Source organism: Mauremys mutica, chromosome 12, assembly GCF_020497125.1.
Source record: "Mauremys mutica isolate MM-2020 ecotype Southern chromosome 12, ASM2049712v1, whole genome shotgun sequence".
Taxonomy (NCBI): domain Eukaryota; kingdom Metazoa; phylum Chordata; order Testudines; family Geoemydidae; genus Mauremys; species Mauremys mutica.
In genome coordinates, this window is record NC_059083.1 from 38,441,466 (window position 1) to 38,513,054 (window position 71,589).

General features: G+C 46.4%; 5 protein-coding genes and 1 pseudogene across 5 annotated transcripts in view; 2 read left to right on the forward strand and 4 right to left on the reverse strand.

Annotated features, from left to right (window-relative positions):
* Nucleotides 1-3,022: 3,022 nt before the first annotated feature.
* Nucleotides 3,023-4,356, forward strand: LOC123346769 (olfactory receptor 6M1-like; the record flags this gene model as incomplete). Its single annotated transcript, XM_044984230.1, has 2 exons — nucleotides 3,023-3,031; nucleotides 3,796-4,356. Coding segments are annotated over 2 exons (570 nt in total), but the record flags the coding sequence as incomplete, so codon positions are not given.
* A 1,398-nt stretch (nucleotides 4,357-5,754) lies between these two features.
* Nucleotides 5,755-6,366, reverse strand: LOC123346770 (olfactory receptor 14A2-like). Its single transcript, XM_044984231.1, has one exon. The coding sequence runs from the start codon at nucleotides 6,364-6,366 to the stop codon at nucleotides 5,755-5,757; it is 612 nt and encodes a 203-aa protein (XP_044840166.1).
* A 15,614-nt stretch (nucleotides 6,367-21,980) lies between these two features.
* On the reverse strand, nucleotides 21,981-22,901 carry LOC123346771 (olfactory receptor 14A16-like). Its single transcript, XM_044984232.1, has one exon. It carries the CDS (start codon nucleotides 22,899-22,901, stop codon nucleotides 21,981-21,983), a length of 921 nt encoding a protein of 306 aa, XP_044840167.1.
* Nucleotides 22,902-34,994: 12,093 nt separating this feature from the next.
* LOC123346772 (olfactory receptor 14A16-like) lies at nucleotides 34,995-35,915 on the reverse strand. Its single transcript, XM_044984233.1, has one exon. The coding sequence runs from the start codon at nucleotides 35,913-35,915 to the stop codon at nucleotides 34,995-34,997; it is 921 nt and encodes a 306-aa protein (XP_044840168.1).
* Nucleotides 35,916-44,134: 8,219 nt separating this feature from the next.
* LOC123346773 lies at nucleotides 44,135-45,658 on the forward strand (annotated as a pseudogene).
* A 16,406-nt stretch (nucleotides 45,659-62,064) lies between these two features.
* Nucleotides 62,065-71,589, reverse strand: part of LOC123346774 (olfactory receptor 14A16-like) — a 9,759-nt gene continuing 234 nt past the window's right edge. Inside the window, exon 2 of the mRNA XM_044984234.1 lies at nucleotides 62,065-62,903. Coding sequence (XP_044840169.1) covers nucleotides 62,065-62,903 — 839 coding nt within the window. The remainder of the gene's footprint in view (nucleotides 62,904-71,589) is intronic.

Consider the following 71,589-nt stretch of genomic DNA (forward strand, 5'->3'; position numbering starts at 1 on the left):
ACAGAGAGAGGGTCTCCCTCCACTGGTGCTGCTGGTCCGCCGTGGCTCGGGAGCACCCAATAACTTCAGCGATCATCTCGTCCCGTGTCTTTTTCTTTCGCCGCCTAATCTTTGCCAGCCTCTGTGAGGGGGATGCTGTGGCAGGTCTGGAGACAGTCGAAGCTGTGTGATGGGAAAAAGGGAGTGAATTCCTGGCAAAGATACATTTTTGCGAACAATGAACACAGTCTAGTCTGTGTCTGTGAACAACACCATGCACAGCACCTATCTCGTCCGCACTCCTGCTGCAGGCAATCCGGAAAGCATAAACTCTGCCCCTGTTCCACCCCATCGCAGTGTCCCCCGACCCTTGGACTTCTGGGTTGAGATCCTAGTGCCTGATTGGGCAAATTTCATTGCCACGGGTGGTTCTGGGTAAATGTAGTCAGTCATTCCTTCCTCCGGGAAAGCAATGGCAGACAATCATTTTGAGCCCGTTTTCCCTGGATTACCCTGGCATACGCCATACCATGGCAACCCTGGAGACTGTTTTGCCTTTTGTCACTGTCACCGTATGTGTACTAGATGCCGTGGACAGAGGCGATTCAGCAGCGCTACACAGCAGCATTCATTTGCTTTTGCATGACAGCAGAGATGGTTACCAGCCATACTGTACCATCTACGATACCATAAATTGGTAATAAGAGGATCATGGTTACCAGTCCTTTTCCACTGCACCATTTGCTGCTGTCATAAGTGGAAATCAGCCAGGGGCGCAAAAGCCAAAATTGGGAATGACTCCCTGAGTCAATCCCTCCTTTTTGGTATCTAAAAATAGAATCAGTCCTACCTAGAATATGGGCAAGTGTACTAGAGAACCACTGTATCATAGAACCAGAGAGCACAGCTGCTCTGTGTCAGATCCTGTAGAAATTATGGGCTGTATGCTATTCACAGGGGGTGCTCCTGCAACAACCCCACCTGTTCATTCCGTTCTTCCCCCAGCCTTCCTGGGCTACCATAGCATTGTCCCCCCACTTGTGTGATGAAGTAATAAAGAATGCAGGAATAAGACACATTGACTTGTTAGTGAGAAATGAGTGGAAGGCAGCCTCCAGCTGCTATGATAGTCCAGACAGGACATTAAGGAGTGTGGAGGAGAGGAGCCCAGCATCCCACTGCTAGTCCAGGGGCAATTGAATCTTTTCTTTACACATCAAGGGTGGGGGCTGATGGAGCTCAGCCCCCTGTTGCTATGATGAGGACGGTTACCAGCCATACTGCACCATCTACCAGGAAAAATTAGGACCAGGCGCCCTTGATCGACCTTACTGATGCTAGTCGGCATGGTTACCAGTCCTTTTGCACTGCCCCATGTGCCAATAGGCTGATGATGAGGACGGGTACCAGTCGTTTTGTACCATCAGCCACCCATGACGAGGGGGGAGCAAGGATATTGGCGTTGAGTGCTGCAGCATCGCATCTATCTTCAGCATTCAGTAAAGATAGGGTGACATGTAAAAGAGTCAACAGAGGATTGTTTTCCCTTTCCCTTTCCCTGGGGGGGTGCGTAGATTGCCGAGCTACGCCCTGACCCACCGCGGACACTGTGTTTGACCCTAAAAGCATTTGGAGCTGAGCCAAGAATGCAAATGCTTTTCAGAGACAGCTGGAACTGTGGGATATCTTGCGTCCTCAGTCCCCCGTCCCTCCATGAGCGTCCATTTGATTCTTTGGCTTTCCGTTACGCTTGTCACGCAGCAGCGTGCTGAGTCTCTGCTACGCCGTCTGTCTGGAGATTTTTTAAAAATACTTTGGACCAGGCGTAACATTACAGTAATTCCCCTAATAAGATGCAGGAGTCTCCGAGTGAGATCACCCTGAGGACGGTCACTGAAGGAGATAGAGAGCGCATGCTGCATGAAAGCCTGCACAAACCAGGGGCCTATGCAGCCGTGCTCGGGGAGGCAATGCTCCCTGAGTACCTCATGAAAGCCTCGCGCGGAAAAGTGTGCTACCACAGAGCACCCAATAAGGCAGCTCTCCCCAGGAACCTCCTGTGGAGGCTTTTCGATTACCTCCAGGAGAGCTTCGTGGAGATCTCCCAGGATGATTTCTGTTCTATCCCCATATATATAGAGACCTCCTTTATACATAGTTCAGATTCCTGTTCCATTAATAATAAAAGTTTACATGTTTAAAGCACTTACCAACTGCTCCTTCCCCTGATTCAGGGTCCGGGTTAACGGCCGGAGAGGGTTGGTAGGGGATCTCCGTGAGGGTGCTGAAGAGATCCTGGCTGTCGGGGAAACCAGCGCTGTAAGCGCTGTCGCCTGCTTCCTCCTCCACAAACCCTTCCTCATCTTCCCCGTCCGCGAACATCGCCGAGGAACTGGCCGTCAACACTGTCCCATCGTCAGAGTCCACGGTCACTGGTGGGGCAGTGGTGGCAGGCTCCGTAGCGTCTGTTTGCCGCTTTGATTTTTTGGTAGCCTTGTCTGGGGTCCTTGATTTTCACGCTGCGCTGCGTTGCATCCCGCCTGTATCCTCTGTCTCTCATGGCTTTGGAGACCTTCCCGTAGGTCTTTGCATTCCGTTTGTTGGAGCGCAGCTCCAAAAGCACAGACTCCTCGCCCACACACCGATCAGATCCAAGACTTCCTGGTCAGTCTATGCTGGGTCCCTCTTTCTATTCAGAGATTACATGAACTCCTCTGCTGGAGAGCTCTGCATTGCTGCCGGTGCTGCTGAGCTTGCCCCGATGTCCAACCACGAAATGAGATTCAAACTGTCCAGACAGGAAAAGGAATTCAAATTTTCCCGGGGCTTTTCCTGTGTGGCTGGTCAGAACATCCAAGCTTGGACTGCTGTCCAGAGTGTCAACAGAGTGGTGCACTGTGGGATAGCTCCCGGAGCTACTAAGTTCGATTTACATCCACACCTAGCCTAATTCGACATAGCCATGTCGAATTTAGCGCTACTCCCCTCGTCGGGGAGGAGTACAGAATTCGAACTAAAGAGCCCTCTATGTCGAATTAAATGGCTTAATGGTGTGGACGGATGCGCGGTTAATTCGAATTAACACTTCTAAATTCGAATTAAAGTCCTAGTGTAGACCAGGCCTCAGAGAACGGGGCCCAGGAGCATTTGTGAGGTGGAGGGTGGTGAGAAGGGAGGAAGGGGATTAGGGGCTGGGGGTTTTGTTTGGGGGTCTGAGCTGTGTGAGGCAGAGGGAAGGAGACACCCGAGGACTAGAGTAAGAACATTCAGGGGGTGGAGGATGCGGCAGAGGCTGGAGTCAAAGGGCCTGAATCTCCTCTCCCTGAAACCAGACATACGCCACTGTAACACTATGGACTTACCTTGAGATGAGTGACTGGGAAATCAGGCCTATTGACTCCAGTGGAGTTACTCCTGATTTACACCAGGATGAGTGAGAGGGAAATCAGTTGACTGCAGTGAAGTATTTCTAACTTTTCTTACCGTTGGTACATTTGGGTTCTGATTTATTGTGCACGGCTAGAGATCAAACCAGGGCTCAGATCCTCACACTGGGGACTCCAAAGCTCAGTAGAGTTCAGTCCACCTACTCGCCTTCGGGGGAAATAAAGTGACAGCATAATCAACCACAGTGTTTAGTTCTCAGTTAGGCGCATCAGCCTTTGAAGTGATTGGAGTCACGCCAAACAGATTGCACTTTGAATGTGCATGGCAAAAGGAGGAGCTGGTTGAAAGCTGTTTCTGACTTTCAGCCCCATAGCTGCTGAAAGGAGAATGTTCTGGCCAAGAAACCTAGGCTGGAGAACTTCCTATCAGAGGAATACCATCTCCTTTTATGGCTGCCTGGCTCAGTCTTACTTCTATTTCCTGCTGGGCATTTCAGAGAATGTCTTGTTGGCCATGATGTCCTGCGATCAATATGTGACCATATATTACCCACTGAACTATAGCACCATCATGAATAGAAAGGTCTGCGTCTGGTTGGTGATGGGATCATGGATGCGGGGATTCGTCTCCATCTTGGTCCCTACCATAATCAAACTTGAATTGCCCTGCTGTGGCCCCAATATCATCAACCATTTCTTCTGCTACCATGCCCCCTTGTTATACCTCGCCTGTGCCGTCATCCAGCTGGTGGAATTCATCAACTTCATCATCTCGCTGTCTGTGTTGCTAAGCTCCCTGCTGCTGATGGTCATCTCCTACATGTATATTATCTGCACGATCATCCGTATCCCATCCGGCAGGGAGAAAGATTTCTCCACCTGTGCATCTCATTTCACTGTGGTTACCATTGGCTACAGCACCTCCATCTCCATCTACATTAGGCACTCGCAAGTCCCCTCTTTGTGTGGCTTGTCCCCTGTCTGGTACTGAGCGAAAACCAGATGTGGTTTTGTCCAGTATCACGGACTAGGGAGACATGCAAGGTCACACTTGTGGATGGGGCCACAGCTTTCCCAAAAGTACCAGAATGTCCGGTATTCTGGGATTGCATCAGTGGCCAACCTAGTTGAGGGCAGAGTTGGGCAACATTTTTCCAAGCCATTGGCAGATTGTTTAACTCAGCTAAAAACATAGCAGCATCTGTCAATGGCAGGGAAATGATTGAGATACATGCAGAAAATCATGGCAGGTTATCCGCACCACATGCTGGAGAGGAAAGCGACCTCCCCAAGGTCCCTGCCAATCTGACCGGGGGGAAAATTCCTTCCTGACCACCACATGATGATCAGTTAGACCCTGAACATGTTGGAAAGAACCAGCCAGCCAAACACCCAAGAGAGAGAGATAATGGCTCAGTGCCACCTCAGAGCCCTGGCACATCCCACCCAATGGTCAATCTCCAGCTAGGGCCGCCCCGATTCTTCAGAGATTTAAAAAAAAACCTCCCAGAATACACTGGTTTTGGGGGGGAGAATCCCTTTCTGATAAGACATATGCTGCAAGTGAGACTCAGTGTTACTGAGCCCTGCCCTCCACCATCACAAGCAGCCCCATCATACAATCTCACTCAGACATGTGTCCAGCTCTCTCTTAAAATGAATTTGGTCACTTGCCCCCCACAACTTCTATTTGGAGGCTGCTCCAGAACCTCTCCCCAATGGTGGATAGAAACCTCCCTGTAATTTCTAGCCAGTCTCTTCATCACTCACACAACAAAATGTACATGTAAGACAGGCTGACACAGTCTGGCTCTTTGTCCCCCTTTAATGGTTAGGCCACAAATGGTGGTTTATAAGACAGTGGGCTCAGTCGCCAGCTGGTGGCAATGGATATACAGCTCCATTGGAAGCAGTAGCTCAGATCCACAGATGCTGCAAATTGCTTTACGTCCACCAAAGTCAATGGAATTACACGGATGTGTTGAGGATCTACCTCAAATGTATTCTCTCCCCTACCCCAGTCTTACACCAGTCTGACTCCTCAGGTTCCAATGAAGCCACTCCTGATTTATACACACAAGCAAGACAACTCCAATCATTGTTTTCAGTGGCCATGGAACAGGTGCTAGTGGCCAAGCAGTGTAACTGGTATTGTTTTCGCACAGAATGAAAGTCTGATTCCTTATGCACACACAATTTACACTCATTTAATTCCACAACTGGACCAGATTTTCTACTGGTGAAAATCACCGCAGCAGCAGTGATATCAGCAGAGTTAATCTGGACTTCCATTGGTGCAACTGAGATCACAATCAGACCTGGTTGTGTGCAAGTTGTGTGGTCATGGAAATCACTGACATTAAAAGAACAGATACTAAGTAAGCAATCTTTAATTAGAGAACGACAGAAAATGAATTCTTGGTGAATTACCTACACCCAGCAGTCTCCTCAGGGCAGCTTTGATCTCCTTGTTTCTCGTGCTGTAGATAACTGGATTCACGATTGGTTGCAATACAGAATAGAGAACAGCCACCACAAGATCCAGAGCAGATGGGGAGCTGGAGGTGGGTTTTAGGTAGGCAAAGACGACAGTGCAAACAAGCAAGGAGACCACAGTGAGGTGAGGAAGGCAGGTGGAGAAGGCTTTATCCCGGCCCTGCTCAGAGGGGATTCTCAACACTGATTTGAAGATCTGAACATACGACACAATGATAAAAATAAAGCAGCCTAAGACTAAACATGTACTAAAGGCAATAACCCCAACTTCACTCATATATGAGTCAGAGCAGGTGAGCTTAAGTAGCTGGGGGATTTCACAGAAGAACTGATCCACCATATTACCTCCACAGAAGGTCAATGCAAACGTGTTCCCAGTGTGTAGCATAGAGTAGAGAATCCCACTGATCCAGGCACCAGCTGCCATTTTGACACAAGCTCTGCTGTTCATCATTGTCTCATAGTGCAGTGGTTGGCAGATGGCGACATATCGGTCATACGCCATGACGGTAAGAAGGGAATAATCTGCTACCAGTAAGAAGAGGAGGAAAAAGACTTGAGTAACACATCCAGCATAGGAAATGGACTTGTTGTTCATAAGGGAATTGGCCATGGATTTGGGGATGTTGACAGAGATGGAGCCAAGGTCTACGATGGACAGATTCATCAGGAAGAAGTACATGGGGGTGTGAAGGTGGTGGTTGAAGACTATAACCATGAAGATGAGAAGATTCCCCACCAGGGCTGCCAGGTAAATCACAAGAAACACCACAAAGTGCAAAATCTGCAGCTCCCGAACTTCAGAGAATCCCAGAAGAAGGAACTCAGTCACGGTGGTTCGGTTGGACATTTTCTTTCTCAGGATGGGGAAAACAGCCCCACTGACTCCAGCGGAGTTACTCCTGATTTACACTGGGGTGAGAGAAAGTAGAATCAGTTCAATGGACTCCAGTGGAGTTACTCCTAATTTACACCAGGGTGATGGAGAGGAGAATTAGGAACAATTGCTTTCAAGGTATTTGTTTACCTCTGTCACCCAGAGGTGACAAACTCTGGATAACAGGCAAACTCTGGATAACAGTGTATAAATGTTACTACCCTCAGTTTACCGAGGGGAATTGGGGGTCTGCCTGGCCTTATTCTGCTGTCAGGGGCACTGCTGCAAATGTGGGTAATTTCACTGCATGCTATGGAATTACTCCCACTTTATACTGCTCTAAACTGGAGCAGCATCTCACATGGAGGAGACCCAGCCCAGTCATAATTACACGGTAAACTCGAGTTAGGAATACAGCCTAGGAGCTCTGATGTTCCATCCCCCGTTCTAGCCAGATTTCCACGCTCGCTGTGAGAGACAGACTTTCCGGTTCCCTCCTGCTTCTCCAACCACTCAACTAAACTCCCTCCCAGAGCTTAGAAAAGAGAACCCAGGAGTCCTGACTCCCAGTTCGCCCCCTGTACTAACCCAGTAAATCCAACACCCCTCCCGGAGCTGGAAATACAGGCCAGAAGTTTTGGCTCTACCCACAGGACTCAACTTCCTCACAGAGCTGGGAACAAAAGTGACGTGTCATGACTCCCAGTCCCCTCCTCTAACGACTGCATCAGACTGTATATCAGCCTCTGTCCCAGGGACTCTCCATTGCCATCAGGAATGACTGCTGCGTGTGACAATGGAGAGTCATTGGGCTAATGAACGCAAGTGAGAATGATTCTCCAGTTTGGTACTTGGGGCACTCACCTGTTGTCTGGAAGAGTTTAAGTCCCTGCTCCAGTGACTATTTAATTATTAATAAAAAGTGGAGCAGCTTCAACAGGAGAGACTGAGACAGTCTCATTTCAGAACAGCCCATAGCAGGGGTTGGCAGCCTTTCAGAAGTGCTGTGCTGAGTCTTCATTTATTCACTCTAATTTAAGTTTCACGTGCCAGTCATACATTTTAATGTTTTTAGAAGGTGTCTTTCTATAAGTCTATAATATATAACTAAACTATTATTGTAAAGTAAAGTTAATTATGTTTTTAAATTTTTTAAGAAGCTTCTTTTAAAATTAAATTAAAATGCAGAGCCCCCTGGACCAGTGGCCAGGACCCAGGCACTGTGAGTGCCACTGAAAATCAGTAGGTGTGCCACATACAGCACGCATGCCATAGGTTGCCTACCCCTGGCCTAGCGGCTCAGGTACCCTCCTGTAAAGTGAGAATTCAAACCCCTTCTCCTCATCAGTCAGAGGGAGGATTGAACCTGAGTTTGTCACAAGCCAGCAGAGTGCCCTAACCACTCAGCTTCAAGCTATGAGGGGTGCCTGTCCCACAGTCCTTATGAGAGACAGAAATAGAACCCCCCCAGTTCTGGTTCCTCTCCTCTCCACCCTGGACTGAATTTCCAACCAGAGCTGCACATAAAACTCAGGAGGCCTTGCTCTCAGTCCTTGCTTCTCTTACCCACTAGACCCCAATCTCTTTCCAGAGTTGGGGATAGAACCCAAGAGTCCTGGCTCCTAATCACCACTACTCTAACCCACTTGACTCAATTGCCCTTGCAGCCTTTTAATAGACAGAAGTAATAATAAATTGAGAACTAGACACAAATAGATAGATAGATCAACAAGCTAATATAGAGACACAATTAAGAAAAGAACAGATACAGAGAGTGCGAGAGAAACACAGAACTAACAAAAACTAACAGATAGAGAATTAAAAGCAAACTAATTGAACGAGAAAACTACAAACAGACAGACAGCAATAACAACAAACTAATATATACAGAGAGAAAAGTATCAATGAGCTGATAGTGTTTGTCACAATTTTTGGACTACTTTAACGTAAACTCCTTAACCCATTCTAAAAAAATGTGTGTCAATTTAATCAATTTCCCCACTCCCAATAGAAGGAAACTGAGGCACAGACATTCTGCCCTCTCTTTCTGAAGGTAAATTCTTTGAACTGCCTCAGTTTCCCATGACCAAATTGAGCTAAGAGTGAAACTATGAAAAAAAAATCTGTTGTCACTTACAATTTCATCCTTAGAGTGCCACTGTGTAACTCCCAAATATATTTAATTGCAAGAGCAAACTTATGGTGCCGTTCAATGTGGAATCCTCCCAGACTGAGATGTCTTTTCTCCTCCAGCTACAGACTGCAATTGGTATCCCCCTCTGTCTGTAGCCATATACATACTGCTCTATCCACCAATCTTTCTATCTAATGCCCCTATCACTGTACTATGAGAGGCCGTTCCCCCACCGCACTGAGGCTGAGCTGCTGGAAATACACTGACATCTGTGCTGTCTGCAGATGAGCTGTGTGTCAAAAAGGCTGGTGCTGCAGGAAGGTGATTTATCCATGTCTGTTTTCTAAGGGCTTGTGAGACTCACTGCCTGGAGCCCTCAACACCCCAGAGGCAACAATTAATTTCTCTTGTCCTCTACTTCCCAGAAGAGTTTCCAGAAACAAAAATAATCACAATTACAATGAGGCAGCAGGGTCTAGAGGAAAGATTGTGAGGCTGTCATAGGTTTATTCCCCACTTTGAACTTTAGCGTCCAAAAGGTGGGGACCTGCATGGATCCTTTTAAGCTTAAATCCTAGCTTAGATCTGGTACTTGCTGCCACCAGCCAAAAATTATAGTGTTTTGGCACACTCCCTGTCCCCCAAAACGGTCCCTGGGGAACACAGATCCAAACTTCTTGGATCTTAACACAAAGGGTAATAAACCATTCCCCCCACCTTTCTCCCTCCCTTAGTCGCTGGGAGAGATTACCTTGATTCAAACTCCTTGAATTTAAAACAGAGGGATTCACTTCCCCTTTCCTCCTTTCTTTCCCCCCACCTGTCCCTGGTGAGTCAAACTAATCCCCTGAGGTCTCAAACAAGGGGAAAAAAATCAATCAGGTTCTTAAAAAGAAAAGCTTTTAATGAAAGAAAGAAATGTAAAAACTCTCTCTGTAAAATCAGGATGGAAATGTTTACAGAGTATACAGCTTATAAAAATTAGAGGGACTCCACCCCCCCTGTTCTAGTATAAGCACAAGTAACAGCAAACAAAAATAAAATATTTCTCCAGCAAAACACACATTTGCAAATACAGAAATCAAACAAAAAGATTAATCCGCCTTTCTAATACTCACTATACTGAATAGAAGAGAATACTTCAGGAAGCTTGGAGAGCCTGGATATACGTCTGGCCCCCCTTAGATCCAAAGAGAGAACACCCCCCAAAACAAAGAACACAAACAAAGACTTCCCTCTACTGAGGTTTAAAAGTATCTTGTCCCCTGATTGGTCCTCTGGTCAGGTGTCCATCAGGTTTACTGAGCTTGTTAACCCTTTACAGGTAAAAGGGACATTAACCCTTAACTATCTGTTTATGACATGCCTTCCAAATTGCAGACAGTGGGGGAACCACACTGGCAGTGATTTCTTCCTAGAACTTTAAAATAAACAGATTAATAAAATATGCACCGTTACATATACTACTAATTATGTAAAACTACAAGATTTTCCACATTTCAAGAACACGTTTTAACCATTTGATTCTGGGAAACTCTCATGACAGAGTGCATCAGCTACTTTGTTATAAGCTCCTGAAATGTGTTGAATTTCAAAATCAAAATCTTGGAGCGCTAAACTCCATCGGAGAAGTTTTTTGTTGTTTCCCTTGGCAGTATGAAGCCACTTTAGTGCAGCATGGTCGGTTTGTAGCTGGAAGCGCCGTCCCCAAATGTATGGGCGTAGCTTTTCCAGGGCATACACAATGGCGTAGCATTCTTTTTCACTGATGGACCAGTGGCTTTCCCCCTCAGACAGTTTCTTGCTGAGAAACACGACAGGATAGAAGTTTTGATCCGGTCCTTCCTGCATTAAAACTGCTCCCACACCACGCTCAGATGCATCAGTGGTTACTAGGAAGGGTTTGTCAAAGTCCGGGGCCCTTAGCACAGGGTCAGATATGAGCATTGCCTTAAGCTGGGTAAAGGCTTTCTGACACTCATCAGTCCACTTAAGTGCATTTGGCTGGGTCTTTTTGGTTAGGTCAGTTAGTGGGGCAGCGATTTGGCTGTAGTGTGGTACAAATCACCTGTAATACCTGGCCAAGCCTAAGAAGGATTGGACCTGTTTCTTAGACTTTGGGACAGGCCACTTTTGGATAGCCTCCACCTTGGCCTGTAGGGGTTTATTGTTCCTTGACCCACCTGGTGCCCTAGATAAGTCACTTTGTTTTGGCCTATTTGACACTTTTTGGCCTTAACAGTGAGTCCTGCCTGCCTGATGCGCTTAAAGACCATTTCCAGGTGTTCTAGGTGTTCGGGCCATGAATCAGAAAAAATGGCCACATCATCGAGGTAGGCAACTAGGCGTAAACCACTCCCATTGCTGCTTCACCAACTGTAATGGCCCCTTAACCTCGTGGCCATACACAAGCTTGAATGGTGAGAACCCTAAACTGGGGTGTGGTACAGCCCTGTAGGCAAAAAGCAACTGCTGCAACACTAGATCCCAATCATTGGAGTGTTCATTCACGAATTTACATATCATGGCCCCCAAAGTTCCATTAAACCTCTCCACCAGGCCATTGGTTTGGCGGTGGTAAGGGGTGGCAACCAAGTGATTCACCCCATGAGCTTTCCACAGGTTTTTCATGGTCCCTGACAGGAAATTTGTTCCCGAGTCTGTAAGAATGTCGGAGGGCCAACCTACCCTGGCAAAAATGTCTGTTAGGGCCCGGCACACAGTGGTAGCCCTGGTGTTGCCTAGAGCTACTGCTTCCGGCCATCTGGTAGCAAAGTCTACGAAAGTCAGTATGTACTGCTTTTCTCTGGGGGTCTTCTTTGGGAAAGGACCCATAATATCCACAGCTACTTGCTGAAATGGGACCTCTATTATGGGGAGTGGCTGAAGAGGGGCCTTGACCTGGTCTTGGGGCTTTCCTACCTTTTGGCACACCTCACAAGACCGGACATAATTGGCAATATTTTTGCCCATCCCCTCCCAGTGGAAGGACTTTCCCAACCTGTCTTTGGTTCTGTTCACCCCAGAATGGCCACTGGGATGATCATGGGCTAAGCTTAAGAGCTTTTTCCGGTACTTAGTTGGAACTACCAACTGTTTTTGAGGATGCCAGCCTTCCTGGTGTCCACCAGAAAGAGTCTCCTTGTATAAAAGTCCTTGTTCTACAACAAACCGGGATTGGTTAGAAGAGCTGAGAGGCGGTGGGGTGCTATGTGCCACCACCCAAGCTTTTTTGAGGCTGCCATCTGCTTTCTGCTCAGTCTGGAACTGTTACCTTGAGGCTGGAGACACCAGTTCCTCCTTAGACTGTGGACTTGGGCTTGGTCCCTCTGGAAGTGATGTAGGTGATGAGGTTGTTCCATTGACTGTGAACCGCTCTCCGCTGGTGCACTAGGTGATATTTCAGGCTCTGGCTGAGCCTCTTGGGTAGGGTTGTCTGCTGCTTCTGCCAGTCCAGGCCCGCTGGCGCCCTTTGGCGTTGGGGTCGGAGACGGGTTTGCAAGCGATGGCATCAGTGCTGGCAATGGTTCTGCAGCTGGTTGCTTTTCCAGTTCTGGTTTTGGGACTGGATGCACTATGGCTGTTTTAGTTGTTGGCATGGGATCCGGTTCCACCACCTCTGTTTGGGTCTCTGGTAACACAGATGGGGCCCTGGTGGATGGCTCAGGAACAGGGATGGGAGTGGAAGCTTGCTTGGCCTGGCTGTGGGTGACCACTCCCCCCCTCTTTGCCAGCTTCACATGGTTGGACAAGTCTTGCCCCACTAGCATGGGGATGGGATAATTGTCTTAGACAGCAAAAGTCCACCTTCCTGACCAGCCCTTGTACTGGACAGGCAATTCAGCTGTAGGTAAAGTTACAGCTTTTGACATGAAGGGACAAATTGTTACTTGGGCCTCTGGGTTGATGAAATTGGGGTCCACTAAGGATTGGTGGATAACTGACACCTGTGCCCCGGTGTCTCTCCACGCGATAACCTTCTTTCCGACCACTCTCAAGGTCTTCCTTTGCTCCAGGGGTATTTGAGAGATATCTGGGCCTGGGGATCCTTGGTGTGATGGCAGTGTAATGGACTGTACTCGATTGGGGTTTTGGGGCAGTTGGCCTTTATATGTCCCAGTTCATTACATTTAAAACATCGCCCAGCTGACGGGTCACTGGGCCGAGGTGGGTTGCTGGAGACTGGTGAGGTGGGACTATAGGTAGTCTGGGGCTTTCCTTGGGTTGTAGCTGGGGTCTTGGGTGGCCCCCACTGGTAGGGTTTATTGTCAGCTTGCCCTTTGTTAGTATCTTTTTTTTTTCTGTCACTTCCACCCATCTGGCTTCAATCTTCCCTGCCTCGGTTATAGTTTTGGGTTTCCCATCTAGGATGTACCTTTTTATTTGCTCAGGAACACCCTGTAAGAACTGTTCCATTTTTATCAGGAGGGACAGCTCTTCAAAATTTTGAACCTTTTTCCTGATATCCATGCATTCCAATTTTTGTCAATGTAGTAGGCGTGCCTAGGGAATGACCCATCTGGTTTCCACCTTAGGGCTCTGAACTGCTGATGGGCATGCTTAGGTGTTAGCCCCATTCTGATTCTGGCCTTTGTTTGAAACAGTTTATAATCGTTCGTGCTGTTCTTAGGCATTTCAGCTGCCACCTCTGCTAAGGGTCCACTGAGCTGTGGCCTCAGCTTTATCATGTACTGGTCTTCAGGGATGCTGTACCCATGGCAGGTCCTTTCAAAACATTTTAAGAAGGCCTCAGTGTCATCACCTGCCTTGTAGGTGGGAAATTTCCTGGGATGGGAAACAGTACCTGGAGAAGGGTTGTTAGGGTTGGCTGGAACATCTGGCTTAGTCTTTGCTAATTCCAGAGCCTGCTTCTGGATTTCCAGCTCTTTTTTTTCATTTCTATTTCTTTTTGTCTCAGTTCCAGTTCTTTTTGTTGCTTTTCCACTTCCCTTTTGTGGGCAGCTTCTTCCCTGGCCATTTCTGCATTAATTAGTTCTATCCGTCTCCTATGTTCTTTGTCTTTCTCTGCTGCTTCCAGCTTAGCCAGTTCTAGTTGAGATGCTCTCCTGGTGCTCATGTTTTCTGCTTTCTGGTGCTGGCCACACCCCCCTGCAGTCAGTGAACTGAGATGCCTCAGCTCAGGCTGCTTTGTTTACAGTTTCCTAATCTTTCTATTCCTGACTGAATTAAAACAAAACAAAACTTTTCATTTGCAAATGTCTTTTGCTGGTGTTTGCTCCCTGACAAGGAACCAGAAAAACTGGTTTTGTAACCTGTCTCTTGCAAAAAGCTAATGCTCTCTCAGTGGGAATCCTTTCTAACAAGCCTTTATCTCTGCCCTCAGGCTGTTTTTCCAAGCAGACAAAAAGGAAAAAAAACCTCTCTTGCTTTGGTTTTAAAAACAATCCCCCCCTAGCCTGCTTTCCTGCCCTAGAAGGAGAGAACAGCTCTCACTGGCTTTTGGTATTAAAACATCCCAACCGCTGCCTACCATGTCATAGGTTTATTCCCCACTTTGAACTTTAGCGTCCAAAAGGTGGGGACCTGCATGGATCCTTTTAAGCTTAAATCCTAGCTTAGATCTGGTACTTGCTGCCACTAGCCAAAAATTATAGTGTTTTGGCACACTCCCTGTCCCCCCAAACCTTTCCCTGGGGAACAGAGATCCAAACTTCTTGGATCTTAACACAAAGGGAAATAAACCATTCCCCCCCACCTTTCTTCCTCCCTTAGTTGTTGGGAGAGATTACCTTGATTCAAACTCCTTGAATTTAAAACAAAGAGGGATTCGCCTCCCCCCTCCTCCTTTCTTTCCCCCCACCTATCCCTGGTGAGTCAAACTAATCCCCTGAGGTCTCAAACAAGGGGAAAAGAATCAATCAGGTTCTTAAAAAGAAAAGCTTTGAATGAAAGAAAGAAAAGTAAAAACTATCTCTGTAAAATCAGGATGGAAATGTTTACAGGGTATACAGCTTATAAAAACTAGAGGGACTCCACCCCCCCTCTCTAGTATAAGCACAAGTAACAGCAAACAAAAATAAAATATTTCTCCAGCAAAACACATTGGCAAATACAGAAATCAATCAAAAAGACTAATCCGCCTTTCTAATACTCACTATACTGAATAGAAGAGAATACTTCAGGAAGCTTGGAGAGCCTGGATATACGTCTGGCCCCTCTTAGATCCAAAGAGAGAACACCCCCCAAAACAAAGAACACAAACAAAGACTTCCCTCCACCGAGGGTTAAAAGTATCTTGTCCCCTGATTGGTCCTCTGGTCAGGTGTCCATCAGGTTTACTGAGCTTGTTAACCCTTTACAGGTAAAAGGGACATTAACCCTTAACTATCTGTTTATGACGGAGGCGAAAACTGCGGGCACACAGGACTGTACTCCAGATGTCTGTCATCAATTCCTAGCCCTGCTGCTGACCTGCTGTGTTACCTTGGGAAAGTCCTTCGCTGAGGCTGTCTTTTCCCTCCCACCCTTTGCCTCTCCCTGGGGCAGAGACTGTGTCTTACCTAATATAATGGGCCTCTCATATCAGGTTCAACTATCAGACAATTAAATATTTAATTAATTGATTATTAAAAAGCTATGGTCCAAGATGTCCTGAGATCCAATTCCAACTATTCCTCTGACTCTGTTCAGTCCCTTCACCGCTCCATTCCTCAGTTGTCATCCCTACAATGGGCATAAGAGTTACAACTTGGAGTAGCTGTAATAGTTGGAATAGTTACGACATCTACCAATAGTTACAATATCTACCATCTGACTAATCTAATTGCCTTCTATGATGAGATAACCGGCTCTATGGATGAGGGGAAAGCAGTGGATGTGCTATTTCTGGACTTTAGCAAAGCTTTTGATACAGTCTCCCACAGTATTCTTGCCAGCAAGTTAAAGAAGTCTGGGCTGGATGAATGGATGGTAAGGTGGATAGAAAACTGGCTAGATGGTCGGGCTCAATGGGTAGTGATCAATGGTTCCATGTCTAGTTGGCAGCCGGTATCAAGTGGAGTGCCCCAAGGGTCGGTGCTGGGGCCGGTTTTGTTCAATATTTTCATTAACGATCTGGAGGATGGTGTGGACTGCACCCTTAGCAAATTTGCAGATGACACTAAACTGGGAGGAGTGGTTGATACGCTGGAGGGTAGGGATAGGATACAGAGGGACCTAGACAAATTAGAGGATTGGGCCAAAAGAAATATGATGAGGTTCAACAAGGACAAGTGCAGAGTCCTGCACTTAGGACGGAAGAATCCCATGCACTGCTACAGACTAGGGACCGAGTGGCTGGGCAGCAGTTCTGCAGAAAAGGACCTAGGGGTTACAGTGGACGAAAAGCTGAATATGAGTCAACAGTGTGCCCTTGTTGCCAAGAAGGCGAATGGCATTTTGGGTTGTATAAGTAGGGGCATTTCCAGCAGATCGAGGGATGTGATCATTCCCCTCTATTCAGCACTGGTGAGGCCTCATTTGGAGTACTGTGTCCAGTTTTGGGCCCCACACTACAAGAAGGATGTGGATAAATTGGAGAGAGTCCAGCGGAGGGCAACAAAAATGATTAGGGGGCTGGAGCACATGACTTATGAGGAGAGGCTGAGAGAACTGGGATTGTTTAGTCTGCAGAAGAGAAGAATGTGGGAGGATTTGATAGCTGCTTTCAACTACCTGAAAGGGGGTTCCAAAGAGGATGGATCTAGACTGTTCTCAGTGGTAGAAGATGACAGAACAAGGAGTAATGGTCTCAAGTTGCAGAGGGGGAGGTTTAGGTTGGACATTAGGAAAAACTTTTTCACTAGTAGGGTGGTGAAGAACTGGAATGGGTTACCTAGGGAGGTGGTGGAATCTCCTTCCTTAGAGGTTTTTAAGGTCAGGCTTGACAAAGCCCTGGCTGGGATGATTTAGTTGGGTTTGGTCCTGCTTTGAGCAGGGGGTTGGACTAGATGACCTCCTGAGGTCCCTTCCAACCCTGAGATTCTATGATTCTATGATATATGCCATCATGTACCAGCAATGCCCCTCTGCCATGTACATTGGCCAAACCGGACAGTCTCTACATAAAAGAATAAATGGACCCCAATCGTACGTCAACAATTATAACACCCAGAGCGCAGGGTTGCATCTCTGATACTCTTGGTTACTAGCAATTGATGGATCTATACTCTATGAACTTATCATATCTAGCTATCCATCCATCCCTATACATACCCTTCCATCTACTAATCGATCAATCAATCTGAGGCTTTTGTACTGCCACACATCACCATGGTATCAGAGCACTTTCCACATAAAAACAGTTACCATATCAAAGTTACACATGGGGTCTCTGGCTCTTCTCCTTTTCTCAGGGTGGAAAGTAAAAATTCTGCCCCTGCTGCAGCCCCAAGGCCAGAGGAGCTCTCTGCCCCCACTACTGACCCAGGGCTGGAAGAGCTGTCAGCCTTCGCCTGGCCATGGGGCTCAAGGTGTCAGCTGCTGCCCCCAGTGGCAGGGCTTTTTTGCTATAATGGACCCGTGGCTTTAACCAACAAATGGCTTGGATCCCCAGGGGTTTGTTATAGCGAAGAAGTACTGTATTTTGTTGGTTGGTTGATTTGTTTTTTTGTTCCAGATGTTTTTGGTGGGTGGGGATTTGGGAGGGCGAGGTATGTTTGATTTGACGGGAGTATCCATTTGATGTCATCAAGTATTACGTAATACCAGATCAGGCCCTGGACGGAGCATGCGCCTATTTTCCCCTGGTTCATGGATCGCTATCAGACACAGGGGCCTCCCTGACTAGACTTAGGCATCTCTCTCTGAGCTAGCACACACTCCTCCCCTTGGCATCTCCCATTGGCTAGCTCAGGCATCTCCCCTCCTAGCGTGCTAGATTTTATGACTCCCATTATTAAGTGTCTGTCTCTCTATATCTATTTTATAAGGAGCCCGGTGGCCTGACTCAGGCTGTGTGTGACCCTATTGTTGTTCCAGTGATTTTCTAGGTGCCTAAAAGTTAGGTGTTGCTGCACTGCGGGTCACCACACCTGGGTCAATAAGTTTTGGACACCTATATTCTTTAGAAAAACCTACCTGGCACCTAAACATCTTTCACATCTGGGCCTTAAGTGATGAAGTGCAGGTGTCTATACTGGGCAATGATACTCTGGTATGAAGCTGTGGGTTCATTGATTTATGATCTTCGAGATTCACCAGAGATCCTAGAATCACTAAAATGCTGGGCTGGGAGAGACTGAAATCCAAGGGGAATCAGGTGCCTGGATCTTTGAAAATCCCTTCTTAAATTGATGGAAAAAAATAATCCTCTCCTTTGAAGAACATGCCCATATCTCTGCTGATTCCACGGCTGGTTCCAGCCCACCTGATAGAGAAAAGTGAACTCTGTCTTTTGTAGGTAGATTATAGAATCACAGAACCATATAAATGTGGGGCTGAAAAGGACCCCAAGGAGCTGAGGCAGGACATAGTAAACATAGGCCAGTCCTGACAGGTGCTTGTCCAACCTCTTCTTCAAAAACATCCAGTGATGCGGATTCCAAACCCTCCCTTGGCAGCTTATTCCAGAGTTTAACTGTCCTTAGAGTTAGAAAACTTTTCCTAATCTCTAACCTAAATCTCCCTTGATGCAGATTCAGCCCATTACTTCTCATCCTATCTTCAGTGGACATGGAGGACAATTGATCACCATCCTCTTTATAACAGCCCATAACACATTTGAAGACTGTTATCAGGTCCCCACTCAGACTTCTTTTCTCTTCCCAGTACAGCAACTGAGAATATGGTCAAAGAGCAGCAACATCTCTTGTGCCATATGCTAAACCATATGATGGGACACGAATACAATAAGGCTCAGAACTTCAAATCTATCATATTCCCCAAGTAGCTTTGAAAATTCCCTTCAATGGGACTGGACGTCCAATTCACCTTGGCAGCTTTTACCAAGGCCCGTGCTGGATTCTCCATCGCTTCATGTCTTCAGATCAAGACTGAATGCCCTTCTGGAACATGCGTTCATGAAAAATTAGTTATTGGGCTCAAGACATGGGTAATTCGCTTGTGATCTATAGGAGGTCAGAAGACTCAGACTGGGTGAGCTAATGGTCCCTTCTGGGCTTAAATGCTATGAATATTCTTCAAAAATGTCCATTGATGGGACCTAGGGTCCAGATCCTCTAGGGACTTTTAAAATTCTAGACTAAAGCCTGTTTTCCATCTCTTGTTGGTTTGGTCCTTAATTGAGAGCCCTTGAGAACTAAATCCTTCTTTTCACCTATAAAGCAAGTGCACTTCTCCAAGGCAGTGTGTCTGACACCTAACCTGGAGGTGTCACATCTAGGAAGAGGACAGGAGGTTGGTCTAAGACCAGAGATGCAATTTTCTAAGAGTCCTGAGGAGTTAAACACAAGTTCCCAAGGACTCCTTTAACTCCATTAGGCCCTACTCCAGAAGAGAGCCACAATGTTCACTGCTGGACAATATACCCGCCACCAGTGCCTCTGGGACAGAATGCAGGAGATCTGGTTTGTTGGAACATATTCCTGGTGGAAGAGGTATCTAAGAAGCCGCTCAGAAGCTCTTCAGGAGGGGTGAGCATGGTGGATCGAGGGAGCTGGCAATTCATTTGGTTATAAGCTGGATAATCCCCTTTTCGTGTGGCTTGTCCCCTGTCTGGTACTGAGAGAAAACCAGACGTGGTTTTGTCCAGTTTCATAAATGAGGAACATATGCAAGATCACACTGGCCACGTAGGCCGGTGCAGGGCCACAGCTTTCCCAGTAGTACCAGAATGTCTGGTGTGATGTTGCACCCCATTATGCTTTGTAGAAATATGCTGATGAGTGTAAATATGACATGACTGGAATATGTCTTACGCTAGATGTGCCAAATAACATATCTCTGCAAAGGTTATGATCTATTGGATATAGTCATCCTAATTATATGCATTTTTCATTTTTGTATTTGAAGTTATGAGCGTGGCTATGTACTTTTTTGATTTTAAGTAGCCTCAGTGAAGCAGTTTGTCACCTTCTTCAGAAAAGACTATTCTCAGTAAGAGTCCTATCAAGAAACACTTCAGTTAACAATGAACTCTGAGAGATGCCAATCCACATCTGAGCTTTCCTGGGAATGTGGCATCAGCTGGTAAAGTTCTGAGTCATGCATGGACATGTGACTTGCCCATGTGACTCCAAAACTCCATCTTGCAGCATGGATTTAAGCCGGATAAAGACCATGCATTTTTGGTCTCCAGGGTGCAGAGGGACTAGGAATAGGCATGTCTGAGATGATCCAGGAATAAACCTGCCCCTCCTCTCACTAAGGAGTCCCTCCCGTCTTAGGTCTCACTCCCGCTGCTGTTCTGCTGTAGCTTGGTAAGCAACATCAGCCTCTGATTAGTGCAGGAATAAGGTCCCCTGAAGTTCTCAGGCCACTTGCCTGTCTGTGAGGGTCACCATTTAATCAAGGCTGGCACCCGGGGGACTCAACCAGAGACATCTAGGGCCCAAAGTACGAGCTTCTATAGCTTGAGCTGAACAGCCAGGCTACCTGACAGCCACTGGAACAGCCTCCTATCCTCTAGGTGGGGAACAGAGGGGCCTCATAAAACGCACTTCCAATGGGTAAGACACTGCACAGCTGCAGGGGTCAAGGGCTCCATCTGAGCTGGAGTCACCTCCCTCAGCCAGGAGAACAAGGTGTCACAGACAGTTGTACTAATGCAATGCCATGGACTCTACTGGAGTTTATTCTCTGTGTGGCCCCTTCTCCTCTCCCCCGTCCCTGCACATCCATAAAGTCACAGAGTCACAGAGTTCAAGGCCAGAAGGGACGAGCAGATCATCCAGTCTGACCTGATCTATGACAACACCACCCGGCACCCACAGACCGAACCCAACCACTGAAATTAGACCAAAGTGTCACAGCCCTAGGGAGACTAAACGGTTCTTTGCCACTGGCAGACAAGAGAAGAGACCGAGGGGCACCAGTGCCCGAAACGCCCGCAATGGCAGGGAAATGATTGAGATACACTCAGAAAATCCTGGCAAGTGACAACCACAACACGCTGCAGAGGAAACCGACCCCCACCCCTCAAGGTCCCTGCTAATCTGAATATGAGGGAAATTCCTTCCTGACCCCCACACGGTGATCGGTTAGACCCTGAGCATGTGGGCAAGAACCAGGCAGCCAAGCAACCGAGAGAGAGAGATAATGTCTCAGTGCCACCTCAGAGCCCTGGCACAGCCCAACCAATGTCCCATTTCCAGCTAGGGCCTCCCCGAATGCTTCAGAGATTAAAAAAAACAACAACTCCCAGAATACACTGGGGGAGGAGGAATCCCTTCCTGACCCCTGCCAGTGGCCAGATGAAACCCCGAAGCACGAGCTTTTAGGGACATAAGACATACGCCACAAGTGACCTTCAGGGTTGCTGAGCCCTGCCCTCCACGATCAGAAGCAGACAAGTCATACAATCCCACTCAGACATGTATCCAGGTCGCTCTTAAAACTAATTCAGTCATTTGTCCTCCACAACTGCTATTGGGAGGCTGCTCCAGAAGCTCGCCCCACTGGTGGTTAGAAACCTCCCCATAATTTCTAGCCAGTCTTTCCATTTCTCACACACCCGAATATGCATGTGAGCCAGGCTAACACAGTCTGGCTCCTAGTCCCCCTCTAGTGGCTAGGCCACAAATGGTGGTTTATAAGACAATGGGCCCAGTCCCCAGCTGGTGGCAATGAATATACAGCTCCACTGCAGGCAGTAGCTCCCATCATTGTTTTCACTGGCCATGGGATGGGTGCAAGTGACCAAGCAGTATAACAGGTATTGTTTTGGAACGGAATGAAAGTCTGATTCCTTTTGTGCACACAATTTACACCCATTTAATTCCACAACTGGACCAGATTTTCTACTGGTGAAAATCACCCCAGCAGCAGTGATAGCAGCAGAGTTAATCTGGATTTGTATTGGTACAACTGAGATCAGAATCAGAGCTGGTTGTGTGCAAGCTGTGTGGTGATGGAAATAACTGACATTAATGAGCAGATATTAAGTAAGCAAAGTTTTATTAGATAAAGACAGAAATGAATTCTTGGTGAATTACCTACACCCAGTCAGTCTCCTCAGGGCAGCTTTGATCTCCTTGTTCCTCATGGTGTAGATAAGTGGATTCATGACTGGTGGCAATACAGAATAAAGAACAGCCATCACAAGATCTAGAGCAGATGGGGAGTTGGAGCTGGGTTTCAGGTAGGCAAAGATGGCAGTGCAAACAAACAAGGAGACCACAGTTAGGTGAGGAAGGCAGGTGGATAGGGCTTTATGTCGGCCCTGTTCAGAGGGGATTCTCAACACTGATTTGAAGATCTGAACATACGACACAGTGATAAAAATAAAGCAGCCTAAGACTAAACACACACTAAAGACAAGAACCCCAACTTCACTAAGATATGAGTCGGAGCAGGAGAGCTTGAGTAGCTGGGGGATCTCACAGAAGAACTGATCCACCATGTTGCCTCCACAGAAGGTCAATGCAAATGTGTTCCCGGTGTGTAGCACAGAGTAGAGAATCCCACTGATCCAGGCACCAGCTGCCATTTGAACACAAGCTCTGCTGTTCATCATTGTCTCATAGTGCAGTGGTTGGCAGATGGCGACATATCGGTCATATGCCATGACGGTAAGAACGGCAAAATCCTCTCCCAGCAAGAAGAGGAGGAAAAAGACTTGGGCAACACATCCAGCATAGGAAATGGACTTGGTGTTCATGAGGGAGTTGGCCATGGATTTGGGGACGGTGACAGAGATGGAGCCAAGGTCTACAATCGACAGATTCATCAGGAAGAAGTACATGGGGGTGTGAAGGTGATTGTCGAGGGCTACAACTATGATGACAAGAAGATTCCCCACCAGGGATGCCAGATAAATCACTAGAAACACCACAAAGTGCAAAATCTGCAGCTCCCGAACTTCAGAGAATCCCAGGAGAAGGAACTCAGTCATGGTGGTTCGGTTCGACATTTTCTTTCTCAGAACATGTCTCAGGATGTCTGTGGAGGGAAGGACAAGAGCAAGGGCCAGGATTAGATCAGTAAAATAACTCTCGTTTTGTGATATCCATCTTAACTTCCTTGAGTCCCTTAGCTTGTGAAGATTGGTGTAATATGGGAATGAGGATCGGGAAAACAGCCCCACTGACTCCAATGGAGTTACTCCTGATTTACACTGGGGTGAGAGAAAGTAGAATCAGCTCAATGGACTGCGGTGGAGTTACTCCTAATTTACAGCAGGGTGACGGAGAGGAGAAATAGAAACAATTGCTTTTGAGGTATTTGTATAGCTCTGTCACCCAGAGGTGGGCAAACTCTGGATAACAGTGTTGCTATCTTCAGTTTACCGAGGGAAATTGGGGGTCTGCCTGGCCAGATTCTGCTGTGAGGGGCATTGCTGCAAAAGTGGAGTAATTTCACTGCATGCCATGGAATTACTCCCACTTTATACTGCTCTAAACTGGAGTAGCATCTCACATGGAGGTGACCCATCCCAGTCATAAATACACGGTAAACTTGAGTTAGGAATACAGCCCAGGAGCTCTGGTGCCCCGTCCCCTGTTCTAGCCAGATTTCCACGCTCGCTGTGAGAGACAGACATTCCAGTTCCCTCCTGCTTCTCTAACCACTCATCTAAACTCCCTCCCAGAGCTTGGAAGAGAACCCAGGAGTCCTGACTCCCAGTTCACCCCCTGCACTAACCCAGTAAATCAACAGGCCAGGAGTTCTGGCTCTACCCACTGGACTCAACTTGCTCCCATAACTGGGAACACAAGTGACGTGTCATGACTCCCAGCCCCCTCCTCTAACGACTACATCAGCCTCTGTCCCAGTGACTCTCCATTGCCATCAGCAATGACTGCCGAGAGTGACAATGAAGAGTCTTTGGGCTAACGAATGCTAGTGAGAATGATTCTCCAGCGTGGTACTTGGGGCACTCACCTGTTGTCTGGAAGAGTTCAAGTCCCTGCTCCAGTGACTATTTAATTATTTATACGAAGTGGAGCAGCTTCAACAGGAGAGACTGAGACAGTCTCATTTGAGAACAGCCCATAGCCTAAAGGCTCAGACACCCTCCTGTAAAGTGGGAATTCAAACCCCTTCTCAACATCAGTCAGACGGAAAGATTGAGTCTGAGTTTGTCACAAGCCAGCAGAGTGCCCTAACCACTTAGCTTCAAGTTATGAGGGGTGCCTGCTCCTGAGTCCTAATGACAGACAGAAATAGAACACCCCCCTCCCCCGTTCTGGTTCCTCCTCTCTACAAACTGGACTGAACTTCCGGCCAGACCCACACATAAAACTCAGGAGGCCTGGCTCTCTGTCCCTGCTACTCTTATCCACTAGACCCCAATCTCTTTTTAGAGTTGGGGATAGAACCCAAGAGTCCAGGCTCCTAGTCACCACTACGCTAACTCCCTTGACTCAACTGCCCTTGCAGCAATTTAACAAACAGAAGTAACAGTAAACTGAGAACTAGACACAAATTGATGATAGATAGATTCATAGATAGATAGTTAGATAGAACAACAAACTAAGAGAGAGAAACAAGTAAGAAAAGAACAGATACAGGAAATGAGAGAGAAACTCAGAACTAACAACCACTAACAGATAGATAGGGAAGTAAAAACAAACTAATGGAGAGAGAAAAGTACAAACAGAGAGACAGACAGCAATAACAACAAACTAATGTATACAGAGAGAAAAGTATCTATGAGCTGATAGTGTTTGTCACAATTTTTGGACTACTTTAATGTAAACTCCTTAAGCCATTCTAAAAAATATGTGTCAATTTCATCAATTTCCCTACTCCCAATAGAAGGAAACTGAGGCACAGATATTCTGCCCTCTCTTTCCAAAGGTAAGTTCTTTGACTGACTCAGTTTCCCATGCCCAAATTGAGCTAAGTGTGAAACTATGAAAAAAAATCACTTACAATTTCATCCTTAAAATGCCACTGTGTAACTCCAAATATATTTAATTGCAAGAGCAAACTTATGGTGCCGGTTAATGTAGAATCTTCCCAGACTGAGATGTCTTTTCTCCTCCAGCTACATACTGCAATTGGTTTCCTCTCTCTCTCTAGCCCCATACATACTGCTCTAGCCACCAATCTCTCTATCTAATGCTCTTATCACTGTACTATGAGAGGCCGTTCCCCCACCACACTGAGGCTGAGCTGCTGGAAATACATTGACATCTGTGCTGTCTGCAGATGAGCTGTGTGTCAAAAGGGCTGGTGCTGCAGGAAGGTGATTTATCAATGTCTGTTTTCTAAGGGCTTGGGGGACTCACTCACTGGAGACCTCAACAGCCCAGAGGCAACTTTTAATTTCTCTTGCCCTCTACTTCCCTAAACAGATTCCAGAAACTAAAATAATCAGAATTACAACGAGGCAGCAGAGTCTAGAGGAAGGATTGTGAGGCAAACACTGCGGGCACACAGGACTGTGCTCCAGACATCTGTCATCAATTCCTAGCCCTGCAACTGACCTACTGTGTTACCTTGGGAAAGTCATTCCCTGGGGCTGTCTTTTCCTTCCCACCCTTTGCCTGTCCCTGGGACGGAGACTGTGTCTTACCTGATATAATGGGCCTCTCATATTAGGTTCAACCATCAGATAATTAATTATTAAAAAGCTAAGGTCCAAGGTATCCTGAGATCTGATTCCAACTATTCCTCTGACTTTGTTCAGTCCCTTCACTGTTCCATTCCTCAGTTGTCATCCCTACAATGGGGATAAGAGTTACAACTTGGAGTAGTTGGAATAGTTACAACATCTACCAATGTGATATATGTCATCATGTGCCAGCAATGTCCCTCTGCCATTTACATTGGCCAAACCGGACAGTCTCTATGGAAAAGAATAAATGGACCCCAATCAGATGTCAAGAATTATAACATTCAAAAACCAGTCAGAGAACACTTCAGTCTCCCTGGTCACTCGATTACAGACCTAAAAGTTGCAATATTACAACAACAACAAAAAAACCCTTCAAAAACAGACTCCAATGAGAGACTGCTGAATTGGAATTAATTTGCAAAATGGACACCATTAATTTAGGCTTGAATAAAGACTGCGAGTGGATGGGTAATTACACAAAGTAAAACTATTTCCCCATGTTTATTCCTCCCCTCCCTCCCCATTCCTCTCAACTTCTTGTCAACTGCTGCAAATGGACTATTATATAGTCAGCAAAATAGACAGAGGACAGATAGATACTAAGATATTTGGTTACCTCTTATTCAGTGCTCAAAGTATATTCACCGGCAAAATAAAATAAAATAAAATAAAATCCCAGCACACGTGTCCAATTGCTTTGCATATGAACATTTGGTAGTCATACCTGGTCTGTTAATATGTGAATACAGAAATGTCACTCACTTTAATAAAATCACCAGAAATGACATAGGAGTTGTAATGATCCTCACTCTGCACTATGGTAAAACCCTGTTAAATAGAAAGATCCGGTGACTATATTCCTGTCTGATGTCTCTTTAAACCAAAGTTTGCTCTTGTAATGATTGTTTTGTTTCTGATATTTACAGGGCAAGGATTTGTAAACTTGTTAAAACTTCCTAAATAAACAGTTTAAAAAAATGGGCATGTTGATCAAGCCACCAGAGAAAAGTTTATCTCCCAGTTTAGACTGATATAAATTTGCAGTAAATCCACTGACACTAAAGTAGATCAATAGAAATAATCAGGATTTATATCAGTGTGAGAGAAGAATTATGTCCTTTCCTAAAAGAGACCACAGAAATTTGCGCTGGTCAGAGGTTAAAAAAAGTGCCATTGTCAGTTGAAGTGTAAAACAATTGCCCTTTTGGGAATGAAATATTTTGATTTTCCAGTACAAAACAACTTTTCATTTATTTTTTTCCCCTTAATTTTACTTTGAAACATGGTCAACATTGAAAGAAAATATTTAGATTTTGTGAAAATGAAACCTGAAACAAAATTGTTTTTGACTTTTTGATTCACCTGAAATTTGGAAAAATACCATTTTCAGTTTGACCCACAATTATTTTTTTTCTGATTTTTCCAAATTGTCAGTGAAATGAAAAATCTATTATTCACCCAGATTTATTGGATTTTCCTCCCGCATATCATGGGGAATTTGATGTGCTAGATTACGAGCAATAAGGAAGGGGGAAGGTAACTTTTATTGTGTTTAATAGTTGCCATTTAAACACACAGGCAAACACTCACACAAGCATTCATGCGGTATCTTCCATAGACTGATGCACACACACACACCATGATGCTCACTCACATGTCACACAACCAGGCACACATACACGATCCAACATGCAAACACTCACTCTAACACAACAGCGTAAATGCACCAAACACACTCTTTCCCCCAGGACAAAAACAATCACAGACACACGCTCACTTGCTCTCACACACAAATACAACACCTTTATGTCCCAGTTTAGATGGTGCACTATGTATAGTGATGTTACAAAACAAGGAACCAGATCTGAGTTTGGCATCAGTTCCCACAAATTCTCTGGGCTGAGAATTGGCAATGCACAGAGTGTGTGTCGGGGGGGGGGGGGATTGTCTACAAACCCCTCGCACAACGAGCTCCCCAGCACTGAAATGGAAACATGGGAACCCATTGGAAATCTGCTGGCTTTTCGGTGCCGAGGTACTTGCATGATCTATCTCTTTATTCCCGTACATAATCTGTTGCCCCACTGTCTTGAACCTTCTGTCTGAACTATATCCATCACTGTGACATTTGAGGAATGTTTAGGGCTGCTGTCATTTCTCCTACATGAGAATTTTTATTTATATTGCCCTCAGAACACAACCAATATTATTATTACCTATTTTTGGTGGAAAAGAGGCAGCTCTGCAAAATCTGCACAGGGTCTGCCTTCTCCTAGAGTGAGGCCAAAGCAGTGTGGTGGCTTATTTTTCTTACCTCCTTTGAGATGCTTTGGGGTCAGATGCCTGTTGTGTATTGTCTCCAGGTCCATATTTCTGAGTAGCATTTTTGCCGTTCTCCAAGATACATGAGAGAAGACAATTGGGTTTGGAATATATTCATCTGACGTATTGATCTATAGTTATAAATTGCTGAACAAGTCTATTTAGGAGCCTAATTTTGAGTTACTTATACGTGTTTAATCAAGCAAGACTGGTTGAGCCAAACTGGGATCTCAATAACACCAAAGTAAAGCTGAAGTGATTGGAGTTATTTCGACTTCATCCCCGAGATCAGAATTTCCTCCATCGTGAGTTTTGCCTGAGTAAAGATAGAGTGAAAACTGTCCACCCCATCATACCAGTTTTGCAGTGGTGTAACTCCACTGAAATCAGTGGAGTTATGGTGGCATAAAACTGGTATAATGGAGAGGACAATATAGATCAAGGACTTCAAGATTAAAAAAAAAACACACACACACGTTACTATTCCTTTTTCACGTGCAACATTTGAATGAGAATTATGCACAATGCAGACAATAGCTTTAATCTTTTAGGAAAACTAAACTATTAGTTCATTGTTATGCTCTTTTGTTGCCTATGCAATGCTCTTTCCATTGCTACCTCTATAAGTAGTCTTGGAAGAATCAGTTTTTTATCAGTAAATATTGGCAAATGTTGATTTCACCATACACACACAAACCAGCGAACAAATATTTCCTTCAACAATCAACATTTCCAGCGAGACAAAATAAGAAAAATGCTGCTTGAGAACTTATGAATGTTTGATTTAAGGATATTGACTTTGTATATTTTGACATCATGTTGAAACGTTGTGCTTTCATAGTTCTCAAGTTTAAACTTTTTGAATCTCTACATGTACTATCATTAAATAACTATTGTCTGACCCCCTTCATAATTCCCTGCAACTGTGAAAATTTAAACTGATAAAAATAAAAAAATGCTTAATGATAAACATCAATATTTTCATTAAATATATATATATATATATATATATATATATATATATATATATATATAACAATTAAATACTGCCAAGCCTATGTATAAGATACTAATGTCTATGGTCAGGAGTCTTATTTGCATTTTATTTTGAAAAGTAGCATCTAAAGGTTTTTTGTTTTTGTTTTTATTTAAAGGAATAAATGTCAGCCCTAGTTCAGCCCTCTTCTACTGGGGACAAACCTTCTTCGAATCTCCAGCCTAAATTTACTCATGGCCAGCTTATCCGCATTAGTTCCTGTGCCAGCATTTTCCTTTAGCATCAATAACTCTTCTATCTCCCTGGGGTTTATGCCCCTGATCTATTTATAGAAAGTGACCACATCCCCTCTCAGCCGGTGTTTTGCTCGGCTAAACACGCTGTCATAAACACATAGTTAAGGGTTAAGGTCTCTTTTACCTGTAAGGGTTAACAAGCTCAGTGAACCTGGCAAACACCTGACCAGAGGACCAATCAGGGGACAAGATACTTTTAAACCTCGGTGGAGGGAAGCCTTTGTTTGGGTTCTTTGTTTTGGGGGTTGTTCTCTCTTTGGATCTAAGAGGGGCCAGACGTATATCCAGGCTCTCCAAGCTTCCTGAAGTATTCTCTTCTATTCAGTATAGTGAGTATTAGAAAGGCGGATTAGTCTTTTTGATTGATTTCTGTATTTGCAAATGTGTGTTTGCTGGAACCATATTTTATTTTTTTTGTTTGCTGTAACTTATACTTAAGCTAGGGGGGAGGGAGTCCCTTTTGTTTTTATAAGATGTACCTTGTAAACTTCCATCCTAATTTTACAGAGATAGTTTTTTACTTTTTCTCTCTTTAATTAAAAGTTTTTCTTTTTAAGAACCTGTTTGATTTTTTCCCTTGTTTGAAACCTCAGGGGTTTAGTTTGACTCACCAGGGAGAGGTGCGGGGAGGTGAATCCCTCTTTGTTTAGATTCAAGAAGCTGAATCAAGGTAATCTCTCCCAACGACTAGGGGAGGGGGAAGAAAGGTGGGGGGATGGTTTATTTCCCTTTGTGTTAAGATCCAAGGACTTTGGATCTGGGTTCCCCCTGGGAAAGGTTTGGGGGAACAGGGAGTGTGCCAAAACACTATAATTTTTGGCTGGTGGCAGCAAGTACCAGATCTAAGCTAGGATTTAAGCTTAGAAGGATCCATGCAGGTCCCCATCTTTTGGCTGCTAAAGTTCAAAGTGGGGAATAAACTTATGACACACGCCAAATTATTTTAGGATATATTAGAGAAAGAAAATCAGGATAATTTCCTCTGTCACTCTAATCCTGAGCAGTGCCCTTCTCCTGCCCTCCACAGGAAGGACATGATGTGCTGAGGAAGAAAATGTCCAACTGAACCACCGTCACTGAGTTCCTTCTCCTGGGATTCTTTGAGGTTTGGGAGCTGCAGATTTCACACTTTGTGGTGTTTCTAGGGCTTTACCTGGTAGCCCTGAAAGGGAATCTCCTTTTTATCATCCTTGTAGTGCTTGACCACCACATTCACACCCCCAGGTACTTCTTCCTGATGAATCTGTCCATCTTGGACCTTGGCTCCATCTCCCTCACTGTCAGGGCTAGTGTAACCATTTGGTAAACTAGACAGCTGCCTAAGGTGCCAAGATTTGAGGGCGCCAAAAAGCAGTGGCCAAAATGTCGGATGCTCACCCGGTGCTGCGGCTTTGATCAGCTCCGGCCGGGAAGTGATGTCATTCTTCCTCCGGCAGCTGGGGTCGCTGCGCTGCTCCCTGCTGCTCTGGCTCTGCCCCATAGCCCCCGCCCCTGCTCAGCCCTGCCCCCACTCCCCTGAGCTCTGCAGCAGGGCTGGACCTACACGCACAGAGACCCGGCCCCAGCCACGCCGCCGGGGAGTGCCGGGGGGTGGTTGCCCCCTTTTCTCAAAGCCATCCCCACCCCCCCACAGAGGCCTGCCCACCCCCCACCCAAAGAAGCCTGCGTAGGGCCCCAGAATATCTAGGTGTAAGCGGGGGAATGGTCCCACTATTGTGGGGAACTTTCCTGGCTTCTGCACCACCCTGGTGAAGTGGGCTAGTGAAAGGATCTGAGTCCTCGCTCCCACTTCCTTTACCCAGAGGCCTCCCTGCCCTTGAGGACTCCCCTTCCACTCTTCTGTCTGGCAGAGTCCTTGTAACCCCAACAAGGCTGGGCCCAGAATTCCTGGGGGGTCTCAACCTCCAACCCTGCTGTGGTCACCCAGAACAGGGGCTAGGGTGTCCCCACTCCGAGATACTCTCTTTGCACTGCGCACCTCCCTGACCCACTGATCACATCATACAATTTAAAGCAAATACAAGTTATTTAATTAACAATTAATTTTAAAAAAGAATAAGGAAAAATGGGAAAGGTTAAAGGAAAACACATTACGCTGCTCTGTGGCAGAGAACATCACAAACAGTGTCTCTGGACATCAGGGCACTTCACAGTCTGTTCCTTGTAGGTTCCAGGCCACCTCCTCAGGCCCTGGCAGTGCTGCAGGGATGCTGCGGGTTGGACACTTGCTCTTGTGGTGGCCACAGGCTCTCAGGCTCTGGGTGGCAGGACCCTTCTTCCCAGCATCACCCCTGCCCTGTCAGGGTTACGACGATCCCCCTGCAAGTCTGGCCTGCAGAGCCTCTTGGCTGAGACATCTCCCTGTGCTGGGCCCACTGCCCAGGGTCCCCCTCGCTCTCCCCAGCTGCTCACCGCACCCAGATCCGGACTGCTCCAGCCCCAGCTCCACACTGCCTCAGCGCTGCTGCTGCTGCTCTGCCTTCAGCTCCCCTGGGCTGCTTGTCTGGCCCCTCTGGCTCTGGTTGCTGCAGCTCTGCTCCCAGGACAGGTCTGCTCTCTCTGGGCTGTGCTCTGGCTTTTTGGGCTGCAGCTTTGCTCCCAGCAGCTTAGTTTGGGCCCCTGCTCTCTCCTTAGCTCGGCCCCACTCCATCCTACTCAGACAATTCCAGCTCTCATGGAGGATGTGAACCCCCTGGCCTCCTGACTCCTTGATTAGCCTGCCCACCCTGTCAATCAGGCTGATCTGGAGCATTGGCCTCTCCACATTGTTCCTGGAGACTGTCAGTCTCAGGTTCCTGATTTCCCATCGACCCCTCCCTTTTTAGTGCTGGGAGCTAGCAACCAAACACCCCCACTGAATGTTAGTAAGGGGGCAACAGTCCCCTTACATAGGGACGGCCCTGGTACCTGCCACCCTGCCTGCAGCCAGCCCCCACTGCACCCCCTGCCCTGCATCCAGCCAGCCCCACACCCCCTGTCTCCAGCCAGCCCCTGCTGCACACCCCCTGCCTGAAGCAAGCCAGCCGCACACCCTGTCAGATTATTCATTTATTTTCATTAAATATGTAGACTAAATAATGAAATTAATAAATTTTCACGCCAAAGGTGTATTAATTCTAATGAACAATCCCATATTATGCAGTACTCATTTTTAAAGTTTATAATCAATGCTCTGGGGGGAAGTTTCGCCTAGGGCGCAAAGTATCCTTGCACTGGCCCTAGAGTCACAATGTTCACTGTTGGAAAATATACCCACCACCAGTGCCTCTGGGACAAAATGGGACAAAATGCAGGAGATTCAGTTTCTTGGAACATATTTCTGGTAGAGGAGGTATCTAGGAAGCCGTGCAGAAGCTGCTTGGGAGGGATGAGCGTGGTGGGTTGAGGTAGATGGCCATTCATATGGTTTTAAACTGGATAATCCCCTTTTGTGTGGCTTGTCCCCTGTCCAGTACTGAGAGAAAACCAGACGTGGTTTTCTCCAGTATCACGGACTAGGGAGGCATGCAAAGTCACACTGGTGGACGGGGGCCACAGCTTTCCCAAAAGTACCAGAATGACCGGTATTCTGGGAATGCGTCAGTGGCCAAAGTAGTTGAGGGCAGAGTTGGGCAACATTTTTCCAAGCCATTGGCAGATTATTTAACTCAGCTAAAAACATAGCAGCATCTGTCACAAACAGGTTGAGGAAACCATTTCCCAATGACAAGTTACTTTGACCAGCTCTACCAACCTGAGCTGAAAGCAACACACACACCCCTGCCCATGCCATGCATCTTCCATCTCCAGGGTGCAGAGGGACAAGGAATGGGCATGTCTGAGATGATCTGGAAATAAACCTGCCCCTTCTCTCAAAAGGGAGTCCCTCCACTCTCAGCTCTCACTCCCGCTGCTGTTCTGCAGTAGCTTAGTAGACAACATCAGCCTCTGATTAGTGCAGGAATAGGTCCCCTTAAGTTCTCAGGCCACTTGCACATATGTGATGGTCACCATCTAATCTAGGCTGGCACCCGGGGGGTTCAACCAGAGACATCTAGGGCCCAAAGTACAATCTTCCACAGCTTGAGCTGAATAGCCAGGCTGCCTGACAGCCACTGGAACAGCCTCCTATCCTCTAGGTGGGGCACAGAGGGGCCTCATAACACACACTGCCCATGGGTGGGGTTTATACAGTGACACTGCACGGCTACACGGGTCAAGGGCTCCATCTGAGCTGGAGTCACCTCCCTCAGACAGGAGGACAGTGCCTCACAGACAGTTGTACTAATGTAAAGCTATGAACTCTACTCGTGTATATTCTCTGTGTGGCCCCTTCTCCTCTCCCCCATCCCTGCACATCCATAAAGTCACAGAGTCATAGAGTTCAAGGCCAGAAGGGACGACCAGATCATCCAGTCTGACCTGCTGTACTCCAACACCATCCGGCACCCGCACACCAAACCCAACAACTGAAATTAGACCGAAGTGTCACAGCCCTCAGGAAACTAGACAGTTCTGTGCCACCGGCAGAGAATAGGAGAAACTGAGGTACACCAGTGCCCGAGGCCCCCACAATGGCAGGGAAATGATTGAGATACACATGGAAAATCATGGCAGGTTATCTGCACCACATATTGGAGAGGAAAGTGAAACCCCCCCAAGGTCCCTGCCAATCTGACCGGGGGGGAAAATTCCTTCCTGACCACCACATGATGATCAGTTAGACCCTGAGCATGTGGGCAAGAACCAGCCAGCCAAACACCCAAGAGAGAGATAATGGCTCAGTGCCACCTCAGAGCCCTGGCACATCCCACCCAATGTTCCATCTCCAGCTAGGGCTGCCCCGATGCGTCAGAGATTAAAAAAAACCAAAACTCCCAGAATACACTGCGGGGGGGGGAATCCCTTCCTGATCCCTGCCAGTGGCCAGACGAAACCCTGAAGCATGAACTTTTAGAAACATAAGACATACGCTGCAAGAGAGAGCCAGGGTTGCTGAGCCCTGCCCTCCACCATCACAAGCAGTCCCATCATACAATCCCACTCAGACATGTGTCCAGCTGTCTCTTAAAATGAATTCGGTCACTTCCCCCCGCCCCACCCAACTTATATTTGGAGGCTGCTCCAGAACCTTGTCCCACTGGTGGTTAGAAACCTCCCTGTAATTTCTAGCCAGTCTCTCCATCATTCATATGCTCAATGTACATCTAAGCCCCGCTGACACAGTCTGGCTCCTTGTCCCCCTTTAATGGTTAGGCCACGAATGGTGGTTTATAAGACAGTGGGCCCAATCCTCAGCTTGTGGCAATGGATTTGCAGCTCCATTGGAAGCAGTAGCTCAGATCCACAGATGCTGCAAATTGCTTTAGGGCCACCAAAGTAAATGGAACTACATTGATGTGCTGAGGATCTACCCTTAAATGTCTTCTCTCCCCTACCCCTGTTTTACACCAGTCTGACTCCTCTGGTTCCAATGAAACCACTCCTGATTTATACACACAAACAAGACAACTCCCATCCTTGTTTTCACTGACCATGGAACGGGTGCTAGTGGCCAAGCAGTGTAACGGGTATTGTTTTGACATAGAATGAAAGTCTAATTCCTTTTACGCACACAACTTACACCCATTTAACTCCACAATTGGGCCAGGTTTTCTACTGGTGTAAATCTCCCCAGCAGCAGTGACATCGGCAGAGTTAATCTGGATTTGCTTTGGTGCAACAGAGATCAGAATCAGACCTGGTTTTGTGCAAGCTGTGTGGTCATGGAAATCACTGACATTAAATGAACAGATACTAAGTAAGCAAACTTTTATTAGATAAAGACATACATTAATTCTTGGTGAATTACCTACACCCAGTCAGTCTCCTCAGGGCAGCTTTCATCTCCTTGTTTCTCATGCTATAGATAATTGGATTCATGATTGGTGGCAATACAGAATAGAGAACAGCCACCACAAGATCCAGAGCAGATGGGGAGCTGGAGGTGGGTTTCAGGTAGGCAAAGCTAGAAATGCAAAAAAACAAGGAGACCACAATGAGGTGAGGGAGGCAGGTGGAGAAGGCTTTATGCCGGCCTTGCTCAGAAGGGATTCTCAACACTGATTTGCAGATCTGAACATACGACACAATGATAAAAATAAAGCAGCCTAAGAACAAACATATACTAAAAGCAAGAACCCCAACTTCACTGAGATATGAGTCAGAGCAGGTGAGCTTCAGCAGATGGGGGATTTCACAGAAGAACTGATCCACCATGTTGCCTCCACAGAAGGTCAGTGCAAACGTGTTCCCAGTGTGTAGTACAGAGTAGAGAATTCCACCAATCCAGGCACCAGCTGCCATTTGGACACAAGCTCTGCTGTTCATTATTTTCTCATAGTGCAGTGGTTGGCAGATGGCGACATATCGGTCATACGCCATGATGGTAAGAAGGGAAAAATCCGCTCCCAACAAGAAGAGAAGGAAAAAGACTTGGGCAACACATCCAGCATAGGAAATGGAGTTGGTGTTCATGAGTGAGTTGGCCATGGATTTGGGGACAATCACAGAGATGGAGCCAAGGTCTAGGACAGACAGATTCATCAGGAAGAAGTACATGGGGGTGTGAAGGTGGTGGTCGAAGACTATAACCATAAAGATAAGAAGATTACCCACCAGGGTTGCCAGGTAAATCACTAGAAACACCACAAAGTGCAAAAATTGAATCTCCCGAACTTCGGAGAATCCCAGGAGAACGAAATCGGTCAAGGTAGTTTGGTTGGACATTTTCTTTCTCAGGACATTATTTGATGTCTGCTGAGGGATGGAAGAGAGCAACGGCCAGCATTAGATCAGTAAAAATAGCTCTCTTTTTGTGAAACCACCTCAATTTACTTGAGTCAGATTGGTGTAATATGGGAATGAGGATGGGGAAAACAGCCCCACTGACTCCAATGGAGTTACTCCTGATTTACACTGGGGTGAGAGAAAGTAGAATCAGCTCAATGGACTCCAGTGGAGTTACTCCTAATTTACACTAGGGTGATGGAGAGGAAAAATAGGAACAATTGCTTTTGAGGTATTTGTATACCTCTGTCACCCAGAGGTGGGTGAACTCTGGATAACGGTGTATAAATGTTACTATCCTCAGTTTACCAAGGGGAATTGGGGCTCTGCCTGGCCAGATTCTGCTGTCAGGGGCACTGATGCAAATGTGGGGTAATTTCACTGCATGCCATGGAATTACTCCCACTTCATTCTGCTCTAAACTGTAGCAGCATCACACATAGAATCATAGAATCATAGAATCTCAGGGCTGGATGGGACCTCAGGAGGTCATCTAGTCCAACAAAGCAGGACCAAACCAAACTAAATCATTCCAGCCAGGGCTTTGTCAAGCCTGACCTTAAAAACCTCTAAGGAAGGAGATTCCACTACCTCCCTAGGTAACCCATTCCAGTGCTTCACCACCCTACTAGTGAAAAAGTTTTTCCTAATGTCCAACCTAAACCTCCCCCTCTGCAACTTGAGACCATTACTCCTTGTTCTGTCATCTTCTACCACTGAGAACAGTCTAGATCCATCCTCTTTGGAACCCCCTTTCAGGTAGTTGAAAGCAGCTATCAAATCCCCCCTCAGTCTTCTCTTCTGCAGACTAAACAATCCCAGTTCCCTCAGCCTCTCCTCATAAGTCATGTGCTCCAGCCCCCTAATCATTTTTGTTGCCCTCCGCTGGACTCTCTCCAATTTATCCACATCCTTCTTGTAGTGTGGGGCCCAAAACTGGACACAGTACTCCAAATGAGGCCTCACCAGTGCTGAGTAGAGGGGAATGATCACATCCCTCGATCTGCTGGAAATGCCCCTACTTATACAACCCAAAATGCCATTAGCCTTCTTGGCAACAAGGGCACACTGTTGACTCATATTCAGCTTTTTGTCCACCGTAACCCCTAGGTCCTTTTCTGCAGAACTGCTGCCCAGCCATTCGGTCCCTAGTCTGTAGCAGTGCATGGGATTCTGCCGTCCTAAGTGCAGGGCTCTGCACTTGTCCTTGTTGAACCTCATCATATTTCTTTTGGCCCAATCCTCTAATTTTTCTAGGTCCCTCTGTATCCTATCCCTACCCTCCAGCATATAAACCACTCCTCCCAGTTTAGTGTCATCTGCAAACTTGCTAAGGGTACAGTCCATACCATCCTCCAGATCGTTAATGAAGATATTGAATAAAACTGGCCCCAGCACCGACCCTTGGGGCACTCCACTTGATACCGGCTGCCAAATAGACATGGAACCATTGATCACTACCCATTGAGCCCGACCATCTAGCCAGTTTTCTATCCACCTTACCGTCCATAAATCCAGCCCAGACTACTTTAACTTGTTGGCAAGAATACTGTGGGAGACTGTATCAAAAGCTTTGCTAAAGTCCAGAAATAGCACATCCACTGCTTTCCCCTCATCCACAGAGCCGGATATCTCATCATAGAAGGCAATTAGGTTAGTCAGGCATGACTTGCCCTTGGTGAATCCATGCTGACTGTTCCTGATCACTTTCCCCTCCTTTAAGTGGTTCAGGATTGATTCCTTGAGGACCTGTTCCATGATTTTTCCAGGGACTGAGGTGAGACTGACTGGCCTGTAGTTCCCTGGATCTTCCTTCTTCCCTTTTTTAAAGATGGGCACTACATTAGCTTTTTTCCAGTCATCCGGGACCTCGCCCGAGCGCCATGATTTTTCAAAGATAATGGCCAATGGCTCTGCAATCTCATCGGCCAACTCCTTTAGCACCCTCGGATGCAGCGCATCCGGCCCCATGGACTTGTGCTCGTCCAGCTTTCCTAAATAGTCCCGAACAACTTCTTTCCCCACAGAGAGCTGGTCACCTCCTCCCCATACCGTGCTGCACAGTGCAGCTGTCTGGGATCTGACCTTGTCTGTGAAGACAGAGGCAAAAAAAGCATTGAGTACACTAGCTTTCTCCACATCCTCTGTCACTAGGTTCCCTCCCTCATTCAGCAAGGGGCCCACACTTTCCTTGACTTTCTTCCTGTTGCTAACATACCTAAAGAAACCTTTCTTGTTACACCTAACATCTCCGGCTAGCTGCAACTCCAAGAGTGATTTGGCCTTCCTAATTTCACACCTGCATGCCTGAGCAATACTTTTATACTCCCCCCTGGTTATTTGTCCAATCTTCCACTTCTTGTAAGCTGTTTCTTTGTGTTTAAGATGAGCAAGGATTTCACTGTTAAGTCACATGGAGGTGACCCAACCTCGTCATAATTACACGGTAAACTTGAGTTAGGAATATAGCCCAGGAGCTGTGATGCCCCATCCCTCGTTCTTGCCAGATTTTCACACTTGCTGTGAGAGACAGATGTATCGGCTCCCCCTCCTTCTTCTCTAACCACTCAACAAAACCCCCTCCCAGATTTTGGAAGAAAATCCAGGAGTCCCCCCAGTTTGCTCCCTGCACTAACTCTGTAAATCCAACACCCCTCTTGGAGCTGGAAATAGAAGCCGGGAGTTCTGACTCTGCCCACTGGACTCAACTCCCTCCCAGAGTTGGGAACACAAGTGAGGAGGTGTCATGACTCCCAGTCCCCTCCTCTAACGACTGCATCAGACTGTATCTCAGCCTCTGTCCCAGTGACTCTCCATTGCCATCAGGAATGACTGCTGCGAGTGACAATGGGTAGTCATTGGGCTAACCAACGCTAGTGAGAATGATTCTCCAGTACTTGGGTCACTCACCTGAAGATCTGAACATATGACACATTGATAAAAATAAAGCAAAACACTCACCTGGTGTATGGTTAAAGCCCTAACCACTCAGCTTCAAGTTATGAGGGGTGCCTGCCCCAGAGTCCTTATGATAGACAGAAATAGAAACCCCAGTTCTGGTTCCTCTCCTCTCCACCCTGGACTGAATTTCTGCCCAGAGCCACACATAAAATTTAGGAGGCCTGGCTCTCTGTCCCTGCTTCTCTTACCCACTAGACCCCAATCTCTTTCCAGAGCTGGGCATAGAACCCAGGAGTCCAGGATCCTACTCACCACTACTGTAACCCACTTGACTCAACTGCTCTTACTGCAATTTAATAGACAGAAGTAACAATAAACTAAGAACTAGACACAAATTGATAGATCAACGAACTAATAGAGACACAAGTAAGAAAAGAACAGATACAGAGGGTGCGAGAGAAACATAGAACTAAAAAACCTAACAGTTAGCTAGAGAAGTAAAAACAAACTAATTGAGAGAGAAAAGTACAAAGAGACAGACAGACAGCAATAACAACAAACTAATGTATACAGAGAGAAAGATATCAATGAGCTGATAGTGTTTGTCACAATTTTTTGATTACTGTAATGTAAACTCCTTAATCCATTCTAAAAAATGTGTCAATTTCATCAATTTCCCCACTCCCAATAGAAGGAAACTGAGGAACAGATATTGTGCCCTCTCTTTCCTAAGGTAAGTTCTTTGGACTGATTGAGTTTCTGATGCTAAAATTGAGCTAAGAGTGAAACTATGAAAAAAAATCTATTGTCACTTACAATTTAATCCTTAAAGTGCCACTGTGTAACTCCCAAATATATTTAACTGCAAGAGCAAACTTATGGTGCCGGTCAATGTCGAATCCTCCCAGACTGAAATGTCTTTTCTCCTCCAGCTATACACTGCAATTGGTCTCCCCCTCTCTCTCTAGCCCCTTGCACACTGCTCTAGCCACCAATCTCTTTATCTAATGATCTTATCACTGTATTATGAAAGGCTGTTCCCCCACTGCACTGAGCTGCTGGAAATACACTGAGATCTGTGTTGTCTGCAGATGAGCTATGTGTCAAAAAGGCTGGCGCTGCAGGAAGGTGATTTATCCATATCTGTTTTCTAAAGGCTTGTGAGACTCACTGCCTGGAACCCTCAACATCCCAAAGGCAACAGTTAATTTCTCTTGCTCTCTGCTTCCCTGAAGAGTTTCCAGAAACTAAAATAATCAGAATTCCAACGAGGCAGCAGGGTCTCAAGGAAAGATTGTGAGGCAAACACTGCGGGCACACAGGACTGTACTCCAGACATCTGTCATCAATTCCTAGCCCTGCCACTGACCTGTTGTGTTATCTTGGGAAAGTCATTCCCTGGGGCTGTCTTTTCCTTCCCACCCTTTGTCTGTCCCTGAGGCGGAGACTGTGTCTTACCTAATATAATGGGCCTCTTATATCAGATAATTAATTAATTAATTATTAAAAAACTGAGTTTCAAGGTGTCCTGAGATCTGATCCCAACTATTCCTCTGACTTTGTTCAGTCTCTTCACTGCTCCATTCCAAAGTTGTCATCCCTTCAATGGGGATAAGAGTTACAACTTGGAGTAGTTGGAATAGTTACAACGTCTACCAATTTGATATATGCCATCATGTACCAGCAATGTCCCTCTGCCATGTACATTGGACAAACTGGACAGTCTCTTTGGAAAAGAATAAATGGACCCCAATCAGACGTCAAGAATTAAAACTTTAAAAACCCATCAGAGAACACTTCAGTCTCCCTGGTCACTCGATTACAGACCTAAAAGTTGCAATATTACAACAATAACAACAAAAAACCCTTCAAAAACAGACTCCAACAAGAGACTGCTGAAGTGGAATTAATTTGCAAAAACGACACCATTAAATTAGGCTTGAATAAAGACTGCGAGTGGATGGGTAATTACACAAAGTAAAACTATTTCGCCATGTTTCCCCCTCCCCCCCTTCTCCCCTCTTCCTCTCAACTTATTGTCAACTGCTGCAAATGGATCATTACATAATCAGCAAAATAGATAGATACTTAGATATTTGGTTACCTCTTCTTCAGTGCTCAAAGTATATTCACCTGTAAAAAAAAAAATCCCAGCACACCTGTCCAATTGCTTTGCATATGAACATTTGTTAGACATACCTGGTCTGTTAATATGTGAATACAGAAATGTCACCCACTTTAATAAAATCACCAGAAATGACATAGGAGTTGTAATGATCCTCACTCTGCACTATGGTAAAACCCTGTTAAATAGAAAGATCTGGTGACTATATTCCTGTCTGATGTCTCTTTAAACCAAAGTTCGCTCTTGTAATGATTGTTTTGTTTCTGATATTTACACGGCAAGGATTTGTAAACTTGTTAAAACTTCCTAAATAAACAGTTTAAAAAATAGGCATGTTGATCTAGATGCCAGAGAAAAGTTCAGCTCCTAGTTCAGACTGATGTAAATTTGGAGTAAATCCACCGACACTAAAGCAGATCATTAGAAATAATCAGGATTTATATCAGTGTGAGAGAAAATTAAGTCCATTCTTAACAGGAACCTCAGAAGTTTGTGCTGGTCAGAGGTTAAAAAAGTGGCATTGTCAGATGAAATGTAAAATATTGCCCTTTTGGGAATGAAACATTTTGATTTTCCAGTACAAAACAACTTTTCATTTATTTTTTTCCTTAATTTTACTTTGAAACATGGTCAACATTGAAAAAAAAATGTTTAGATTTTGTCAAAATGAAACCTGAAACAAAATTATTTTTGATTCACCTGAAATTTGGAAAAATACCATTTTCAGTTTGACCCCCAATTATTTTTTCCAATTTTTCAAAATTGCCAGTAAAATGAAAAATCTATCATTCGCCCAGCTCTATTTGGATTTTGCCTCCTGCATATCATGGGGAGTTTGATGTGCTAGATTACGAGCAATAAGGAAGGAGGAAGGTAACTTTTATTGTGTTCAATAGTTGCTCTTTAAACACAGGCAAACACTCACACACACACCATGATGCTAACTCACACTTCACACAAGCAGGCACACATTCACTATCCAACATGCAAACACTCACTCTAACACACCAACCTAAATGCACCAAACACACTCTTTCCCCAGCACAAAAACAATCATAGACCCACGCTCACTGGCTCTCACACACAAACACAACATCTTTATGTCCCAGTTTAGATGGTGTACTGTGTATAGTGATGTTACAAAATAAGGGACAGATCTGAGCTCTGAAATGGAAACATGGGAACCCATCGGAAATCTGCTGGCTTCTTGGTGCTGAGGCACTTGCATGATCTGTCTCTTTATTCCTGTACATAGTCTGTTGCCCCACTGTCTTGAACCTTCTGTCTCAACTACATATATCCATCACTGTGATATTTGAGGAATGTGTAGGGCTGATGTCATTTCTCCTACATGATTGTATTTATTTATATTGCCTTTGGAACACACCCAATATTATTATTACTACCTATCTTTGGTGAAAAAGTGGCAGATCTGCAAAATCTGCACAGGGCCTGCCTTCTCCTAGAGTGAGGCCAAAGCAGTGTGGAGGCTTATTTTTCTTATCATGTTTGAGATGCTATGGGGTCAGGTGCCTGTTGTGAATGAGAGGAATATTCACACCGTGCATTGTGTCCAGGTACTTATTTCTGGGTAGCACTTTTACCTTTCTCCCAGATATGTGAGAGAAGACAACTGGGTTTGGAATATAGGCCGCTGATGTATTGATCTATAATTATAAATTGCGGAACAAGCCTATTTAGGAGCCAATTTTTGAGTTACTTATAAGTGTTTAATCAAGCAAGACTGGTTGGGCCAAACTGGGATCTCAATAACACCAGAGTAAAGCTGAAGTCATTGGAGTTATTTTGGCTTCATCCCCAAGATCAGAATTTCCTCCACTGTGAGTTTTGCCTGTCCACCCCATTGTACCAGTTTGGCAGTGGTGTAACACCACTGAAATCAGTGGAGTTATGGTGGCATAAAACTGGTATAATGGAGAGGACAATATAGATCAAGGACTTCAAGATTTAAAAAAAAACAAAAAAACCACACACTCAGGTTACTATTCCTTATTCACATGCAACATTTGAATGACAATTATGCACAATGCAGACAACAGCTTTAAACTTTTAGGAAAACTAAACTAATAGTTCACTGTTATGGTCCTGTCTTGCCTCTGCAATGCTCTTTCCATTGCTACCTCTATAAGTAGTCTTGGAAGAATCAGATTTATATCAGTAAATATTGGCAAATGTTGATTTCACCATACACACACAAACCAGTGAAAAAATATTTCCTTCAACAATCAACATTTCCAGCGAGACAAAGTAAGAAAAATGCTGTTTGAGAACTTATGAGTGTTTGACTTAAGGATATTGACTTTATATATTTTCATGTCATGTTGAAACATTGTGCATTCATAGTTCTCAAGCTTTACCTTTTTGAATCTCAACATGTACTATCATTAAATCACTTTTGTCTGACCTCCTTCATAATCTCCTGTAACTGTGAAAATTTAAACTGATAAAAATAAAAAAATGCTTAATGATGAACATCAATATTATCAATCAAAATTATATACATACATTATATATATATATATATATATATATATTTATTTGCATTTTATTTTGAAAAGTAGTATCTAAAGATTGTTGTTGTTTTTTGTTTGCTTGTTTTGTTCTTTTTTAAGGAATAACTGTCAGCCCTTGTTCAGCCCTCTTCTACTGGGGACAACCATTCTTCGCATCTCCAGCCTAAATTTACTTATGGCCAGCTTATCCGCATTAGTTCCCGTAGCAGCATTGACCTTTAGCATTAATAGCTCTTCTCCCTCCCTAGTGTTTATCTCCCTGATCTATTTATAGAACGTGACCACATCTCCTCTCAGCCGGTGTTTTGCTCGGCTAAACACGCCAAATTATTTTAGAGCATATTAACGAAAGAGAATCAGGATCATTTCCTCTGTCACTCTAATCCTGAGCAGTGCCCTTCTCCTGCCCTCCACAGGCAGGACATGATGTGCTGAGGAAGAAAATGTCCAACTGAACCACTGTGACCGAGTTCCTTCTCCTGGGATTCTTTGAGGTTCGGAAGCTACAGATTTTACACTTTGTGGTGTTTCTAGGACTTTACCTGGTAGCCCTGAAAGGGAATCTCCTTTTTATCATCCTTGTAGTGCTCCACCACCACATGCACACCCCCAGGTACTTCTTCCTGATTAATCTGTCCATCTTGGACCTGGGATCCATCTCCCTCACTGTTCCCAAGTCTGTGGCCAAATCCCTACTACACACCAGGTCAATTTCTTATGGTGGATTAATTTACCAAGTCTTTCTCTTCATCTTCTTCACTGTGGTTGATTTACTTTTTTCACCATCATGGCACATGATTGATATATTGCCACCTGCCATCCACTGCACTATGAGATTATAATGAACAGAGAAGCTTGTTTTCCAAATGGCAGACAGTGTCTGGATCACTGCAATTCTCCTTTCTACACTGCACACTGGGAGCATGTTTCCAATAACCTTCTGTGGAGGCAACATGGTGGCTCTGTTCTACTGTGAAATCCCCAAATACTCAAGCTGGCCTGTTCTGACCTGTACCTTGGTGAAACTGTCGTTATTTACTTTAACATATTCTTAGGGTTAAGATGCTTTGGTTTTATAATTGTGTCATATGTTCAGATCTTCAAAACAGTTCTGAGAATCCCTTCTGAGCAGGGTTGGCATAAAGCCTTCTCCACCAGTCTTCTTTACCTCATTGTGATCTCCTTGTTATTTTGCAAGGCTGCTTTTGCTTATATGATGCACACCTCCTACTCTCCATCAGGTCTGGATCTTGTGGTGTGTGTGCTTTATTCCGTGGTGCCTTCTTTGATGAATCACAGAATAACTGGGGTGGAAGGGACATCAGGAGGTCATCTAGTCCAACTCCCTGCTCAAGCAGGGCCAATCCCCAACTAAATCATCCCAACCAGGGCTTTGTCAAGCCTGACCTTAAAAACCTCTAGGGAAGGAGATTCCACCACCTCCCTAGGTAACACATTCTAGTGCTTTACCACCCTCCTAGGAAATAGTGTTTCCTAATATTCAACCTAAACCTCCCCCACTGCAATTTGAGACCATTACTCCTTGTTCTGTCATCTCCTACCACTGAGAACAGTCTAGATCCATCCTCTTTGGAACCTCCTTTCAGGTAGTTGAACGCAGCTATCAAATCCCCCCTCATTCTTCTCTTCTGCAGACTAAATAATCCCAGTTCCCTCAGCCTATCCTCATAAATCATGTGCTCCAGGCCCCTAATCATTTTTGTTGCCCTCCGCTGGACTCTTTCCAAGTTTTCCACATCCTTGTTGTAGTGTGGGGCCCAAAACTGGACACAGTACTCCAGATGAGGCCTCACCAATGTCAAATAGAGGGGAATGATCACGTCCCTCGATCTGCTGGCAATGCTCCTATTTATACAGCCCAAAAATCTGTTAGCCTTCTTGGCAACAAGGGCACACTGTTGACTCATATCCAGCTTCTCGTCCACTATAACCCCTAGATCCTTTTCTGCAGAACTGCTTGCCTAGCCACGCGGTCCCCAGTCTGTAGCCGTGTGGTCTGATCATCTACAGCATGAGGAACAAGGAGATCAAAGGTGCCTTGAAGAGATTTCTCCCATGACCATGGTTTCATTCTGTGTTTCCTCACAGATATAATCAAATGATGACATTCTTATCTCCATGGGAATGTGATGTGCAACCTTTTTTATACAAAATGTTGTGTTTACAGTGGTAATAATCCAGACTAAATTCACTGAAGTCAGTAGAGTTACTCTAGATTTACCCCAGTGTAAATCGGATAAGAATTGATTGACCAATCTAGCTATAAATGGCAGAAAAAATTAAAATGAGATTAAAAAAAGCAAAATATTTTGTTAACACAGAGGTTCCCAGTGATAGTTCAGACCCTTCCAGAATATTGTGTTGTACAGCAAAATTTAAACTTTGGAAAGTCAAGAAATAGAGAGTTAATATACACGCTCATACTCTACAGGGAGACTTTGGCAAACCAGTAAAGTGCTTGAAACCACTATGGCTTATTGTTAAAGGCAGCCTAGTCAGCAAGCTGTAAATTGGCCATTCAGCAATCTCAGCTTGACCAAAGCAGGAGGGGAAGGGGGGTTGGGTGCATTGAAAGGGTAGCTTGACCCTGCCTCCTTCCTTATAAGAATTGTGTTGAAGTTGTTGATACGTGCATTTTAAAAGAGTAGGATATCTTTTAAATATTTAAAACCATGAATGTCTATTGAGGTCTCAAGGCTGCAAGTTCTGGAAAAAAAACACACCTGGTTATTCAATAATCAGAAGGAGCCTCTTGCTTGATCATTGAAACTGCTTACTTAACAATGTTTCTTTAAGGGATATGTCATTCTATTACTATTGTATAAATAAGGGGACTCGTCTGGGGACTCTTCGGGACTGGTCTCTCCCTTCAGATGCATCTTCTGTTCCCCACCAGCAGACAGGCTGCCACTGTGCCACTCGAGAGCCACACTCAGCTTCGGTAATTATCGAGGGTTGGGGGTGTTTTACTAATCTTGTTGCGGATGTATGTAAGTGCTTGAGACTAGTAAAGTTTAACTTTAAGTGAAAGCACTCTGGTGTTGTCTTGTTTGTGCCTGCCATCTATTGGTCAGATGTCTGTGTCTCCCTGATTTATTTCCTGACACCTCCTTGCACAGAGTAAAAGCTACCAAGAGCTTCGGGTTGAAAGAACCCCGGGTAACAATACAATCTTAAATCTGCCGCCAGGAGTTGACAATAGCCCCGTGGAATTCTCTGTATTAAACTCTAGCTGAATTCATTGTGTTAGCTGTAGCTGACTTGAATGGGGGAGGGAGAAGAGTGGTGTATTTGTGATATGAGGAACTTTGGGGATTAGTTGAGGAGTGCCATAGAACTGTGTTTGTAATATGGGGAGATCTGGTCTCACCCCAGCACCACATGTGTGACCAAAGGGAAGGGGTGCACATGTCCCTTGAGGGTCCCGTCTGCATCATGTCAATACAGAATTGTGTAGGGCATGTCAGTAGCAGGGCCCTGGGGTCATCTTTTCAGTGGTGAGGGGGGATATGAGAGCAGACTGTGGGTTTAATGAGGGACAGGGGGAAGTAGAGTTTAGGTGGTCTCCTGTGTGCAAGTGTGAAGGGGCTGTAAAAGGGGATGTAGTTAAATTGTACCAATGTGGCATTCTGTGGTGGGAGCAGGCCCAGTGTTCAAGCATACGACAAGCACAGGTACAGGGCTAATTTAAGAACATACATTTTAATTATGTTTGGCACTCTTTAAGACTTTTGCTATCAGGTCAACCAAACATCTAGAGTCTATCATTTTTTTTAATAAAAAAAACAAAATTAAAAAATTGGGCTTTCATAGAATTCCCCAAAATCTACAATTTTTCATGTTTTGGCAAGTGAGAAACAAATGTAACCCCTCTGCCAGGCTGAAACGATAGCAGCAAGGGCCAGGTTCAATACCTAGGGGTCCCTTCCCCGCCATGTAATGCAAACCAGCTCTAGACCCCCACCCAGTGACCTGGGAAAATCTTACACACACCCCTGGGTGCCTCAAGGAGGCAATACTTCCCCTCTCGCAAGCACAGACTTGGTGTAGCAGAAAAGGTTTAATCACATAAGATAAACAACAAGCATTAAATTTGGAAAAAAACCTCAACTAGAGTTCATAGGTCAAACCGTGAGCAAAGACCCACCCCAGCAAATTGGGCCGTGTCCTTCTCTCTGGGCCCTTGAGTCCAGCAACCCCCCAAATCACCCACAGTCCCAAAAGTCCCACAATCCAAAAGTCTCTGTCCCGGGTTAGTGCAGCCCCAGAGCTCAAGAGTCTCTTTGCAGAGGTCCCCCTCCCCAGCCTGGGTAGAAAGGGGCACCTTACGTGGATTGGGGCCAACTGCCCTGCCTCTTTGTGGGGTTCTGCTTCCACTAGTCGTCCCCGCAAACAGCTCAGCTCGCTCTGTGGGCTACTCCACTCTGCCAGCTGCTTTGGTCCACCAGCTGTCCTGTGATCCGCTCCAGCCGTCCTCGCGAGCTGCTCAGCTCCACTCACCAAGTGGCTGCACAAACTGCTCCACTCCGTTCTTCCAGTATTGCTTCAGGCTCCCCCACTCATTAGCACAGTGCTCTCAGCTCAGCAAGTCCTGCTCTTCAGTGATTTCAGCTCTCAGTGATTTCAGCTCATAGTAGGGGCGCCCCAGAACCAGTGAATTCAGCTCAGTAACCTGCATTTAGATTCTTAAGGGAATCAAAAATTAACTCTGACATTCCACAGTGGAGAGAGGCATAGGTGGAACTGGTGCTTCTGGCTCACACAAGGAGCCTGCACCACCAAGTACAGATATCTATCCCCAGCCTCTCTCCCTTGACTGGGTTTTGGAACCCATGTCCCTTGTCTAGCAAGTGCTATTTAATTGATAATGAAACCCTCTATCATAAGACAGTTTTGTAGTTCCTCATTTACTTAATCGGGGTGACAACATTTTATTGCTCCTGCCCCAATAACAACGAAATTGGGGCTCCCACAGCTGTGAAAATAACCATCCCATGCTGCTTTGCAGTATGCTAAGTGGGGTGGGAGTGCCGATGCAAATAACCGAAATACCAATGCAAACACTTTAAACTTCTTTCCGCACTCCCCATAATTTACCACCAGATGTCAGGGTGGGGCTCATCCTGACTCTGCTTACACAAACATTTTCAGCTAAAATTTGCAGAAAACTGATTTTTTTCTGCCTAAATCCACCCAAAAAAACTATGGGTTTTCAGTTCTGCTATGTATGGTAACAAAGTTCCTCCTCTTATTTGGTGGGTCCTGTGCTTGTTGGCAGATTTGCTTGCCTCGCATCACCCTGTGGGTCAAGAAACAGCCCAGAGACCTTCCGCTCTGGTAGAAGCCACAGTCCAGGTCAATTCCTCCTCTGTTTGATCAGGAGTTAGGAGGTTTGGGGGGAACCCAGGCCCACCCTCTACTCTGGGTTCCAGCCCAGGGCCCTGGGGACTGCACCTGTCTAGAGTGCCTCCTGGTACACTTGCATGACAGCTACAATTCCCTGGGCTACTTCCCCATAGCCTCCTCCCAACACCTTCTTTATTCTCACCACAGAACCTTCCTCCTGACGTCTGATAACACTTGTACTTCTCAGTCCTCCACCAGTATCCCTACTCACTCTCAGCTTCTTGCACGCCTCTTGCTCCCAGTTCCTCTCACACACACACTTCCTCTTCTCTGGCTCCCCCTGGTGTGACTGGAGTGAGTCCTTTTATAGCATCAGAGGGGCCTTAATTAAAGTCAGGTGCTTAACTGCCTCACCTGACTCTTAGCAGGTTAATTGGAGCCAAGTGTTCTCATTGGCCTGGAGCAGCCCCTGCTCTGGCCACTCAGGGAACAGAAAACTGCTTCTCCAGTGGCCAGTAGATCTCCATTCTACTCCTCTGCTGTTGCAGCCCCTATTCTGGCTCCTCTTGGATATATTATTACGTTTTTGGTTGCACTTTTCCTCTCACTTATTCATCTACGCACTCCCCATCCGTGGCTCCACAAAGTCGCAGGACATCCTTGTCAGCCTCCTCCTAGCCCTGGTCAAAATGGGCATTTACAACACCAGGGAGAGGAGGTTGGCCAACCGGATTTCCTAGAACTGTGGGGCCTATTTCTGCTCCTTCGTCCGTTCATGCATCTAGGCAGAGTTCCTCTGGGCAGTGTCCACTGGCTCCCTTGACGCCTTCGACGAACAATGGGCATTATCCAGCGTTCTCTGCTCGGTGCCCCCATCAGCTTCCCTTTATTTAGCCCTATGACCTCACTCCCGTTCCTATTTCATTGGTTGTCCCCCACAATTATTTGGTATCATGGACCTATGGATCCTCCCCTTAGGCTGTGGGGAGGTCCTTTAGCAGTAGGTGGACCCGCCCACTCCCTAGATACCAACAGGACTACTCTGCTGTTCCCAACTGGCCTGGGTCTATCACAGTATTTGAGGATACGTGAGATGTTCTGTGAAAATTTGATTAATTGAGAACACAATTTTCCTTTGCAAACAATTAAGCAAAAAATTTCTGACCACCCTTAATTGAAAACAGAGCTTTAAGAAAGCCTGGGTAATGCAAATATTGTCAATAATACAATAATTTCAACCCCCCACACCCTATTGCATCTGTTGTGTATTTGGTTGTCATGGTTTTTGTTCCTATGGCAACTGAGTTAGATTATTAGGGGATTTTTCAGCCGGCTGAGTGAGCTCTGTGTCTGTAAATAAAATGGCAGTTTTGTTAGCTGTCTGCTCTCTGGCCTCAAGTGATTTCTTCCTAAACCAGCTGCCCCCAAGGATATAACATGTGGCGACGATGGATGGGATTCCAGTGCTGCTCCAGTAACAGAAGGAAGTAGAAGTGAAGGTAAAGAACAAACAAACAAAACACCTGCTTGTTTGCACTGACTGTGAAAGTGAAACTAAAATCATGGCTACTCTGACCAGGCCACTGGAACCTTTTGATGAGAATATAGAGCAGTGGCATGTGTATACTGAGTGTTTTGAGCTTTTTGGTATTGCAAATGACATTACAGAAGCGAAGAAGGTGCCAATATTCTTAAGTGTTGTAGGGGCTAAAACCTATTCCCTGCTACGCAGCTTACTACACCCTGTTAAGCCTGAGACTAAATCTTACAGTGACATTGTGGAAATCCTGGGGTCCCATTTTTCCCCAAAACCACTGGTAATTGCTGAAAGATATAGGTTCCACAAAAGAGACCAAAAGGAAGATGAAACAGTTGTACAATTTGTAACAATTTTAAAAAAGCTAGCAGAACACTGTGAATTTAAAAAGATGTTAAATGATGCCCTGCGTGACAGGTTAGTTTGTGGTTTCTACAGTGAAGCTATATGGAAGTGCCTTCTGCTGGAGCCTGAGTTTACATTACAGAAGGCTGTTGATATTGCTGTCTCCATGGAACTGGCTACAAGGGAGGCACAAAACATTGGTGCATCCCCTAGGGTGCAACAGGGCTGCCCAGAGAATTCAGGGGCCTGGGGCAAAGAAATTTTAGGGGCCCCTTCTATAAAAAAATTGCAATACTATATTCTCCTGGGGGCTCTTGTGGGGCCCACGGCAAATTGCCCCACTTGCTCCCCTCCACAGGCGCCCCTGGGAAAAATAAACCTTCTGCATTTCGACACAAACCCAGTTTTGAGAAAACTTCTTTACAAGGTATCACCGGTTCTCAGCATCAGCTAGTGCTAAAAGGCATAAAGCTCATGAAAAGGGTTGGACAAATATTTTCCATCAAAACTTTTTCTGGATCGAAAACTAGGGGTTTTTAAAAAGCAGAAAAAAATCACGGACAATGTCTGCTTTCCTTCAAAATTTGTTGTGGTTTTTTTAATTGAAAAGCTGAAATTAGTCTGCCAAAACCTGAATATGGTTTGAGGTTTCAGAAGTGTGTGGCCAAATATTTGCTGCTTGCTGTATTTGATTGTTTAAAGAAACAATAAAAAAATTCTGCTTAAAAAAAAAATCCAAAACTTTTGAACCACCTCAGCTTGTAACCAAACACCTGAGCCCATCCAGGCAGAGATTTTTCCAGGTTTCTGATACTCTGCTGGCTTCCTTGACTCATATCTGTCTCCATAACTTTGGGTTCATTTAGGTTAGAACATAAGAACAGCCATACTGGGTCAAACCAAAGGCCATCCTTCCCAGTATCCTGTCTACTGACAATGGCCAATGCCAAGTGCCCCAGAGGGAGTGAACCTATCAGGTAATGGTCAAGTGATCTCGCTCCTGCCATCCATCTCCACTCTCTGAGAACCAGAGGCTAGGGACACCATTCTTTACCCATCCTGGCTAATAGCCATTAATGGACTTAATCTCCATGCATTTATCTGTTTCCTAGAGACTGGCTCCATGTGGTCCCTCACAAACTGGAGACGGTTACTGTGGGTTTTTCTTTCCTATAGCTTATGTACGTACTCCACAAACTGAGCATTTGAGCTTGTTCCAGAATCTGGGATGAGCTTATGTTGTCAAAACTGAAATGCTCAAAATAGCACATGCATGTGAATGGACACAGGGTGCTAAAATTAAATTAATCCAGGGGTTCTCAAACTGGAGGTCAGGATCCCTCAGGAGGTCACGAGGTTATTACTGGGAGTCATGAGGTGTCAGCCTCCACCTCAAACCCTGCTTTGCCTCCAGCATTTATAATAGTTTTAAATATATAAAAAAGTGGTTTCAATTTATAAATGGGGGGGTCACATCAGAGGTTTGCTATGTGAAAGGGTCACCAGGACAAAAGTTTGAGAACCACTGAATGAACCCCTCTGAAGCCTCAGGGAATACAGGGGAGGGGCATCTCCCTTGGTAGGGTTGGGAAGGATATTGCTCTTCTCATGTGATCCTTCCCCCCAGTGGCTAATTTTAAATGAAGCTACTACCCTCCCCTGACATGAATCTCCCTGTGGCACTGAAATTATATATACAGTATAATTTGGCATTTGAGAAGTGAAAGGGATGGTAGCTGTAGACGGGTTGGACTCAGCCCTGCGGCGCCTCCTGCTGGTGACTCTGGGAATTAGCTCTGTTCCAGCACAGAGCGCCCTCTGCAGGCTGGTGTTCCGCCTGTCCTCAGGCCCCTGTGTCCCTCCCTGGACCTGGTGCCCTTTTACATGGGGGTGCTGTCCCCTGGCAGTAACCCCTTTCTCTTAGGGTCTCCCCTCCTTGAGGAACCCCCACCCTCTATCCCCACTTTGCCTCAGTGTATGGCTGCTGCCAGTCATTGTCTAGCCCCACGTCCTGGGGCAGACTGCAGTATCAGCCAACTCATCACTGGCAAGGAGGGTTTGGACCTGCTGCCTTGGCCTACACCTGGGCTGCCCTCTGCAACTCCCAGTACCTGTTAGCCCTTCGCTAGGCCACAGCCTGGGGCTTTCCAGGCTGGAGCTCCCCCAGCCTGTCCCCAGCCCTGCTTCACTCAGGTATCCAGTCTCAAGCTCCCTGCAGCCAGGCCCTTCTCTCTCTGAAGGCAGAGAGAGACTGTCTGTGCTTCTGGCATCCCTGGCCTTCTTATAAGGCCCCGTGGCTCAGTTTGAGGCATGGCCCCAGCTGCAGCCACTTCCCCAATCAGCCCAGCCTAAAGGCTGCTTTCTCTAGCCTCGGCCCCTTCCAGGGCGGTTTTTAACCCCTTCAGGGCCGGAGCAGGGATCCACCCTGCTACATAGCCCTAATGGAAAACCTAACAGCTTGGCTCTTCTGCAAGCCTCAAACTGCTGAATGAGCTTTAGGGTAGGGAAGGCTGTGCCTCACAAACAGCCTGGCCCTGCCCCCTATCTGACCCCCACCCACTTCCTGCCCCCGACTGCCCCCCTCAGAATCCCTGACCCATCCTGCTCCTTGTCCCCTCACCGTCCCCTAGAGACCCCACCCCACCAACCACCACCCTGGGACCCCACCCCTGCTCCCTGTTTGCCCCAACCCCTAGCCACCCCCCCAGAACGCCCATAATCCACCCCCCATTCCCTGCCCCCTGACCAGCCCCCCAACCTCTGCCCCCTCCCTGTGCCCTGATTGTCCCCAGGACTCCCTGCCCCTTAGCCAACCCCCCTGGCCCCAGCCTCTTACCCCCGGCTCCCTCCTCACCCAAAGCCTCAGCGCCTCGGCTGAACAGCTGCAGCTTGTCCCCGGCGGGGCCTGAGCCCCGCCCCGCTCAGAGCCGCGTGGTGAGGGGGCGGGGCTGGGAGCTCATGCCGAGCAGAGGGAGCAGACCTCAGCCCGGAGCTCGCAGCCCTGCCCCTCACCACGCGGCTCTGAGCGGGGCGGGGCTCAGGGGCCCCACCAGAGACATGGCGCTTGATGTGCTAAGGCTCCAGGAGAGGGGCGGAGGTGGGAGCCTCCGCTATTCCCTTGGGGGCCCCTGCGGAGCCCAGGGCAAATTGCCCCCTTTGCCCCCCCCTCTGGGTGGCCCTGGGGTGCAAAAAGTTTCACAAGAACTGACCCACAAAACTGTGCAGAGTCAAAAATGTTACCGCTGTGGTAAGCCGGGTCACCAGGCATCAGAATGCTGGTGTAAAGACCTGGTGTGTCGACACTGTGGCAAAAAGGGACACATTGAGTGTGCCTGTAAACAAAATAAAAAGAGGCCTGTGGTCTGGCCGACAAAAAGAGGAACCCTGCATACCCTAGAGCAGACCCAGGATGATCAAGGTGACACCTCATCGCAAGAGGAAGTGCCACTGCATGTTTTGTCTTTGGCAGTGGGCTCACATGAATACTGGGTAACCCCGTTGTTTTAGGGGAGGGATAGCTCAGTGGTTTGAGCATTGGCCTGCTAAACCCAGGGTTGTGAGTTCAATCCTTGAGGGGGCCATTTAGGATTTGGGGATTGGTCCTGCTTTGAGCAGGGGGTTGGACTAGATGATCTCCTGAGGTCCCTTCCAGCCCTAATAATCTATGATTCTATGATGGCAAACCTATACACATGGTATTGGACACCGGTGCACCCGTCTCGCTGGTCTCTGAGACTGTGTGTAAAAAAAAAGCTACAGCATCTTCCGCTTAAGGCAACAAAAACTGTTCTGAAGACGTATACAGGAGAAGCTGTTCCCATGTTGGGCACTATTGATGTTAAGGTGGAGCTCAATGGACAGGCTGCTAAATTGCCACAGTTTGTGGTGAGAGGTAACTACCCAGCCTTAATGGGTAGGTCTTGACTTGGGAAGATTCAGCTGAACTGGGCAGAAGTGCACCGGATGACTAAAGAAGAAACCAGTCTAACCCCTATTCTAAGGAAACATGCTGCTGATTTTGGAGATGATTTGGGAAGTATGAAGGGAATCACTGTGACTTTGAACATTAAACCTGACAGTCCACCAAAATATCTGAAAGCCCGAACTGTGCCATATGCCATCAGACCAAAAGTTGAAGCAGACCTGGAGCGCCTGGTCACCAATGGAGTCCTAATACCAGTTACCCATAGCTCATGGGCCACTCCTATCGTTCCAACAGTGAAGAAAGATGGCTCTCTCCAGATTTGCGGTGAATTTAAAGTCACTGTCAACCCAGTGTTGTGTGCAGAGCAATACCCGCTTCCCCACATCAATGACCTCTTCGCAGGCCTGGCAGGGGGGACAAAAGTTCAGTAAGATTGATCTGAGTCAAGCATATTTACAGATGCACGTTGATGAAAAGTCCCAAAAGCTGTTGACTATTGTGACTCATAAGGGGCTTTATCGATACTGTCGCCTACCCTTCGAAATAACGTCTGCTCCTGCCCTGTTCCAGAGGGCTATGGACCAGATCTTTTGTGGCTTGTCAGGAGTTCAGTGCTATCTGGATGATATCCTGGTCACTGGAAGAAATGAAGAGGATCACTTAAAGAATTTAGAGGCTACCCTACAAAGACTGGAAAAGTATGGCCTACGAGTTCGCAAAGACAAGTGTAAATTCTTCAAGCCCTCTGTTAAATATTTGGGACATATCATTAATTCTGCAGGTCTTCATAAGGCCCCTGCAAAAGTTAAAGCTATTGTGGAGGCTCCCCCACCTCAAAATGTAAGCCAGCTGTGCTCGTTTCTAGGACTACTAAACTATTATGGAAAGTTCACCTCACAGTTAGCCACACTGCTAAAACCACTTCATGAGCTCCTTGGGCAGAACAAGGCCTGGAACTGAACTGAAGCCTGTAATGTTGCATTTAACAAAGCTAAGGATGCATTGCTAAATTCTGAAGTTCTAACGCACTTTGATCCATCCTTACCCCTGCAATTGGCCTGCGATGCCTCCCCTTATGGAGTGGGAGCAGTCGTGTCACATATTATGCCTTCGGAAGAAAAGAGACCTATTGCTTTTGCTTCACGCACTCTAAGCAAAGCAGAAACTAACTACACCCAAATCGAACGTGAGGCATTAGAAATTGTTTTTGGAATTCGGAAGTTTCATCAGTACCTGTTTGGGCGAAAGTTTACTCTTCTCACAGACCATCGACCTCTGATGTCAATTTTTGGACCCTACACAGGCATTCCCCCATTAGCTGCTAGTCATATGCAATGTTGGGCATTGTTACTTTCAGCACACACATATAAAATCAAATATCAAAATTCCACTCTGCACGGCAATGCAAATGGCCTCTCAAGGTTGCCTTTGCCGGTCAAACATCAAAATAGTGCCCCCCAAAAAATCTTCCGGTCACTGTGGAATAGTGCGCATGAAGGAAATTGCACGAAGCTATTTTTGGTGGCCTGGATTGGACAGTGCTATTGAAGAGAAGGCAAAAGCTTGTATGTCATGTCAGGGTGTGAGGAATGCACCCCAGTGGGCACCCCTACACCCATGGGACTGGCCTGAAAACCTGCAGCAACGTATTCACATTGACTTTGCTGGCCCCCTTGAAGGAAGTATGTTCTTGGTGGCAGTAGATGCCCATTCTAAATGGCCAGAAGTCTCTATAATGCAGTCCACTACTGCAGAGAGTACTATCCAAAAACTACAAGGACTCTTTTGTCATTTTGGTCTGCCAGAAGAACTTGAGAGCGACAACGGACCACAGTTCGTCTCTCAGGAATTTCAAAATTTTATGAAGGCCAACGGAATACACCACATCACGTCAGCACCATATCATCCATCCACCAACGGATTAGCTGAAAGATTTGTGCAGACAATAAAATACGCTTTGACATCAGCAAGGGGACAACACTCCATTCAAAAGCATCTGGATACCTTCTTACTTTCCTACAGAAACAAACCTCATGCTACGACCCAGGCATCGCCAGCCTTTCTAATAATGGGAAGACAGCTGCGCACTTGCTTTGATCTGCTGAAATCTTCTGAACCCCGACAAATTGTGCAACATCAGCAGCAATATCAAGTCATCAGACGGGCACCCAAAGCAAAAGACCGAACCTTTAGCCCGGGGTAGCCAGTTTTGGCTCGAAATTATACTTCCAGAGCTAAATGGGTCCCTGCCACAATCATCACTCAAACAGGACCTGTTTCCTACACAGTCCGGACTGCAGAGAATCTTACCTGACGGCGACATGTAGATCAGCTGTTGCCAGGTCATGCCAGTCCTCAGGACACATCTGCAGTTGAGGGGTCTGACTTCACCTCTTCTGGTGAGACACCGAATCACGAATCACCTGTTCCTGACTTTTCTCCTCCATTACTGCCGGCGGCTGAGATACCTCTTTGCCCAGCACGAGCAGATACCACCTCCTCACCCGTTCGTGCTGCGGACCCTGAGCCCATGGTACTTTTGGGTGCAACAACACCAAAAGTTCGCCATAATCCACTTAGAAACAGAAGGCCTCCTCATTGGCTGGATCTTTAGCTAGGACGAACCCACGGTTATGGGGCAAAATAATCCCCAGGGTTTAGCCGGAAATGGAGGCAATCTACCCTCCTTCTCTAGTCTAGTGTGTGTTTTATTTAGGGGATGTTCTTATTAGGGGGGAGGAATATGTTGTGTATTTGGTTGTCATGGTTTTTGTTCCTATGGCAACTGAGTTAGATTATTAGGGGATAGCCCAGTCTGTTTCAGCCGGCTGAGTGAGCTCTGTGTCTGTAAATAAAATGGTAGTTTTGTTAGCTGTCTGCTCTCTGGCCTCAAGTAATTACTTCCTAAACCAGCTGCCCCCAAGAATATAACAGCATCCAATGCAAATATTGTCAATAATACATTAATTTCAACCCCCCACATGCTATTGCATCCATTCTTATTTCTGTCTCAGAGGGGTAGCTCCCAAATAGTTAAACTGAGTAAGCAGGAAAGCTGATAGCCCACAGAATTTGTTTTGTAGACTAGTGCCTTTAAATTCAGGGTGAGAGCTGAACCAAGCAACCAAAACCTATCTATCCTGACATGGAGAACAGGTGGACATCAAGGAGATCAAGAATAGGCGGCCTTTTGTCCAAATGGCAGCCAGTACCTGGATCAGTGGGGTTCTCTGAACTGCAAACTGGAAACACGTTTGCAAAAATCTTCTGTGGAGACAATTAAATGGGTCAGTTCTTCTGTGAAATCCCCCAGAACCTACTTGCTATGACTCATATCTCAGTGAAACTGGGGCTATTGCCTTTAGTGTATACTTTGCCTTAAGCTGCTTTATTTTTATAACTGTGTCCAAAATCCCTAGGGACCTTTAAAATTCTAAACCCTGCTTTCAGTACCTTGTTAGTTTGGTCCTTAATTGAGAGCCCTGGAGAACTAAATCCTTCTTTTCACCTATAAAGCAAATGCACTTGTCCAAGACAGTGTGTCTGACTGCTAACCCGGAGGCATCATGTCTATGGAGAAGACAGGAGGTTGGTCTAATAGCAGAGCTGTGATTTTCTAAGAGTCCTGAGATGTTAAAGACAAGTTCCCAAGGAATCTTTTAACTCCATTAGGCCCTACTCCAGAAGGGAGCCACACAGGGCCGGTGCAACCATTAGGCAAACTAGGAGGCTGCCTAGGGCACCAAGATTTGAGGGCGGCAAAAAGTGGTGCCCAAAATGTCTGGGATGCTCACCCAGTGCTACGGCTTTGATCAGCTCCGGCCGGCCGGGAAGTGATGTCATTCCTCCCCCGGCAGACAGGGGTGCTGCGCTGCTCCCTGCTGTTCTGGCTCTTCCCCAGGGCCCACACCCCGCTCAGTCCCGCCCCCACTCCCCTGAGCTCTGCCGCCAGCCCCTGCTGCACCCCTTGCCCTGCCCGCAGCCAGCCCCACACCCCCTGCCTCCAGCCAATCCCACACCCCCTGCCCTGCCTCCAGCCAGCCCCACACTCCTTGCCCTGACCACAGCCAGCCCCACACCCCCTGCCTCCAGCCAGCCCCACACCCCTTGCCCTGCCTCCAGCAGGCCCCAAACACCCGCCTCCAGCCAACCCCACACTCCTTTTCTCCAGCCAATCCCAAACCCCTTCCCTGCCTCCAGCCAGCCCCACAACCCTGTCTCCAACCAACCCCCCACCCCCTCCCCGCAGCCAGCCCTACACCCCCTGTCTCCAGCCATCCCCACACCTCTGCCCTGCCTCCATCCAGCCTCACACCCCCTGTCTCCAGACAGCCCCTGCTGCACCCCCTTGCCCTGCCTCCCTTAAGCCCCACACTCCTGTGCCTCCAGCCAGCCCCACATCCCTGCCCTCCCTCCAGCCAACACCACACCTCCTGCCCTGTCTCCAGCCAACACCAGAACCCCTGCCTCCAGCCAGACCCACACCCGCTGTCTCCAGCCAGCCCCTGCTATACCCCCCGCCCTGCCCACAGCCAGCCCCACACCTCCTACCCTGCCTCCAGCCCCGCACCCCCTGTCTCCAGCCAACCCCTGCTGCAACCCCCTGCCTGGTTATTCATTTATTTTAATTAAATATGTAGACTAAATAATAAAATTAATAAAGTTTCAAGCCAAAGTTGTATTAATTCTAATGAACAATGCCATATTATGCAGTATTCATTTTTGAAAGTTTATAATCAATGCTCTGGGGCGAGGGGTGAGGGTGGGGGACACAAGCTGGAAGATTCGCCTAGGGCGCAGAGTATCCTTACACCAGCCGTGGAGCCACAATGTTCAGTGTTGGACAATATACCCACCACCAGTGCCTCTGGGACAAAATGCAGGAGATTCAGTTTGTTGGAACATATTTCTGGTAGAGGAGGTATCTAGGAAGCTGTGCAGAAGCTGTTCTGCAGGGATGAGCATGGTGGGTTGAGGCAGATGGCCATTCATATTGTTTTAAACTGGATAATCCCCTTTTGTGTGGCTTGTCTCGTGTCTGGTACTGAGAGAAAACCAGACGTGGTTTTGTCCATTATCACGGACTAGGGAGGCATGCATGGCCACACTGGTGGATGGGGCCACAGCTTTCCCAGAAATACCAGAAAGTCCGGTACTCTGGGAATGTGGCAGTGGCCAAACTAGTTGAAGGCAGAGTTGGGGAACATTTTTCCAAGCCATTGGCAGATTGTTTAACTCAGCTAAAAACATAGCAGCACCTGTCACAAACAGGTTGAGGAAACCATTTCCCAATGACAAGTTACTTTGACCAGCTCTACCAACCTGAGCTTAGAGCAACACACTCATCTTCCATGCATCTTCTGTCTCCAGGGTGCAGAGGGACTAGGAATGGGCATCTCTGAGATCATCCGGGAATAAACCTTCCCCTTCTATCACTAGGGAGTCCCTCCCCTCTTAGGTCTCACTCCCGCTGCTGTTCTGCAGTAGCTTCGTAGGCAACATCAGCCTCTGATTATTGCAGGAATAAAGTCCCCTTAAATTCTTAAGCCACTTGCACGTATGTGAGGATCACCATCTAATCTAGGCTCGCACCCTGGGGATTCAACCAGAGACATCAAGGGCTCAAAATACGAGCTTCTACAGCTTGAGCTGAACAGCCAGGCTGCCTGAAAGCCACTGGAACAGCCTCCTATCCTCTAGGTGGGGCACAGAGGGGCCTCATAACACACACTGCCCATGGGTGGGGTTTATACAGTGACACTGCACAGCTACACGGGTCAAGGGCTCCATCTGAGTTTCAGTCACCTCCCTCAGCCAGGAGGACAGTGCCTCACAGACAGTTGTACTAATGCAAAGCTATGAACTTTATTCGTGTATATTCTCTGTGTGGCCCCTTCTCCTCTCCCTCGTCCCTGTAGATCCAAAAAGTCACAGATTCATAGAGTTCAAGGCCAGAAGGGATGACCAGATCATCCAGTCTGACGTGCTGTACTCCAACAGCATCCGGCACCCGCACACCAAACCCAACAACTGAAATTAGACCAAAGTGTCGCAGCCCTCAGGAAACTAGACAATTCTGTGCCACTGGCAGACCATAGGAGAGACTGAGGTGCACCAGTGCCCAAGGTCCCCACAATGGCAGGGAAATGATTGAGATGCATGCAGAAAAGCATGGCAAGTTATCTGCACAACATGTTGGAGAGGAAAGCGACCTCCCGAAGGTCCCTGCCAATCTGACCGGGGGGAAGATTCCTTCCTGACCACCACATGATGATCAGTTAGACCCTGATCATGTGGGCAAAATCCAGCCAGCCAAAGACCCAAGAGAGAGAGATAATGGCTCAGTGCCACCTCAGAGCCCTGGCACATCCTACCCAATGTTCCATCTCCAGCTAGGGCCGCCCTGATGCTTCAGAGATTAAAAAAAAACCCTCCCAGAATACACTGGGGGGGAGAATCCCTTCCTGACCCCTGCCAGTATCCAGAGGAAACATTGAAGCATGAACTTTTAGAAACATAAGACATATGCTGCAAGTGAGACCCAGGGTTGCTGAGCTCTGCCCTCCACCATCACAAGCAGCTCCATCATACAATCTCACTCAGACATGTGTCCAGCTCTCTCTGAAAATGAATTTGTTCACTTGCCCCCCACAACTTCTATTTAGAGGCTGCTCCAGAACCTTGCCCCACTGGTGGTTAGAAACCTCCCTGTAATTTCTAGACAGTCTCTCTATCACTCACATGACCAATGTACATGTAAGCCAGGCTCCCCCTGTAACGGTTAGGCCACGAATGGTGGTTTATAAGACAATGGGTCCAGTCACCAGCTGGTGGCAATGGATATACAGTAGCTCAGATCCACAGATGCTGCAAATCGCTTTAGGGACACCAAAGTCAATGGAACTACACTGATGTGTTGAGGATCTACCCCAAATGTCTTCTCACCTACCCCAGTCTTACACCAGTCTGACTCCTCTGATTCCAACGAAGCAATTTCTGATTTATACACACAAACAAGACAACGCCCATCATTGTTTTCACTGGCCATGGAATGGGTACAAGTGACCAACCAGTGTAACAGGTACTGTTTTGACACAAAATGAAAGTCTAATTCCTTTTATGCACACAATTTACACCCATTTAACTCCACAATTGGGCCAGGTTTTCTACTGGTGTAAATCTCCCCAGCAGCAGTGACATCGGCAGAGTTAATCTGGATTTGCTTTGGTGCAACAGAGATCAGAATCAGACCTGTTTGTGTGCAAGCTGTGTGGTCATGGAAATCTCTGACAAATAAACAGATACTAAGTAAGCAAACTTTTATTAGATAAAGACAGAAATAAATTCTTGGTGAATTACATACACTCAGTCAGTCTCCTCAGGGCAGCTTTCATCTCCTTGTTCCTCATGCTATAGATAATTGGATTCATGATTGGTGGCAATACAGAATAGAGAACAGCCATCACAAGATCCAGAGCAGATGGGGAGCTGGAGGTGGGTTTCAGGTAGGCAAAGCTAGAACTGCAAACAAACAAGGAGACCACAATGAGGTGAGGGAGGCAGGTGGAGAAGGCTTTATGCCGGCCTTGCTCAGAGGGGATTCTCAACACTGATTTGAAGATCTGCACATATGACACAATGATAAAAATAAAGCAGCCTAAGAACAAACATATACTAAAAGCAAGAACCCTAACTTCAGTCAGATATGAGTCAGAGCAGGTGAGCTTCAATAGCTGGGGGATTTCACAGAAGAACTGATCGACCATGTTGCCTCCACAGAAGGTCAATGCAAACGTGTTCCCAGTGTGTAGCACAGAGTAAAGAATCCCACTGATCCAGGCACCAGCTGCCATTTGTATACACGCTCTGCTGTTCATTATTGTCTCATAGTGCAGTGGTTGGCAGATGGCGACATATCGGTCATATGCCATGATAATTAGAAGGGAAAAATCTACTTCCAACAAGAAGAGGAGGAAAAAGACTTGGGCAACACATCCAGCATAGGAAATGGACCTGATGTTCATGAGGGAGTTGGCCATGGATTTGGGGACAATCACAGAGATGGAGCCAAGGTCTAGGACAGACAGATTCATCAGGAAGAAGTACATGGGGGTGTGAAGGTGGTGGTCGAAGACTATAACCATGAAGATAAGAAGATTCCCCACCAGGGCTGCCAGGTAAATCACTAGAAACACTACAAAGTGCAAAATCTGCAGCTCCCGAACTTCGGAGAATCCCAGGAGAAGGAAATTGGTCAAGGTAGTTCGGTTGGACATTTTCTTTCTCAGGAAATTGTTTGATGTCTGCGGAGGGAGGGAAAAGAGAGCAAGGGACAGCATTAGATCAGTAAAAATAACTCTCTTTTTGTGAAAACCACCTCAATTTACTTGAGTCAGACCCTTAGCTTGTGAAGATTGGTTTAATATGGGAATGAGGATGGGGAAAAAAGCCCCACTGACTCCAATGGAGTTACTCCTGATTTACACTGGGGTGAGAGAAAATAGAATCAGCTCAATGGACTCCAGTGGAGTTACCTCTTTCTAACAAAGCTTGTTAGAAAACCTTTGTCTGTTTGCCTTTGCGGTATCTCTCCTTCACTGCTTCCCCAGCATCTCAAAGGAGGAAAAAAAAATCTGGCTTTTGGTTCCTAAAAAACCCAAACCGCTGCCAACCATATCATAGGTTTATTCCCCACTTTGAACTTTAGCGTCCACAAGATGGGGACCTGCATGGACTCCTCTAAACTAAAATCCTAGTTTAGATCTGGTAAAGCTGCCACCAGCCAGGTTTTTAGTGTCTGGCACACTCCCTGTTCCCCCAAACTTTCCCTGGGGAACACAGATCCAAACTCCTTGAATCTTTACACAAAGGGAAATAATCCATTCCCCCCACCTTCTTCCCCCTGCCCTAGTCCTTGGGAAAGGTACCTTGAATCAAACAAAGAGGGATTCCGTATCCCCCTTCCCTTCCCCTGAAAATCCAAACAAGGGAAGAAATCAATCAAGTTCTAAAAAGAAAAGGATTTTATTAAAAGAAAGAAAGAAAGTACACTATCTCTGTAACACCAGGATAAAAATATACAGGGTCTAGCTTATAAACCTGGAAGGCTTCCCGCCCCCTCCTTTCTCAGAATAATCAAAATAACAGCAAACAGAAATGAAGATATTTCTCCAGCCAACACACAATTCCAAATGCAGAAATTAATTATAAGACTAATCCGCCTTTCTAATACTCACTATACTGGATAGTAGGAAATACTTCAGGAAAACTTGGAGAACTTGAAGATATGTCTGGCATCTCTTAGATCCAAAAAGAGAACAGCAACCCAAACAAAGAACACAGACAAAGACTTCCCTCCACAGAGATTTGAAATTATCTTGTCCCTTGATTGGTCCTTTGGTCAGGTGTTCATCAGGTTACTGAGCTTGTTAACCCTTTACAGGTAAAAGAGACCTTAACCCTTAACTATCTGTTTATGACACTCCTGATTTACACTGGGGTGAGAGAAAATAGAATCAGCTCAATGGACTCCAGTGGAGTTACTCATAGTTTACACTAGGGTGATGGAGAGGAAAAATATGAACAATTGCTTTTGAGGTATTTGTATACCTCTGTCACCCAGAGGTGGGCAAACTCTGGATAATGGTGTATAAATGTTACTATCCTCAGAGGGGAATTGGGGGTCTGCCTGGCCAGATTCTGCTGTCAGGGGCACTGCTGCAAATATGGGGTAATTTCACTGCATGCCATGGAATTACTCCCACTTTATTCTGCTCTAAACTGGAGCAGCATCTCACATGGAGGTGACCCAACCCAATCATAATTACACTGTAAACTCGAGTTAGGAATACAGCCCAGGAGCTGTGATGCCCCATCCCTTGTTCTAGCCAGATTTTCACGCTTGCTGTGAGAGACAGATGTACCGGCTCCCCTCCTGCTTCTCTAACCACTCAACAAAACACCCTTCCAGAGCTTGGAAGAGAATCCAGGAGTCCCTCCAGTTTGCTCCCTGCATTAACTCTGTAAATCCAACACCCCTCTCGGAGCTGGAAATAGAAGCCAGGAGTTGAGCCACTGGACTCAACTCCCTCCCAGAGTTGGGAACACAAGTGACGTGTCATGACTCCCAGTCCCCTCCTCTAACAACTGCATCAGACTGTATCTCAGCCTCTGTGCCAGTGACTCTCCATTGCCATCAGGAATGACTGCTGCGAGTGACAATGGGTAGTCATTGGGCGAACGAACGCTAGTGAGAATGATTCTCCAGCGTGGTACTTGGGTCACTCACCTGAAGATCTGAACGTATGACACATTGATAAAAATAAAGCATAACACTCACCTGGTGTATGGTTAAAGCCCTAACCACTCAGGTTCAAGTTATGAGGGGTGCCTGCCCCAAAGTCCTTATGATAGACAGAAATAGAAACCCCAGTTCTGGCTCCTCTCTGGACTGAATTTCTGCCCAAAGCCACACATAAATTTCAGGAGGCCTGGCTCTCTGTCCCTGCTACTCTTACCCACTAGACCCCCATCTCTTTCCAGAGCTGGGGATAGAACCCAGGAGTCCAGGCTCCTAATCACCACTACTCTAATCCCCTTGACTCAACTGCCCTTGCTGCAAGTTAATAAACAGAAGTAGCAATAAACTAAGAACTAGACACAAATTGATAGATAGCTCAACAAACTAATAGAGACACAAGTAAGAAAAGAACAGATACAGAGAGTGCGAGAGAAACACAGAACTAACAAAAACTAACAGTTTGCTAGACAAGTAAAAACAAACTAATTGAGAGAGAAAAGTACAAAGAGACAGACAGACAGCAATAACAAAAAACTAATGTACACAGAGAGAAAGATATCAATGAGCTGATAGTGTTTGTCACAATTTTTGGACTACTTTAATGTAAACTCCTTAATCAATTCTAAAATATATGTGTCAATTTCATCAATTTCCCCACTCCCAATAGAAGGAAACTGAGGCACAGATATTCTGCCCTCTCTTTCCTAAGGTAAGTTCTTTGGACTGACTGAGTTTCCCATGCTAAAATTGAGCTAAGGGTGAAACTATGAAAAAAAATGTATTGTCACTTACAATTTCATCCTTAAAGTGCCACTGTGTAACTCGCAAATATATTTAATTGCAAGAGCAAACTTATGGTGCCAGTCAATGTGGAATCCTCCCAGACTGAAATGTCTTTTCTCCTCCAGCTACAAACTGCAATTGGTCTCCCCATCTCTCTCGAACCCCTTGCACACTGCTCTGTCCACCAATCTCTCTATCTAATGATCTTATCACTGTACTATGAGAGGCTGTTCCCCCACTGCACTGAGTCTGAGCTTTTGGAAATACATTGAGATCTGTGCTGTCTGCAGATGAGCTGTGTGTCAAAAAGGCTGGTACTGCAGGAAGGTGATTTATCCATGTCTGTATTCTAAGGGCTTGTGAGACTCACTGCCTGGAGCCCTCAACATCCCAGAGGAAACAATTAATTTCTCTTGCCCTCTACTTCCCTGATGAGTTTCCAGAAACTAAAATAATCAGAATTCCAACGAGGCAGCAGGGTCTCCAGGAAAGATTGTTAAGCACACACTGCGGGCAGACAGGACTGTACTCCAGACATCTGTCATCAATTCCTAGCCCTGCCACTGACCTGTTGTGTTATCTTGGGAAAGTCAATCCCTGGGGCTGTCTTTTCCCTCTCACCCTTTGCCTGTCCCTGGGACGGAGACTGTGTCTTACCTAATATAATGGGTCTCTAATATCAGATAATTATTTAATTAATTATTAAAAAGCTAAGGTTCAAGGTGTCCTGAGATCTGATCCCAACTATTCCTCTGACTTTGTTCAGTCCCTTCACTGCTCCATTCCAAAGTTGTCATCCCTTCAATGGGGATAAGAGTTACAACTTGGAGTATTTGGAATAGTTACAACATCTACCAATGTGATCTATGCCATCATGTGCCAGCAATGTCCCTCTGCCATGTACATTGGACAAACTGGACAGTCTCTATGGAAAAGAATAAATGGACCCCAATCAGACGTCAAGAATTAAAACTTTAAAAAACCAGTCAGAGAACACTTCAGTCTCCCTGGTCACTCAATTACATACCTAAAAGTTGCAATATAACAACAACAAAAAACCGTTCAAAAACAGACTCCAATGAGAGACTGCTGAATTGGAATTAATTTGCAAAAACGACACCATTAAATTAGGCTTGAATAAAGACTTCGAGTGGATGGGTCATTACACAAAGTAAAACTATTTCCCCATGTTTTTTCCTCCCCTTCGCCCCTCTTCCTCTCAACTTCTCGTCAACTGCTGCAAATGGATCATTACATATTCAGCAAAATAGTACAGATAGATACTTAGATATTTGGTTACCTCTTCTTCAGTGCTCAAAGTATTTTCGCCTGTAAAAAAATAAAAATCCCAGCACACCTGTCCAATTGTTTTGCATATGAACATTTGTTAGACATACCTGGTCTGTTAATATGTGAATACAATAATGTCACCCACTTTAATAAAATCACTGGAAATGACATAGGAGTTAAAATGATCCTCACTCTGTACTATGGTAAAAGCCTGTTAAATAGAAAGATCTGGTGAGTGTATTCCTGTCTGATGTCTCTTTAAACCAAAGTTCGCTCTTTTAATTATTGTTTTGTTTCTAATATTTACACCCATTCTGTGGTGGGAGCAGGCCCAGTGTTTAAGCATAGGGCAAGCACAGGTAGCGTCTGTCCATTGCAGTGATAAGGCAGAGCAGGAGTGTTGGTGTTAGAGGTGTTGTGGAGCATCACTCAAAGGGGGCAGAGTTAAGGTTATGTGGGCATTTACCTTACCTTACCTTAATTCTGTATGTCCAGGTTTTCAGAATCTTGAATTTTGCTGAACTGGACCTTCTAGATGGGCATGAGATCTTAACTCTGGGAGATCTTAACTCTGTTTCAATGAAGTTTTTGGCTATTTAAATTCCTAGATGTTTGAAGAGAAAGAAAAATATTGGTAGGAGTAAGTGGTTCTTGTGCTGTCTGTAGATAGCAGTGGATATGGAGGATGAGAGAAGCAAAAGGCTCTTTTCAGAACCACAATGCTTTTTTTTGTGGATGGGAGCTGTACTATGTGCCTTTCTGGGTTCCCCTCACATCCACCCCCAGAACTTCTCGATAAGTGCAGAACAAAGTGGGATGCATCTATCTGCCACATTGGATGCTCAGAGAAATGGCCTGTTCATCTTAATGAGCTATTCTGAGCTGAGCGAGAACCCTTCCAGAAGATGGTGCAGCCTGAATCAATTGCTCTGAGAAGTGTGAACTGCTCCACTCGTAGCAGTCACCCCAGTGCCAGCAGGGTCTTCATGGTGCTGTCAGTGCATCGTCCCCATGTGCCTCTTCTTAGCTTCACACCCCAAGAGGCGGCGCTTCCCTAGACCCAGCACACATGGGGAAGGGCTTAGGGAGACAGATTCAGCCCCTCAGCAGGGCAAGGACAAAGCTCCCAAAATCACGTGAGGGGAGCATGGAGGGTTGGACCCCCATAGATGGGTTAGGAACCCCCAGATATTGGCACAGACATGGGAGGGGAATGTGGGATTGTCAGGTGCCCCTGTCCCCAATATTCCACCCAGGCTGCTGTCACTCACCCTCATGTTCCCCTTCCCAGTGTCCCACCCCTCCCCATCACCTCACACCCAACCCATCTCCTATTCACCCTCCTCATTTATCCTCCTTGCCATAATCACCCCTGCTCTCATGGCCCACAAAACTCCTCTCTCCCTTTCCCACCAACTCTTCCACCCCCAATCATCTCCACTCCCCCTCCCAGGGAGCATGTGCATGGGTTATTTATTTTCATTTCAAAAAGAGTTTCAGCACCTTCTCTATATTCGGCTGTGCTCAAGTGGCAGTTCCCCAAGATTAGAAACCCTTCAACAGAGGCAGCTGTCACCTGCTTTTAGTCACAGATTTCTGCCTAGGGTTAGATTTTAAGTCACGGGGCCTAGATTTGTTGGCCAGAACATTCTCCTTTCAGCAGTTATGGGGCTGCGAGTCAGAAACAGATTTCAGACAGCTCCTCCTCTCGCCATTCACAGTGCAATCCATTTGGCGAGACTCCAAGCACTGCAAAGGCTGACGCACCTGACTGAGAACTAAGCACTATGGCTAAGATCTCTGTCACTTTATTTCCCCCGAGGGCGAGTAGGTGGACTGAACTCTACTGAGCTTTGGAGTCCCCGGTATGAGGATCTGAGCCCTGGTTTGATCTCTAGCTGTGCACAATAAATCAGCACCAAAATGCACCAACGGTAAGAAAAGTTAGAAATACTCCACTGCAGTCAACTGATTTCCCTCTCACTCATCCTGGTGTAAATCAGGAGTAATCCCAATGGAGCTGATTCCCCCATCACTCATTGCAGGGTAAGTCCATAGTGTTACAGTGACGTATGTCTGGTTTCAGGGAGAGGAGATTCAGGCCCTTTGACTCCAGCCTCTGCCGCATCCTCCACCCCCTGAACGCTCTTACTCTAGTCCCCGGGTGTCTCCTTCCTTCTACCTCACACAGCCCAGACACCCAAACAACCCCCAACCGCTTATTCCCTCCCTCTCCTCTCACAACCCTCCATCTCATGGACACTCTTGGTCCCTGTTCTTTGAGATTCCCTCTGTTCTTTGAGAGTGGCCCCGCACCGGTACTGCAGGCAGGGCTGGCTCCAAACCCCAGCGCGCCAAGCGCGCGCTTGGGGCAGAATGCCGCAGGGGGCGCTCTGCCTGTCTCCGGGAGGGTGGACCTCCCTCAGATGTGCCTTCGGAGGGTCTGCTGGTCGAGGCTCCGGTGGACGTCCCGCAGGCATGCCTGCGGATGCTCCACCGGAGCCGCGGGAGCAGCGGACCCTCCGCAGGCACATATGCAGGAGCTCCACTGGAGCCACGGGACTGGCGACCGCCAGAGCACCCCCCGCGGCGTGCCGCCATGCTTGGGGTGGCGAAATTACTAAAGGTGCCCCTGACTGCAGTGGTTAACCCTTTTTTCCTAGCAGAGGAAGCCATGCCCTGGAAGCTCTGCTGGGCATGCTTCAACTGAAGAACAGGTATAAAAGCCTGCAGAGCTGCTCAATTTGGGCTGACCGCCGGAGGAGAAGGAGGCATGCTGCTAGCTCCTGAAGAGGTAGAGCCTGCGCACCAAGATCCAGAAGCCAGCCAAGCCGGAACGTACCCTGATACCCAGATGGAGGACGTCACAGGAGGGGAACAGACCAGAGGAACCCTCTAAGCAGAGAACCTGGCAAATATGGTAGGAAGTGACCCAGGGGAACTATAGAGGCAATTGACGTTAAAGCCGTATAGGAGCTCGGCGTGTTGTGGGAAGATCCCTGCCAAGCTGGTGGTAATGGGAGTCTGCCACTACCACGGTCCTGGTTTGGGATTCAGTGGGGAGGGTGGGCTTGGATCCCCCTACCAGTCCTACCCCTTGAACTGGGAGAATTCTATGGACTCTGGCCGCTAGTCCACACGACCCCACTTGTGAGGGGAATTCAATTGACTCTGGCCATTAGGCCACATTGTGTCCACATGAGGGGGAGTGAGATCACGTTATATGGACCCTGGACACTAGGCCACACTGCCCTGATGCTTGGGGGGTGGGACTCTTATAGACTCTGGCCACTAGGCCACACTACCTTGCTTGCAAGAGGGATTGCATGGACTTGGGACATTAGACTGCACTGCTCCCACATGAGGTCAAGTTATATGGACCCTGGACATTGGGCGACACTATCCCGATGCCTGGGGGTGAGTTACATGGACTCCAGCCACTAGGAAGCGCTACCCTGACCAAGGGGTGACAGTGTGGATGAAGGCCATTAGGCCGCAACTGGCTGCCTGCCGAAAGGCGGGCTAGTGAACTTGTGAGTGGCAAGGTCCTGACACCCAGTCACACACCTGCCACAAAGAGGCAGCGTGGGCCAAGCCCGCCACACACCCCCTCCCATGGCCCAGAGTCAATTCTCCACCCAGAGTTCCTGACTCAGCTTCCTCAGAGATCCCTCCTGAACCCCTCTCGCCCACTAGTCCCCTCCTCTCCTCAGACCCATTCCCCTGACATGATCCCAGCCCCAGAGAAAAGTCCCCACCCCTGCTTCCTTCTCTCCCACCTCAAAACACCAGACATTTTCTCCTGCTTTTCTCCATTGGCCACTCCTGGCCATCACTTCCTTTCCACACCTCTTTCCTCCTTCCTCTGCCTGGCCGTCTCTAGAGCTGGGGGACTTTCAGTCCCTCATCCCATTTAGACCATCACCTCTCAGCCAAGCCTGCCCAAGGAGGGGAGAAGGGAACGCCCATCTGTGGAGTAGATCCCTGTCTGCTAGGAACTGCAGAGAGTCCCAGCAACTCAGGACATTCAGTGAAGGGACATAGCAATGGCTGATGGATAATGCAGTGGTGGGAACATGAGAGAGAGAGAGAGAAAGAGCGAACCAAACTATTCTGACAGTGGGTGCAAAAATAGCTAGACAGATATGACCAATGATTCCTAACACTGGAGGCACGAATGCATCGCAAGCTGGGAAAAAATCAACAAAGATCAGATCAGTAAGTTTTCCATTTCAATTAAATGTGTTAGATTATTAATATACAGGGCTAATTTAAGAACATAGAATTTGAATTATGTTTGGAAATCTTTAAAACATTTGCTATCAAGTCAATCAAACATCTACAGTCTATCAGATTTGTTTTTTTATCAAAAAAAATTGTTTTCATAGACTTCCCTAAAATCTCCAATTGTTCATGTTTTGACAAGTGAGAACCAAACATTTTCAGAAAAAAATTTGCAGAAAACTGGAGTCAATGGGGCAGATTCCATTGTCTCTCATTTTAGGGA

Bases quoted from the DNA above. Each gene is read 5' to 3' on its own strand.
- LOC123346772 (XM_044984233.1), bottom strand. From the start codon at position 35,915: ATGTCCAACCAAACTACCTTGACCGATTTCGTTCTCCTGGGATTCTCC.
- LOC123346771 (XM_044984232.1), bottom strand. From the start codon at position 22,901: ATGTCGAACCGAACCACCATGACTGAGTTCCTTCTCCTGGGATTCTCT.
- LOC123346770 (XM_044984231.1), bottom strand. From the start codon at position 6,366: ATGGCGTATGACCGATATGTCGCCATCTGCCAACCACTGCACTATGAG.